This window comes from Henckelia pumila, chromosome 4 (assembly GCF_033568475.1).
Source record: "Henckelia pumila isolate YLH828 chromosome 4, ASM3356847v2, whole genome shotgun sequence".
Lineage (NCBI taxonomy): Eukaryota > Viridiplantae > Streptophyta > Magnoliopsida > Lamiales > Gesneriaceae > Henckelia > Henckelia pumila.
This window is the reverse complement of record NC_133123.1, coordinates 205,937,944-206,010,032: the sequence shown is the minus strand read 5'-3', so window position 1 is coordinate 206,010,032 and position 72,089 is coordinate 205,937,944. Positions and strand designations below refer to the sequence as shown.

Below are 72,089 nucleotides of genomic sequence, written 5' to 3'. Positions count from 1 at the left end.
GTGGATATCTAACAGAAGGGGTATAGAATATTGGCCAACTCCCGCAGAAGAAGATAAATATCGTCTACAGCCTAGAACATCTAGGAGAAAACCTCCAGAAGTAGTCCCAATTAATATTCAACTCCCCCAAAATTTTCAGAAGATGTGAGCACAAATGTGTAGCATTTTGCCTCAAAATGACTAGAAATTCATTTGGTTTGCCTAGTATATAAATTTTTGAAAGCCATAATAATTTGGTGAACACAAGGGGCCATGATTCATTCACGCCTTGTGAAATGATATTGTAAAGCGGTAAAAAATTGGTAGTTGCTAATTTTTCACATATACTCTTTTATAAAAAAATGAACCTAGCAAATGACGATTCCTTGTATCTTGTTTCTGTGTCTTTTTGTGTGATATAAATTGAAATTCTCATAAATGGGTGACGGCTTACTGATTCTATGAATGCTTTTGTTTTTACTGCAGAAGAAAGGTTTGTCCTAATCATAATACTTGTTTATTTTGGAACGTGATCTATTTTTATGAGGCTTACTCAACTGTTATTTTGTCTTGGTAATAATATAATGATTTTGAATGTGAAGCTTCATTAATAATATTCATCATCAAATTGTCTCCTACTATACTTCCTATATCAAATCATCAGTTTAATATTTTATTTTGACGCTTATTCCTTTGATCTTTTCCTCTAGAGTTGTTCACACGCTGAGTCACAACTTCCATAGTGCCACAAGTGTAGTCCAGGCTCCTTTGAGATTGCCACTTAAACCAGATCATGTTCTTTTGAAAATTATCTATGCCGGAGTTAATGCTAGTGATGTAAGGTTTTTTCCATGTAACTTTTTTTCCCCCATTATTTTGATCCAAATAATTGAACACGTCTCCAGTCAAATTTTGCTAAAGAGACAGTTTGTGTAGAGATGAACTGGCATCATCAAACAGGATTCTGACAGCTGAGTAGTATTTATTCTATTGATGAGTATATATCTTTCTTAAGCTTGAAATGCTTATTAATGAAAACCAACTCTGGACAGGTGAATTTTAGCTCTGGACGGTACTTTAGTGGAGGCGGTACCGACCTTGCTTCTCGTCTTCCCTTTGATGCTGGTTTTGAGGTTAGCAAACACTTGCTTCATGCGTTTGCTTGATGCTATTTGTAAAGATTTCGAGTTTCAAGGAGACAAATTAAATTTTAGCCAAAACTGCATATAATTCTTAATGCCATGCAGCAGTTTTCAACATTTAATTCAGTGTTCTTTCCTTTGTAAGATTTGCATGGTATTAAATGCCTTTTCCTAGTCAGACTTGCCTGTTTCAGATTAAACTGTTTTTGTATTCAAACTTTTCATCAATAAAACACATCTTAATGTTGTAAAATACTCCATCTGGTACATACATACCTGATTTAATGCTTGGTCAGAGAAGGTAAGTGTGACTTTATGATCCATGGGTTTGACTATTGCTCTTTCCAAACATCCAGGCATATCAACTCTGGTTGATAAGATTGCTGTGCCAGGATTTTTTTTATTTTTTTATTTTTTTTGTAAATGTCGTGCTGCCAAGTCCATGTGTACATGTGTCCTCTGTATTCTTCTGAACTCTGAAAGAAAAAACTTTTTTATAGGGGTTTCAAAATTGAACCCAAACTGACACGAGTCGACCCGAAAAATATCGGGTTAGGGTTGGAGGGTTTTTGTGTTCGGGTTGACCCGAAAGCTAACCCCAAAAAATTTATCGGGTTCGGGTCAACCCGAGGTGACCCGGAACTTTTTTTTAATATAAACTTAAGAAAAATTTGCTACATTTTTATGTGTTTTATGTTTGAAAAAAATTTATTGTATATTGATATAATATAATTTCGTCATTTAATATTTATTTTGTACAATTTTGATGTTTTAAAATAATTTTTTATTTTTTGTAGTAATTATAATTTAAATTTTTTACAACTAGACTTTCAAATTTAAATTATTTATAAGCTTAGATTTTGTTATTATGCGTTTAAATTAAATATTATTATTGTGTGTTTTGAATTTTTATTTAATTATTTTTTTAAAAAAATGTAAAAAATGAAAAATAAAATCGGGTTGGTTCTGGTTAGTCGGTTAGCCGGGTTCGGGTTGAGCAATTTTTAAATGATATTTTCCTTGACCCGAACCCACCCGACCCACCCGAATGGACACCCCTACTTTTTTAACTTGCTTTTCCTTCCTTTCTTACTAGAACCAAGAACTTGAGTTTATTTATCGTATGCACCTTCTGAGTGGTGAGAGACGGCGATGATGACTAGGAAATGCTAACCTCTGTTGTTTTTGTTACCAAACTTAACATTCTGGACTTTCTGTTGGCTTATCTCCACAATATTTCAGCCTTGTGGGTAGTGATCATACTTTTTAATTATGAGTTTTAAATGGGCCGTTTTATTAAAAGAACAAGATGCACTCCAGAGTTTGTTATGCTTCATGTGAACTTATACATCTCGTTTCTCTTGATGGCACAGATCTTTGAACTTTGAGCATGTCAGTTTATTTATCCCTTGAATTTTGAGTTGGTTCTAGCTTAGAGTTAACTCTGTATATATGTTTAGTTACGCATCTTGTAGTGCCTAAACCTTTTTATTTATTTATTTATTTGTTATTATTATTTTAAAGTTAGGCATACCCATTTTAGAGGATTAAGATATTATACTGCAGGCTGTGGGTGTAGTTGCGGGTGTAGGTGATTCAGTTAAGCACTTAAAAGTTGGAACCCCTGCAGCAATCATGACATTTGGAAGTTATGCTGAATTCACCATGGTCAGATATTCAATATTTGTCTAAACTTTGATACATTTGGTACCTTTCATCATTAATTCTATTCCACTTTTTCAAAAAAAAAAGTAAAATAATTACATCATTAATTTTTTCTGGTAATTTAGGTACATTCAAAACATATCCTTCCTGTTGCAAGACCAGATCCAGAAATTGTTGCTATGCTCACCTCTGGACTGACGGCATCCCTAGCTCTAGAAAAGGTGCTTTATGCTGTTGTTTGAGATCCAGTTTTTAATCTCACTTTGTTTTCTCCTCTTCCTTCTTTAGACTAAACTTACACCACGCTGCAATTGGATGATTTTTTGACAATTCCTTTGTTTAAGACCTTGTTATTGTAACTCATTTCACCAAGAGAATGATCTACTAATCCATCCATCCTTTTATCAACTTTACAGGCTGCACAAATGGAATCAGGAAAAACAGTTCTTGTTACTGCTGCTGCAGGGGGAACGGGTCAATTTGCTGTCCAGGTACTCTCTATTTTGCAGGAATATCACATTTTAGAGTTCCTAGCTGTTGCTTACTGGAAGCATCAATTGCTAAAATAATATATGAGGGTGAATTCAATCGTGCAGTTTGGTTCACCAAAGCTGTCTTATTTTAAAATATTTTCTCCCAACTTAGTAGCCTCAATATGTGAACTTCATGACTGATAGAAGTCAGGGGAATATGCATATGAGGAGAGTTCTTTACATGGTCAGTGCTCTTGATGCTTGGTATGATAGAGCTTTCTTATTTTTTTGTGGTGGGGGCAATTGAAACCATCAATAAAATAATTTTCTGGAAGTGTTTTTGGAGGTTGACATGAGTTGATGACTTTCTTTTATGTTATTAACTTCCTTTTCTGTCTGTATGATGTTCTTTCTTGTTCATCTATCAATAAGTATCGTCTCATTCATAATTTCAGTCTGAAGTATATTAACTCATATGAACCGTATCTTTGTGCAGCTGGCAAAACTAGCTGGAAATAAAGTAATTGCCACCTGTGGAGGTAAAGATAAGGCCGAGCTTTTGAAAAGTTTGAAAGTGGATCGAGTCATTGACTATAAAGTGGAAAATATAAAAACTGTACGTCTCTTGATGTGGAAAGACTTTATGTGCCTTAGTTTGCCTTGGTTTCCTAAATCATTGAGACCTTGTTTTTTATGTGCCGCAAATCCCAATGGCATATCATGTGCTTTTTCATCAGTTTCCTAATTTTAATTGAGACCTTGTTTTTTGATGTGCCCGAAATTTCAATGGCATATCGTTTGCTTTTTCATTGAATTTTATCTCATTTTCTCCCAGGTTTTAAAGAATGAATTTCCTAAAGGTGTTGATATTATTTACGAGTCCGTCGGTGGTGAGATGTTTGATATATGCCTGAATGCTTTGGCAACCTATGGACGCCTTGTTGTGATCGGGATGATTTCTCAGGTCTGGATTGATTCGAACATTTTAAGTTATGTACATTCTCTGGAGTATCAGAGCGAGCATCTTTTTTGGCGTTCAGTTTATTGTCAACGTATCATAACTAACTCCATGCCATGATAGTATCAAGGAGAACATGGATGGCGGCCACGAAACTATACAGGATTGTGCGAAAAGCTTCTAGCAAAGAGCCAGACTGTGGTATGTGAACTATGCATGAGTATGTTAATTCTTCAATCAACTCTTGTAAATTAATTGGCTGCTTTTCTTATGTCAGCTATTTTTGACAGTACATGTATACTTTAAAAAATAATTGGTCAAAGGAAGAATATCATACCGACACCACACCACCGGCAATTTTCAATAGATGATTATACATCTATTGCCATAGTTCTATACTGGAATGTGCTTCATTTAATTAATTTTTTAGTTAATTATTATAATATATGTTTGTTTTAATCCCTAAAACTCTTCACAGTTTGCTAGATTTGGGTTAGAAACTTAGGTATTGTTTGGATTGCTTCTAAATTTTGTGAAAGAAAAGCTAATATGTGCTTCTTAGAAGCTCTCCCAAACTCTCAACAAAATTTCGATTGCTTCTAAATTTTGTGAAAGAAAAGCTAATAAGTGCTTCCTAGAAGCTCTATGAAAAGCTGATAAATACTTCCTAAAAGCTTTCCCAAACACTACTTATCAGTTTTTCATTAACAACATTTCAAAATTTTGTTAAGGAAAAGCTGAGAAGTGTTTCCTAAAATTTTCCCAAACACTAGTCTGTTTTGCATTCGTTTGTCTATTTAAGACTTTGAATTTGCTACAATTTAATGCTAACTCAGAAATGTTTCTAGGCTGGCTTCTTCCTAGTGCAATATGCTCACTTTTGGCAACATCATCTAGACAAGCTAGTGGATCTTTACTCCTCGGGGAAGCTCAAGGTAAATTACCACACATTTGCTAATGTTATTTCCTCAGATTCATGGGCAACAAACCCAGTTGGTGACAAGTAGCATTGCACCTTTTTACAAAAAAAAAAGGTTAATTTGAACGTCGAGATGTGTTCGAATAGCTCACATGGATGATTAATTGCTGTAGGCTTAAAAGGATTATTGTTCTTCTACACATTTTAATGAGCGATTTCATAATGTGTTTGTTAGGTAGCTGTGGACCCCAAACCATTCTTTGGTATTCATTCTGTTGCTGATGCTGTCGACTATCTTCATTCGGGTAAAAGTGTCGGCAAGGTAGTTTTACATTCTTCAACCAGACCCATATTGGTTTCACTTGTGATCGATGGTTTATAATGTCCATTACAAACATTGCAGGTTGTTGTCTGCGTCGATCCAGCATTCAGCCCACGTCAAGCGAAGCTCTGACAGCTTAATGGCAAGTATCTCTTGAACACTTGTTTGAACTTTGTAATGTACAATAATAAATAAATGATAATGCCAACACATCCCGATAGTACTTGGTATACGCCCATAAAGCTTACATATAATCAAATCCTAGAGCTAAGAGAATGTAACACTTGAATGGATTGTATTTATTTGGCTACTCAGGTGGAGTCTCTTTCCACAGTAGCTGTTTGTTTCTTTCAAACTAAAAGTCTGAAACTGTGAGACACATTCACCTCAATATTGAGACAAAATAGTTGGATTCTCCTAAGAACATGCCTTAAAATTCCATTTATTAAAACTGCCTTCTTTATTTTTTCGCCTTTCAAACACTCCTTATGTTTTGTGTTTCTAAATTGAAAATGATAAAAAGTCCTATCAATAGCAACATAGATGATTCCTCGTGATGAACCAGTTGCTTTGCTAAATTACACAATTTCCAATTAAGTTACCCGACTCAGAAAATCAGTCTTGGAAATATGCCATCCATGATGTTCCACAAATTCAATACCACAATACAATGATACATTTTGAGTTATCGACTCCTAATTTGCTACAACTGCGGAACGAAGTATCCCTCTGGAGCTCCTGGGGACGAACTTCTTTGAAACTAAGCTTCTACCCATGTCAAAATGAGGCCCCTTGAGAATATATGATACAGAACAAACATTTGAATTTACTACCGTTTTTTATGCCGAATCATTCGTCGCTGCCATCTCCAGATTCATTTACCCTGATTATGTAAACCTGGAATTCACAAATTTAATAAACCACTTCAGAATAAGTAATCACTCAATGATCCAAGATTCAAATTTCACCAAAAAGCTAGCCATTGAAAATATTTTCGGGTTCTGGGAAAGTACCTTGAACGTTGTCGGTTCGGTTAGCTGGAAAACGACTGCATCACCATCGACCAGCTCGTGATTAATGGAGAAGCCCCTCCATCCGCCACTGAGCCCTGTCTTTAGAGCAAGATACTTGGTCGGGGATTCTACCCCTTCTTCATCAATTAAGTTCACTATTACATCTCTGTTTGGAAGGTGTTTCTTGCAGAAGTGGAGTGGAAGACCCTACTCGAATTAACGTCACATGTAAATAAGTATCTATTTCATTGTAATAAATGTTCTAGCAATGGTTATCGAAATTCAATATTAGGGCGCTGACGACCTACAAAACCTTCTTGTATTAAAAATTTAAAATTATGAACGACATTTTACGGTTTTCTCATTTGGAGACAAAAAAAATTAGATAAGCTAAGAAAACCGATGGATTTACGAATCATTTTTATCAAACATGAAATAATGCATGGCCACCTTATGCACGAAACACTGGAAATATGCCTACTTTTTTGGCTTTATTTTCTTCATAATTTGTTTTGTTTATTCGTTGGTTCGTTTGTTTTGTTCTTTTGCATTATAAACTATTGAAACTATGTTAATGAAATTAGATCGAAACTGAAAAGATGCATCTAACCAACATACCAGCCAGAATCCTCCTGTGACGTGTGATTGAAGCATGGGCTTTACAAAACTTGGAATATCTTGATCTAGGCCTGATTGAAGATCCTCTGCTCGTTGTATAGCATACTCTCTATCTTCATCCGAAGCATACACTCTATTCGACAAATCCCTTCGTCTATAGCCAAAACTGAAATCCGACACCCGACGAATTTAAAAAAACCGAAATCTTATCGAGTAATTCATTGGTCATCATTCAGATGAATTCAAGATGTTAATGTTATCCAGGCTTACCTCCTTGGCTTCCCCATAGGTTCAACTGGAACCTATAAATACAATGTAATGAATCGGTTAACGAGACTTGCGTAGTTATGCAGATTATTTCGTATTAATATAGACAAACTTATTCCTAAAAAGGGTTCATGAATGTGGTCCAAAAAATGTGGAAACAAAGGTAGGAAATAGTAGGTGGAAGACATGAAAACAAAGGTCATCTTTCCAGAGATTTTGATAACACAGTTTGAGCCAGCAATGCATACAAGGTAGTTTGTCCATTCAAAGTGTGAGTTAGCCCTCTAAATAATTTGCCAAGGTGCTACTTCCTAGTTTTTTGGTTCTATCCTAGTCTATTCGCCTCTACCTGCATCATCCTTCCACCTGCCTTGCTGCCCACCTTGTCCCCGGAATCTGGAAATCCGGTTTTTTCTAGGGGCCATATTAGACATAGTCCAATCCATAATCAAGCTGATTGGATTCACTAGAGAGAAGATCTTCCCGCGCCTGGCTCCCTCCCCTGTTTACAAGACCTGAACCCGACCCTTTACTTAATGGGAACCGAATTCCCTGCTAATTAAACATACATTGATAGTTACTTTAGTTGCTAAATCCTTTATGTCTAGTTAACAATGCACACTCTCTTTCTTCCACCATCCATCTAGGCAGGAAAACTCAACGAATTTTCGCCATTATCTAGTGATAATGCATGAAGAAATTGTAGAAGAGATTCACATAAAACCTAGGACATATATACCACCAATCTCTCAAATCTTTGTTTACTATAATACTAGATGAATATCTTAATTCATTGTGGTATCGAAAGAATCAAGTTCTTGGTTTCGCGCCTCAGTAGCTGAAACACATTGTACTTGATATTACTTATCATCATATCTCAAGGAAATGAGCCTCTGGATTGGAACACCCAAGAAGTAGGAAATACCAATACAAAAAACACAAAGGAGAAAGAGAATGGCTACTGACTTCTTTGTAGCTTCGCGGCGGCATATCCGCGACACGGCTCGACCGCCTCACCGAAGATGGGTCGATTGGCTGTTTGAGCACCTTAGCCTTCACTTTCTTCATCTGTAAAAATCCCAAAAACAACATCAAAATCCAAGAAGAAAACATGGAGAGATCTTTACCGAGCTATGCGCACATACAGGAGAAGGTTTTTGAATGCGCAGATCTTGAGCCAGCTTGTTGAGCTGGAGCTCTTCCATTCTTTTCTTGTTCTCTTCAAGCCTTTTCAGCCTGCTAACCTCGTACGCCACTTTCTTGGTGACCACCATTTTCGGAGATGGGTTTCTTTCTGAACCAGTGCGTGCAAGAATCCAACTGAGGAAGCCCAAGGGACCGTTGGAATCGATTACCCTCCTCCTCCCACATTTCAAATTTGAATCAATCAACTACCTCGGAATATGTGTTTATGTTACGGAGAGTTTGAAAAATGACCTTGGTCAACCAAATTTTTTGATTTATGACTTTTTTTCAAAAAAAATTTGCAAAATAACCTTCAAATACAAAGAAAATGAAAAAACAAAACAAAGAAAAAAATTGAGAAGGTTATATTTTCAAATCATGGTCAAACGGAGGTTATTTAGTTAAATAAATCCTTTATTGTTACCCTTATTATTATTAAATTTTTTTTTTATAAACAACACACGGCCACAATGTTTTCATAACCGGATCGGTGATCGAACTGGTCTACCTTAAAAAACGGTCCAACCGGTTCGACCGTTTTAACCGGACGATCGGACCGGAAAACCGTTTATATAATATAATATAATTAATAATATCTTTTAAATTTTAAAAATCTAAAAGATGTATATAAATAAACAAAAATATATTTATCATAGTTTAAAAAATAAATAACTATATAAATATATTCAAAATATTAATTATAGTTATATATACTATATTTTTAAAAATAAATAAATTAATTAAGAAAATATAATAATAAAAAAATTATATTTTTAACGAAGTACAAATTTCAAATAATCATGTGTATATATATAATAAAATACTAAATTAATATTTTAAAATAAAAAAAACAATTTTAAAAAAAAAATAAAAAAAATTCGAAAACCGGTTCAACCGGTTTTTTGGCCGGTTTTTGGGGCTGGTTCTTGGCCGGTTCGACCGATTTTGACCGGTTCTTGACCGATTCTGAGTGGTTGAACCGTTAAAACGGTTTTTAGGGGTATTCCGGATCGGACCAGTGACCGGTTCCCGGTTGAACCGATCGGTCCGGTCCGGTTTTTAAAACACTGCACGGGCCATACAAGAAAACCACACGTCTACTTCAAAAATCATGATAATATTCGAAGGGATGCTAAGGTTTATATACATGTTACCCTTATTTTTTAATTCTTAATATCAATTAAATTTTATTTTTACTTTTTGCAACTTTATGGTATATCAATTGAATTTGTTTTCTAAGGCATCTTATTTTTTCTGTCTCCAAAACCCCTCCCCCAACAATTATAATTATTATTTATTAAATAGAATATAATTCAAAATTATAAATTGGACAGGGAAAAAAAATTAAATCAATATAACTTTATTTTACGTGGTAGATGAAATTAAATAATTTAATATACATTTACGTATTTATGCCAAGAATCACTGGTTTATTATGCACAAAATTATAATATTAAATTTAATAGTATATAATAATGACATTTTTTTTTGCTATAATAATAACGATATTTAGAAATTAATAAGATGTGTGTGATTGATTGTGATAAATTGATTAAATGATTTGATAATGTTTAAAATACTCAAGTCTCAATGGCTAAGTTGTAGGAATTTATATTATTTATTTAAATTAATGTTGGGATCGGTTCAGAGGGTAGAGGGGGGGTGAATACACTCTGAAACTTATTTTCTTTCTTTTCAAAATGATCAAGTGAAGTTTAGTTCACTTAATCTGTTTTCTCAACTTCTAAAACGGTTTGAACAACTTAAATAGTGCGAAAATAGTTCAGAGATTTTAGTGATGCAAAAGCAAGTTATAACACGATGTATGAGCAATATATAAGATAAATATGCAGTAAAGACTAAGGCACGATTTATGGAAGTTTGAAGGCTTAATCCTTCTACGTCTCCCCTTCTTCCACTTAGGAAGGAATTCACTAGAAGACTTTGGTTATTACAACGTCTTGCAATACACCCACTTCAGACTTAGGACTTATCCAATGCCTAATCCGAAACTCCTAGATTTACACAGATAAGATTCTCAGTTCTTATCAGACTGGTGGAAGCTTTCAGAGTAGCTTCAAGTCTCTTCAATAATGAATACAGTCCGGTTGAGCTTCTCAAACTGCAGAGCGGTCGAGAGGCTTGGAAACCCTAGGATGATCCTTGAAGATCAGATATGTAAACTGTAGGCGAGGGTTTATTTGAGCAGCAAGTGAATGATCTTGTAAGTGTGCTCAAGTATTGCTTCAGTATATCAGATGAGGACTTCTGATAGTATTCAAGTGATTGAGTTGATTGAGATTTTTCGTGTTGCTTGTCTTCTTGTCACTTCTTGAGCAATCTTCCCTTTATATAGGTCAATCATCAACGTCTTTATTTTGAACGTTCTGATGCTGCATTGAATGCACAGTTAATGCTTCATAAATGCATTGATGATTCTGCATGAAGATCGTACACTTCTTTAAATGCAGACAACTTCCAGGGTCCAAAACTGGTATAAACGGTCGAATGCTTTATCTGTAGCCATTCTGCGTTTTTGCCATTTTAGTGCAACCTGTTGTCTCGATGCAAGAGTCAACAGATCTTCTGATACGCCGGTTCTGCTTTTGATAAAAGATCTTGCAATGAACGTCTTGTCTCAAGTATTTGTCTTGATATATCTTGATAAGCAGTTGGCATTCTATCGGTAGATAGATTTATCCTCTGCTGGTTTGAATAACCAGTCGATAGGCTTGTGACTGCAACCGGTCGAGAGACAAAGGCGGTTGACAAGCTTCCGGTAGATAACTTGAAGGGTTTAGACAGTTGCGGTAGGAGTTGTAGTAGATTCCTAAAATACAAAAGATTGGCAGCACATTCCTATACAATGAGTTGTTGTTTGTTATCACCAAAATGTCGGATTCAACAATTTCCCCTTTTTTGGTGATGACAAAACTTAAGTGCTCCGAAAACAATATGAAAACATTAAAATGAACTTCATTGAGATAATGAATTTCATTAATTACAATAAGCATTCTTATTACACCTACTGAAGAAAAACAAAATGAGATACAGCTGCGATAAGTAAAGAAGAGACAAGTTGTTCATCTTTTGAACCAACTGGCTCCTCCTGACTTATCGCCTTCTCTTCTTCTTCTGTCGGCTTCTTTCTTTCTTCTGGATTCTTCTTCACGTCTTCTTGCCTCTGCTGCTCTTCGTTGCTCTTCTTCCCCCTTTTTGGCATCACCTTGGTTGAGTCGAAGGATGATCTCAGTGAGTTGAGTGCCAAGACAGGCTTGCATAGTATCAATTTTTGCATCTAGTTGAGCAATTAGAGTAGCTTGCATAGTGTCCATCCGATCATTCTACTGCCTATAAAGGCGGTTTTCGGATCTGACAACTTGTTCGGAGACGGTAGAGAGCGTTTGGATTTGAGTGCGATGATGGGCAGTGATCTCTTTGGACAGATGAGCAAGGTCTCTAGACACGGTCTCAAAATGCCGAATCATCATCGTGCGTGAATTGTCAACCCATGAGGATGTGTTTGTGATAGCTTGTGAAAAGGATCGAACTGTTTGCAGGAGCTCATGAAGCCTATTCATCAATGTGTGATCCAGAGCTGCTGCCATGGCTTCAATATATGAGTCATCAGTCTGAAGCATTTGACTCTGTGTGTCATTCCTTGGTGAAGCCGGGCCAGACTCAAGATGATGTGATGCTGGTGATCTGGCTGGTGAGCTAGCTGATGGACCTTCCAATAGTGGTACAGTTGGAGATGTAGGGGTCTCGACTGCAGCCAAGATGGTTGGTGGAGTAGCAGGATCAGCAGTCGGTTCATCCATTAGGAGATCTTCCACAAACTTTTCAGTAGATGGAGACGGTTGAAGTGTTGGGTCAGCATCAGTCACTGGCTGTTCTGGAGGTGCAAGTGATACAATAGTGCTTGGTATCTCTGTTGGGGGCACTACTGCTTCACTGCTGCAAGGAGCCTCTGTCACAGAGGTGACAGGAATTTCTTGTTCAATCACTTCTAAAAAATCTTGTAGACGACTGGGAGAGGTGTGAGCGGTCGCCGCTGGAGATGAGTGAGCAGTCACAGCTGCTTCCGGTTGAATTACTGTTGGGACTACGGTTGAGGCGGGGTCGACCGATGAAGATGCTGCCACACTCGATCTTAGAGCGGATGATTGAAACAGGTCAGCAGTGATGAGACCGGTCAGAATCCCATCTGAAAGAGTAATAGCAGAGACGTCTTCTTCACCCTGATCTTGGGTAAGAAAAGTCTTCATCATCACCTGTGCTTCCAGTCCATAAGCCTGTATACAAGCTGCTGAAGCTGTCGTCTTTACGTTGATAAGAGCTTGGAAGTGCTGAAGTAGTTGAGTGATTTGACGTAGACTATTCTGTAGTCCAGTCAAAATCACAAAGTCATCGGTGGCGGTAGGACTCTTGGATTTGAAGTTCTTGACACGCTCATTAATCAACAGAGATATCAGGCTTCCTCGAAGCTTCAAGTCGATGAGCTGTCTTCTTCCCAGAGCCTCCACGATGTCTTCAGTGTCAGCAAAAAGAAGCATCTTCTGCTCAATAATGTTCAGAGCTTTCCACTTAGGAAATATTTGAGCAAGCGTCAGGTGAGTACGGGAATGATGTCATCTGTCAAAGCGCTGTAGGTGACGCTTGACAGTGCGGAGAACGTGAGAGATGATCAAGTTGAGCTCTACAGTAGCTGCTGGTTGAGCCTTAGGTGAGTAGATCATCACACCTTTCCCTTTGTCCTTGGGATCGAGAGTGACCTTTGGAATTGATGAGGCACCTTCCATGATTATCACACCCTTGGTAGGACGTGGAACAGTAGTAGCAGTAGTGGTAGTAGTCTCGACCGTTGGCAGAATTGGTGTTGGAACGGTAGGAGCAAGTCCAGAAAGGGACTTTAACTTCTTGTGTTGCCTCTTCTTCTTGCCTGCAGGCGTGGATGGCACAGCTGCTTTGGAGACAGAAGGAGATGACTTGCTGAAGGCTTGAATCAGTGGAACATTCTCACGTGATTCTTCTTCAGAGTCAGACTCTATGATAAGTTGACGCTTGGCAGATTTCTTGGTATGGGCTGGTTTGGCCGCTACCGGGACTGTTGAAAGCGGTTGAGTGACAGCAACAACACTTGCGGTTGAAGGCAGAGTGTCGACCGCAACCTCTTTCTTGTTCAGAAACTTGAAGATTGTAGACTTGTTGAGCCATTTGGTGGGATGCAGAGGCTCAGTCTTGGAGAAGTCTACTCCAAGGACGCTCAAGGTGTGGCAAATTTGCAGAGCAAATCCCTCGGATTGCCCTTTTCCCCTGATCATTTCACATAAAGTAGTGAACAATATGTCTGACCAGTTGATGTTGATTTTGGAGGCGATACAAGCCATGTATTGGAATTTCTCCATCGTCACCTTGTCGTACGATCCAGCCTTGGCAAGAAGATTCTTGGCCACGATGTTGGTCAATAGCCTGAATGGAGCTTTAAGAGATGTCTTCTGAGCCGGCAGTTTGATCGGAGCATCAGTGGTTGAGAATTTCTTCAACCAGTATGAGCAGTTACCATCGGGAAGATCCGCGCATTTTGTCAAACCCCTGGAGGGCAGATCAAATGTGCTGGCGAAGAACTTTTGATTGAAGGAGTAGGACTCTGTCCGGATCAAGCATTTGACAGTCCCATGCTCGATTTGAGCGGTTGCAAAGAACTCCTTCAAGACAGGCAGATCGCAGATGGCGCTGCTTCCCAAAAACTTCTTCAGTCCAGAGGCTTCAAGCATGGTGAAGACCTCAGTGATTCCTGCATTGTTTGCCTCAATAACGGAATCAAAGTTGATTGCAAGGCAAGTCTTCTGGATCGACATGATAGCTGTAGATAAGAACTCGAGCAGAGAGTAAGCAAAAGCTTGATAGTAATACGATAGAAATTTTAATGCAATATGAAAGCTTTAGCAACGGTGAAAGGTTGATATACGAGTGTAAAGAAGTATATATAGGAACCTATGGGCCATATGGTGATGTCATGAAAAGTATTTTTGAAATTCAAAAAGTTTTGAAGAGTATAATCATCGCGCCCAATCAATGTCATTTGGTTCAAAGCACAAAGCTGCTAGTACGGAGCCTGTCAGAGACTAGCTAAAGGCGGATGATATGCCAACATTTATGGCAATGTAACAGCTAAGCTATTAACGTCATACTAGCAATCATTTCCCCTAAAAACATGCATACTAACTTAGATCTATTAAGCCAAGAATATTTCGAAAATATGAAAACTTAGCGTCCGGTAAAGGCTTGGTGAATATGTCTGCTGCTTGCTGATCGGTAGAGATGTATTCCAGCCTGATTTCCTTCTTTAAGACATGATCTCGGATAAAGTGATGCCTGACATCAATGTGCTTTGTCCTAGAGTGCATCACTGGATTGTGAGTGATGGCTATGACACTTGTATTGTCACAGTAGATTGGAGCTTCACTTGACCGGATTCCATAATCATTAAGCTACTGTTGAATCCAGAGTATTTGAGCACAACAGATGCCAGTAGCAAGGTATTCTGCTTCGGCGGTCGAGGTAGCAATTGATGTCTGCTTCTTACTTGACCACGAAATTAGTCTATCTCCAAGGAATTGACATGTGCCACTTGTACTTTTGCGATCAATTCTACAACCTGCATAATCTGCATCTGAATAGCCAATAAGATTAAGATTTGAATCTTTGGAATACCAAAGACCCACATTAGTAGTTCCTTTAATATATTTAATTATTCGTTTGGCGGCAATGAAATGAGATTGCTTAGGTGCTGCTTGAAATCTAGCACATAAACAAACTGAATACATGATATCCGATCGACTGGCAGTCAAATAAAGCAATGAGCCAATAAGGCCTCGATACATTGTTACCTCGACCGGGATTCCCCCTTCATCTTTATCAAGCTTGATTGATGCACTCATGGGGGTAGATACAGTTGAGCACTGTTCCATTCCAAACTTCTTTACCAATTCCTTGACATACTTGGATTGATTGATAAATATTCCAGTTTCAAGTTGCTTCACTTGCAATCCAAGAAAGAAATTTAGCTCACCCATCATGCTCATTTCAAATTTCTCCTGCATCATCTTAGAGAACTTTGAGCACAACTTGGGGTTAGTTGACCCAAATATAATGTCAACAACATAAATTTGTACTAGTAACACATGATCACCTTTTACAAATTTAAACAAGGTCTTATCGATCGTTCCAATTTGGAAATCATGTTCCAGTAAGAATTTTAGTAATGTATCATACCATGCACGCGGTGCTTGTTTTAATCCATAGAGGGCTTTGTCAAGTTTATAGATATATTGAGGATGAGTAGGATTGACAAAACCTGGTGGTTGTTCAACGTACACCTCTTCTTGAAGTAGACCATTGAGGAATGCAGACTTGACATCCATTTGATAAACTTTAAAGTCCTTGAAAGCTGCATAGGCAAGAAAGATGCGGATTGCTTCTAGTCTTGCAACTGGCACGAAGGATTCCTCAAAGTCTATGCCTTCTTCTTGTCTGAATCCTTGTGCAACAAGCCGAGCTTTGTTACGCACAACAGTGCCATGTTCATCGAGCTTGTTACGAAACACCCATCTAGTTCCAATCACATTTTGATTTTCCGGTCGAGGAACTAGATGCCAAACATTGTTGCGGGTGAATTGATTCAACTCTTCTTGCATAGCTTCAATCCAGCTGGCATCTGATAGAGCTTCATCTATCTTCTTGGGCTCTACCTGAGATATGAAAGCTGCATGCAAGAATTCATTAATCATTTGACCACGTGTTTTTCGAGGAGCAGAAGGGTCACCTATGACCAACCCAGGTGGATGATCTTTGTTCCACCTAAAATAATTCCCTAAAGGGTTGTCATCAATTGATTGACGAACGTCCTCGTTTACTGGATCATCATTGGCAGGAGGATCGTTATCAACCGGTGGATCCTCTTCTGGCCTTGTTTGATCACACACGGTAGAGGAAACTGGATCATCCTTCTTTGGAGGATATGGATCACTGTCACTCTCTTCCTGTAGATTTGTGTTTTCCAGTCTATGACTCAGATCATTTATGCTCCCTTGAGTTTGTTCTATACAAAGAGTAGATTCATCAAAAACAACATGAATGGTTTCCTCGACCATTAGTGATCTTTGATTGAACACTCGATAAGCTCTGCTAACGGCTGAGTAACCAATAAAAGTTCCTTCGTCTGCTTTGGCATCGAAAGCTGTCAAATGATTTTTGCCATTGTTGTGGATAAAGCATTTGCACCCAAAAATTTTGAAGTATGAAATATCAGGTTTTGTGCCATTCCAGATCTCATATGGAGTTTTGTTAAATCGTTTATTAATCATAGATCTGTTTTGAGTATAGCAAGCTGTGTTAACTGCTTCTTCCCAAAGCCTTTGAGAAACATTTGAATCAGCAATCATAGTTCTGGCTGCTTCTTTTAAAGTACGGTTCCTTCTTTCAGCCACCCCATTTTGCTGTGGGGATCTAGCAGCTGACAACTCATGCTTGATTCCCTGATCATCTAGATAAGTCATAAGAGTGGTGTTTAAAAATTCAGTCCCTCTATCACTCCTGATTCTATCTATCACAGTAGATTGTTCATTTTGCAAGCGTTTAAAAAGCTTAATCAGGTGAGGTGCAGTTTGATCTTTTGAAGAGAGAAAGATGACCCAAGTAAATCGAGAAAAGTCATCTATAACAACAAGAGCATATCTCATTCCCCCTATGCTTCTTACTGGTATAGGACCAAATAGGTCCATGTGAAGTAAATCTAAGCATTTGGAAGAAGACATACACCCTTTATTTTTAAAGGTTGCTCTCACCTGCTTTCCTAGTTGACAAGCAGGACAAACTTTGTCTTTTATAAAATCTCCTTCAGGCAGACCAGAAACCAAATCATGCTTCCTCAAGTTAGAAATGGACTTAAAATTTAGATGATTTAACCGCTTATGCCACAACCAATGTTTATCATGATGAGCAGTAAGACAAGTAGGTGAAGAAATATGTGAGCAAGACCAGTTTACCTTGTAGGTGTTTAGGTCTCTTACACCGGTCATAAGAGTCTCACCTTTGTCATTTTTGATGATGCAAGTGTGTTTGTGAAACTCGACCGAATGATCATTGTCACATAGTTGACTAATACTTATCAAATTATAGCACAGTTTGTCAACAAGCAATACATCTTTAATAATAATGTTACCATGGATAATCTTACCCTTACCCACGGTTTTACCTTTGGAGTTGTCTCCAAAGCTGATATTTGGTCCTTTGCACAGCACAACTTCTGTTAGAAGTTCTGGATTCCCTGTCATGTGCCGTGAGCAACCACTATCTAAGTACCAGGTAGTGTCCTTGATAGAAGTGGTCTTCTCACCCGTTTGGACTTTTAGTACCTGCAAAAAGTGAAGAACTTTTGGTACCCATATCTAGTAGGGTCCAGGTCGGATTAGCCCTTTCGGGACCCACACCTGGAACACCCTTACAGACCAAAACCTAATGAAAGAAGAAAGGGAAACCAATCTAATTTCAAAAGGCCATGGAATGAGTCTAACTACTCTAAGAGAAGATGGTCAAAGGAGAAGCCTTACCAGTACTTTAATTGCAGGCCAGTTCAAAAGAGGTACAGGCTAACTGATAAAGATCAAAAAGGCAAGCAACACACAACAACCTCACAAGCACACACATTTACTGCTTATCGACCGCACAGATTTCTGGACACACACACGGGCAAACCTTAATCCAAGTTTCTCTTTGATTAGAGATCTGGGGATCCACATATCCCAGCCCTCTATGCTTAGAGCTTCGTTCGTTAGATACTTTCTGATTTTTGTCAAAGCTGCACTCATCATGTTCATATATCGTGCTGGACCTGACAATCTTATTTTGTTAAGATTGCCTTTGTCCAGGCTTGACTGAATACAAGATTCCATAGACTGTTCATTTGTTCCAAACCCTAGACCGGTTTTGTCATGTGTCGGTCTTTGGATTTCTTGAATCTTGTCAATGGTTACAGAAGATTTATTCCAAGCCTTAATTGTTTCAAGTAGTTTTTTGTTCTCAGTCAAGGTTGCTTGGAACACTCTTTTCAAGGTGTCATTCTCAGTAGTCAGCAGACTTAGCTTGACCTTAAGACCATCAAGCTCTTTTCGCTGCATGCAGCTTGATTCGCTTGACTTATCTTTTAGGTCAGCTCTTTCTACCTTTACCTCCTCGAATTCCTTGGATAATGCTTTGTATTCATTAGCCATTTCGTGTAAAGCAGTAACTAGATCACTGTGAGTAAATTCAGGTGAACCAAAGTCAAATACCTCCTCAGCTTCTTCTTCGATGTCAGCCATAAGGCATTCCACCTTTTCATCATCGCTGTCATCTGAAGAGCTTCCGGTATTGGGGTTGTCAGAGTCAGACTCAGCCCACTTGCTTTTGCTTTCGTCTGCTACTAGAACCCTTTGGTCTCTTCCTTTTCTAAACGTCCTCTTGTCCTCCTTGCCCCTTCTTCTTTCGAAGAATTGCTTCTGATCATTGCTCTTAGGCTTGGTGCAATCTGCAATGAAGTGGCCTGGCTTGCCACAGTTAAAACAAGTAGGACCATCGTCTGTATGGTCCGATTTATGATAATTTTTAAATTTAGAATTGTTTTTACGCATAAATCTACCAAATTTCTTGACAAAGAGTGTCATGGCTTCGTTGCTGATTTGCTCAGCTGATCTCTTTGGAGCTTCCTCGACCGGTGGACGCATCACCGTTGAGGTTAAGGCCTTGGTTGGTTGAGAGGTAGATGGTTCATCTTCTGTCCTCATGTTGAGCTCGAACTCGTAGGCTTTGAGATCTGCAAAGAGATCATGCAGTTCAACCTTGCTTAATTCTTTTGACTCCCTCATGGCCACTGTCTTGATCTCCCATTCTTTGGGCAAAGCTCTCATAACCTTCACAGTAATTTCACGGTTAGTATAAGTTTTTCCTAAAGCAATAAGATCACAAACGATACTACTGAACCGTTCATCAAATTCAGCCATGGTTTCCCCTGGCTTCATTTTGGCATTGTCATATTTTTGAATGGCCATGGTGAGCTTGTTTTCCTTGGTCTGGTCATTTCCTTCACACAACTGAGTGAGCTTCTCCCAAATCTCCTTTGCTGTGGAGCATGACTTGATTTTGCTGAACATGTTCTTGTCCAGTGTTTTGTATAGGATGTCCCGGGCCACATTGTCAAGATTGGCCTTCTTTTTGTCCTCAGTAGTCCACTCAGCTCTTGGTTTCTCAATCATTTGTCCTGCACCATCGGTTAGAGCTGGGTTGACCTTCATGATTTTGATAGGACCGTCTGTTATGACATATAACATGTCATCGTCCTGTGCTGCAAGATGTGCCTGCATGCGAATTTTCCAGTCATCATAATCTTCTTTAGAAAACATAGGAATTTTGTTGAAAGAAGTCATGATTTTAAAACTTTAGATCAGCAGTTGAGAAAGGAACCCGCTCTGATACCACTTGTTGGGATCGGTTCAGAGGGTAGAGGGGGGGTGAATACACTCTGAAACTTATTTTCTTTCTTTTCAAAATGATCAAGTGAAGTTTAGTTCACTTAATCTGTTTTCTCAACTTCTAAAACGGTTTGAACAACTTAAATAGTGCGGAAATAGTTTAGAGGTTTTAGTGATGCAAAGGCAAGTTATAACACGATGTATGAGCAATATATAAGATAAATATGCAGTAAAGACTAAGGCACGATTTATGGAAGTTCAAAGGCTTAATCCTTCTACGTCTCCCCTTCTTCCACTTAGGAAGGAATTCACTAGAAGACTTTGGTTATTACAACGTCTTGCAATACACCCACTTCAGACTTAGGACTTATCCAATGCCTAATCCGAAACTCCTAGATTTACACAGATAAGATTCTCAGTTCTTATCAGACTGGTGGAAGCTTTCAGAGTAGCTTCAAGTCTTTTCAATAATGAATACAGTCCGGTTGAGCTTCTCAAACTACAGAGCGGTCGAGAGGCTTGGAAACCCTAGGATGATCCTTGAAGATCAGATATGTAAACTGTAGGCGAGGGTTTATTTGAGCAGCAAGTGAATGATCTTGTAAGTGTGCTCAAATATTGCTTCAGTATATCAGATGAAGACTTCTGATAGTATTCAAGTGATTGAGTTGATTGAGATTTTTCGTGTTGCTTGTCTTCTTGTCACTTCTTGAGCAATCTTCCCTTTATATAGGTCAATCATCAACGTCTTTATTTTGAACGTTCTGATGCTGCATTGAATGCACATTTAATGCTTCATAAATGCATTGATGATTCTGCATGAAGATCGTACACTTCTTTAAATGCAGACAACTTTCAGGGTCCAAAACTGGTATAAACGGTCGAATGCTTTATCTGTAGCCATTCTGCGTTTTTTCCATTTTAGTGCAACCTGTTGTCTCGATGCAAGAGTCAACAGATCTTCTGATACGCCGGTTCTGCTTTTGATAAAAGATCTTGCAATGAACGTCTTGTCTCAAGTATTTGTCTTGATATATCTTGATAAGCAGTTGGCATTCTACCGGTAGATAGATTTATCCTCTGCTGGTTTGAATAACCAGTCAATAGGCTTGTGACTGCAACCGGTCGAGAGACAAAGGCGGTTGACAAGCTTCCGGTAGATAACTTGAAGGGTTTAGACGGTTGCGGTAGGAGTTGTAATAGATTCCTGAAATACAAAAGATTGGCAGCACATTCCTATACAATGAGTTGTTGTTTGTTATCACCAAAATGTCGGATTCAACAATTAATCATATTGATTATTTGAATGAATTGCACGTAAATTTACCATGCTTTTAACATATTGAAAATACAAATAAATTTGTAAATATATTTACAGTGGAATAAAGTTTTTAAGGTAAATGAAAAAAAAAAAGATGACACATCCTAGCACTATTCTTAGAAATAAAATTAAATTTTGATGTAGATGTCTTGGTGATGAGTTTTGTATTTGATGACAAAAATGCTGTAAAATCTGTTCATGTAAAATCTATTTCGGTGCAAAATTTGTGTGTGATTGGTGCAAAATCTATAGTGCAGATATTGTGCTATTTTGGTGTAAATAGTCTGGACTTTGGAGATGACATTAGCTATTGATTTTATTTCTAAAAAATTGATTACTTATTTAATAATCAAATATTTTTTAACCAAATATTTTTAATAAACAAATTGATTACTTATTTTTAATAATCAAATATTTTTTAACCAAGAATAAACAATATTAATTTTTTAAATGTGATGTTATTATTATTAAATAATAATTATTGAGGCTCTATTAATTTTTATAAAATTATTGTATATATTTAGTACAATAATCTAAACTTATATCTTAATAATAATAATATAATTTATTTTTTATATAATAATAGTATTATAATATTCAAAAATAAATAATTATAATAATAAATATAATATAAATTTTTTATAATATAAATTATAATAATATATATTTTTAATAATAAATAAATAACAATAATTATAGATAAATAAATAAATCATAGTACTAATAATTATTAATATATAATTTTTTATTATATAATAATAAATAATTATATAACAATTTATTATTTTATATACATGATTAATGTGATGTTGTTATTATTATTTTATATACAAGATTATAATAATTTTTTTTGAGAGAAGAATATAATAAATTATTATAATAAATTATTATTATAATATAGATGTATTATTTGAAATAAACTACATATAAAAAAGAATTTTGCACAAAAATAAAAATAGAAAGTGCAATCCATTCCCATTTCAATAGTCTACCAAACATAGGTATGAACTTATTAAGAATGAAAAATAAAATAAAATGTACTTACTATTGATTTTATAACTTTAGAATTGAAAAATTAAATAAATAAATAAATAAATATTATTATTATTATGGTTATTATATATATATATATATATATATATATATATATATCGAGTTTTGATATGTTGTTTACCCACCGTACCAACCTCCGTGCTCAGCATTGGGGTATCAGTCAATTATTAAATATACAATTCATCACATCCAATAGATGAGTGACATCTCATTGGTGGACACGATGGGTGGACAGCATATCAAAATTATATTATCTATTTTCTACTATAAAAGTATGAATAAAGGTAAAAGTTGTCATCATATTCCTAATTCATTCTAAAAAATAATAATGAGAAGAAAATTATAAAATAATGCATTATTTCTACTAACTATTTTTTCTTATAAACTATTTTTTAATTTTGTAAATTAATTATTATTATTTTTTGTCTTAAAAAATGTAAAAGTATGGGTTAAATTAATAATTAATAAGCAAAAAAAGCTCTTGTAGATTATGTTCTAAGTGAATCATTTTTATTTTTATTTTTAATATTAATATTTATGGATAATAATTATTTGTTGTCTTGAAAAATATAGAATTATGAGGTAAATTAAGAGGAAAAAACTATTATGATTATGATAATATAATAGTAAGATGCTAATAAAAATGATGAATTAATATAATTAATTACACTAACAAATATAGAAATAGAATAATTCACATACTTTTTGTACTATGAAAATAAAATAACTTATCATTTAAAATATTTAAGCAATATTTACACTTCTACGAAATTTGCGTTTAATATAATATATAGAAATATAACATCACCATAAATTTTATGAAGAATAAATTTCATAATGAAATAATCTATTAATAAAAACTTGCTATATTAGAAAAAATAAAAAATAATATAAATTTTTTTGAACTCTTTAAACACAACATTTTAATTGGTTCATTAAATATCATATTGCATTTGTAAAATTAATTATACACTATAGCAATATAAGTGAAATCAAAAATTAAATTATTTTCATATAGTTTCTTTATTATTACAAATACATTGTGTCAATTCACCTCTTGTTTATTTATAGAAATTCACTTTCGATAAACTTGTTTGAATTATTTTCTATCAATTTAAGAAAAAAATTAAAGCACATTTTTTTTAAAAAAAAATTATAATAAAAATAAAATTTAGTTACGACATATTTATAAAAAAATTGAAAATAATGATACGTCATAATTCAATAGATATTTGATTATAAAAATAAATTAGAGAAATAAAATTTTATCGAAACATAATTCTTTGAAAAATATAAAAACTATTAACATATAAAATGATTCAGATGTTGGAAAATAAAAATATGCGTGTATTCTTTAAAACTATTAAAGATAATATATATTTATTTTATTATGACTATAAAAGTATAAATAGAATGACTAAATTTTTCAGTATGTATTTTTTATTTTGCCTTTGGATTGTATATTCATTCGATTAATTGTATTGAGATGAGATTTTCTACATAGTGTTTTAAAAATATAAAAATTGATATATAAAGTGAATATATATTTGGAAATTAAAATATATTTTAAATTAATTATTTTTTAAAAAAATTATGTATATTTAATAATTTTATCTTTAAAAGTGTGAATAGAAATAAAAAAAATTCATTAAAAAATTTTTCGATAAATAATTTCATGAAAACTTGGTGAAAAATGAACGTAAAAAAATAAGAAAAAAATTATAATATAAAATTTATGTATAATTTGGAATTTAAATAAAATTAAATATTATAAATTTCATTCATAAGTATAAATAAATCAAAGATAATGATGGAAAAATAAAGAAAAAATTGTAATTTTAGTCCGCTAATATTTGATAATTATGATTTTGGGTCTATATTTTCATATGAAATAATTACATGCATACCCCTATGAAATCTCAAAATTTCTAAAAATCCATTATGAAAAATGAATTATCTATTAACTCCTTGTGTTTTCAAATCTTGAGCACATATATCCTCACGTTTTCAAGTTTGAGCGTATCCCCTTATTCATACGTATTTTTGTAGGCGTTTTATGTCCAAAATTTGAAACACAAGGACTTAACAGATATAAGAGCTTTTAGCTATATCAAAATTTCAACTTCAGTTTAGTCTTGCGTGTTTCGATTTTTGGCAATTTTACTTATTGTTTCTCAAAAATGCTGATGCAATACTATAAACGTCTACGCTACAAAAATATCACATAAAAAAAGACTCTAAAATCGTAAGAAAAAAAACAAATATAACAGACTTTGAAATCTGATAACACATAGTATCAGAATTATAAATAAAGAATTTTATAGAATCAAAAAAGCAATTTTTCCAAAAATAAATGTCAAAATGTAATCCACATTTAATCTAAATAAATTTAAGACTCAAATGTAAGACCTTATCAAATATTAAAAATTCACTATATCTTAGAAACAATAAAACAAATGAATATTATTTGAAATTTTAATTATTACTTTTTTTATTTTTATTTTAAAGGTGAATAAATTTAAATTTATTATTTATCTTATGTTATATCTAATATATTTTCACGTGTCTAACCCATGAGAGACGTGTTAATGATTTTCTAAATATCATACTATATTTATAAATTTAATAATATAATATTACAATATAAATGCAATCAATGAATAAATTATTTTCATATAATTTTTTGGTATTAAAAATACATTGTGTTAACTCGCATCTTATTTAATTATAAAATTCACCTTCAATGAATTGGTTTGAATTATTTTCTATGAATTTAAGAAAATAAAATTTAAAATATGTGAGCATCAAAGTGGTTTTTTCTAAAATATATATATATATATATAATAGAAAAATAAAATTTGGTTACTACATACTTATAAGAAAATTTGAAAAAAAACGATACGCCAAAATTGAATAAAAATTTGATAATAAAAATAAATTTGAGAAATAATATTTTATCGTACATATTTCTTAGAAAAATCTAAAACAATTAAAAAAATTGATTATATGTTGGAAAAAATTTATATTCATTAAAATTATTAAAAATAATAAATATTTATTTTATTAAATTGTGTATTATATTGATTAACATAAAAATGATTAGATTTTGAAAAATAAAAATATCTATTTATTAAAATTATTAAAGATAATAAATATTTATTTTATTAGATTGTGTATTATTTCAATTCAAAACAATTAACATAATAAATATATATATATATATATATATATATATATATATATATATATATATATATATATATAGTCATGATCTACTGCACACCAGTGTGCAGAGATTTTGTGTGCACCGCGGGATGTTCGCGCAAACATCTAAAAAAAAATCAGATGTTCGCGAGAACATCTTAGATGTTCACACGAACATCACAGGGTGCACACAAAATCTCTGCACACTGGTGTGCAGGAGAACAAGATTATATATATATATATATGTATATTTGAAAAATAAAAATTTTTTTTACTGAAATTATTAAAATAAAATCATGTATATTTAATAATTATTACTTTACCTCTTTAAAGTATATGAATAAAAAGATAAAGTTTTGCAATTGTGAAATAACAACTTTGTCATTTTATTTACACTATAAGTAAAGTCATATAAAAATATAAAAAGATATAAAAGTAAAACAATATTTTAGTTAGACCATAAAAATAAATAAATATTTTTATTATATTATATGTAAATATTAATATCCATAAATAAATTATACACTTTAATTAAATTGCAACTAATGCATCCATTAATGTCATTAAATAATTCATTTTTTAATTATTATTTTTTGAAAGAACCATTTTTTAATTTCTCACAATTGTCTTTATTTATATTACAACTTATGTAATGTTAGGCAATTTAAAAATATATAAGAATAAACTAAATTTTAGTTTGTGACTTAATCGAGTTGTAGTTAATCAAATAGATAAATAAATTTTTTTTTTTAAAAAAAAAGGAAAAAATCAAAACTTACGGTATTAATATAAATAGTTTAAATTAAAAAAATATAAGAATATAAATCTTAAAAAGAACAAAACTAAAAACTAAAATTTTCTGTAATAATATTAAAAGTTAAAGTTAAAAACATATATTTACGAAATTAATGTAGGAGTATAAATTAAATCTATTACCTACATAAAAATGTGAATAAAAATGGTAAAATTTTATCATTGTGAAATCTATCTATCTATTATCTATTACCTATCTAAAAGTTTGAATAAAAAAGTAAAGTTTTATCATTGTGAAATAAAAAATTTGCCATTTTATTTACACTATAATTAAGGTCATATAAAAATATATAGGGATATAATACAAGTTAAATGACAAAAAATAAAAATAATATAAAAGTTAAATGACTATAAATGAAAATATATATACCACAACATAAGTACATAACCCAAAAAAACATGGGAGTTAAATGATCAAAATAAAAACAATATACAAGTGACATGATTCAAAATGAAAATGCATCATAATATGACTAAAAATGAAAACATTCAAGTTATAGGATTGAAAATACAAATTCACCATTAACATGACTAAAAGTGAAAAAAAATATTATTGTATTATTTATGTTGATTTTCATAATTAATAATTAAAGTTTATATGATTTTTATTATGATGCCGTGAAAATCTCGATAATTATAAAAAAATAATAAATAAATATATTATATATAAACAAAGTGTCACCACGTGCATTGCACGTGCTGTTTACTAGTATATATATATATATTTATCTATAACACAGAATCGCTACAATTTTCTTCTAAAAAGAAAATATTCAATATTCATCCCTTCAACTCAGCTGTTTGTATTCCTAATAAATCTTTCAAGTGCTATACATACCATTTTACAATCTCAGACAGCAAAATCGCGCTTTGAAACTCCTCTCCAGTTGAGATCAAGTCAAAAACTCTCGAGCCATCGATGATTGTTTTCCTCCTTTCACCCCAAACAGAAAGATGCTCGACAAAAAAATGGTATGACAAGCGTCTCGAGATGCAGGGAAATCCCCGAGTTTTAGCCAAAAAACATCGTCATCACGAGGGTCTACGTACAAGCGATACCCCCACAAGGACCATCTTTAAAAAATGAAGCCTTGGAGTAGCACAGATCACTATGTTGAAGCTGATCACAGATTTCAGATCCTACCAAAAACAAATGATTACCAAATTAAAGACGATGGTCGGGCGTTTCTATAAACATATATTCGAACCTACATAAATGTTTCTTACACACCTTCAAGAGCTTTTGGACTAAACCCTTCATCGTTGTTACTTCCACAATGATCAGCGGCAGGCTCAATGGCAGAGTTTGGTTCGTTTTGTGCCTTTAGACGCTTTGATGGTGTGGAAGAATGGATAAAAAATGGCTCCACGTATTTTGGTTTTCTACTTTTCTTCTTTTCTTTCTTCGCAGGATCTTCAGCTGAACATAGAGTGCTGATAAGTATAGGTCGATTACATGCTCGTAAAATGTATGTGACGTCAGAAGAGATAAGAAACATAACCAGAATCCAGTTCGCCATCCGAAGTATTCCATTTCATTAGACATAGAGCTGCACCTATGATATCTGCTCCATTTACTCTCACTATGTGCACCTAAAACACAATGTTCCATGAAACGACCAAGTTAACGTCCAACCTAAACATAAAAACAATTTTATCAAGTGAAAATTGATATATACTACAAATCTTGGGAACAGCATTCATACTTTCATAATCAGCTTTTATCTCGAAACAAGGTGAAGCAAATTACCTTTAGTTTGCACGGTTCGATCAAATGGAAAATTAATATGTCGCCTTTTAGTAATCTGTGAGATACAGAAAATCCCCTCCATCCGGCACTCAGACCATGCCTCCCAATAAGATAAGATGTTTTGTACTCGTTTCCCCACTCATCCACCAACACAATAGAGCTATCACGGTTGGGTAAATGAAGGCTGCAGAACAGTTTTGGAAGAATCTGCCATAAGAAACATTAGCACAAAGTGCTCCTCCACGTAGCTTGCTCAGATTTGTTGTACAAACAGGGACAAATTCTTGAAAGCTTACCAGCCAAAATCCATGAGAAACATTTGACATCTGCATACACTTTAAAAAGTGCGGATGCTTGTTTTCCAACTGTGACAGAACTCTTTCTGCTCGCTCCATAACAGAAAACATAGCTTCAACATCCTCATACATGTCTCTGTATCCGGTCCTCTTTCGTACAATTCTGTCATACATTACAGAGTTATGAAAATCTTTCACCTTCAGATTTGAAGGTAGTAAAACTCAGTTAGAAAGAAGTGTTACCTTCCTGATTTCTTGGAATCATCTGAGCATGCCTGCTCAACAATTGATAAAAAAAAAAATTTAATCAGTAGCGTGGATTATCATCAGCACACTTGATCATGTTCGTTTTTACATCAGACAAGCGGATGAATTCCATCAAACTAATTATCACCATCTCCCAAGAAACTTCGCGGAGCAACAAAAGTAGCATACAAATATTAGAAAGGCCTGAACTACTCATGCCAATGATAATTATCATCATTCAGATGTATAAAACTTCAACTTTCTGGTTATTAGTCATATGCATAATTCACTGAAATTAGAATTGTTACAACCGTGGAATGAATTCACAGCAAAATTAATAACATTCTTGGGTTTTTGTACGGCATTTCAGCTGAAATGCCGAAGATAAATGCTTCATTCCACAACATTCACATGCATTTCGTCTGCAGAATCATATCATAAGGGAAACATATTATACAAGGATAATTCAAGAAAGTTGAGTGAAAGTCAAGTCCATTAATTTGAGTAACATATCCTGAGCATTACGGAGTATATCTAATCAAATCGCCGGAACAACTAGTGACATCAAACCCGATGACAATAAATGCAAAATATATCAAATCCACACCAATGTGATGCGTGCAATTCATCTACAAGATATATCAACATCAAATCGTGGGCAAATCGTGCGCAATACATCTACAAACTCTATGAAATTGTGCACAGATCGTGCGAAAATTCATCAACAAAATATATCAAATCGTAAGCAATTTCATCTACAGATTGATGAACTAGAGCACAGGTTCTTGTTCTTGATAAGAGCTACAAATTCAAACATTCAGAATTCCGGAACAGTCGCATTTTAGTAATCCCACAGAACCAAGAAAATTGCAACAACCTATGGTGAGATCCTAGAAAATTGACAGAACCCACAAAAAAAAACACAAAGAAATCAGGTGAAACAACAGCACACCAGCCCATTTTCCAACATATCTGATACACAAAACAAAATATAAAGCAGGAAGACCAAAACCAAAAGGGGGTGCTAAATTCTCACATGTAAATCCTTGTATTTAAGACTTTTAGCCTTTTCCGCAATACCCTTTTCCCTGCTTTCCAACTGCAGAACATTTCTCTTCTTCATTTTCTTTTCCTGCCAAGAAACAGCAGCCCGCATACATCAAAAAGCAAATACAGCCAAAAACAACAAAGAACCAAATAACAGTGAAGAAAAACCTTAGATGTAAACCAACCTCGGAAGCTACACAGTGTTGTGTCTCGATCCTATCCAGTTTTTTCTCCGAGTTTTTATGTTCCCATGAGTGTGGTGTGTTTCAGAAAAAGAAAAAGCTCAGTAATATTTGAAGTTTGTGGGGCACACAAGAAATAATATTTATACATGTATGTACATATTTCAATTTGTGGCGAGAGAGACAGGAGCAGGTTCCAGCAAAGACAGCAAAAGGTGGGCCACGCAGACAGTCGCTCAAGAAACATCATCCCTAGCCCAAACTGTCCTAAAATCCCAGGATAGTGCTAATGTTTATGTTATATTCAGAAATTACTATTTTTACTTGATTTGGTTTGGTTTGTACAATTACTTTTTAATCTTTTCACTTCACGCTCGAGTCAGCAATTACGACACGAAAAATACGTGGACGGTTGATTTAGAGTGAAATGTTAATGATGAATTGAAATTTAACTTCGACATGTATGGTATTTGTAGGTGTGATTAATTCACTTTTATTTATTAGCAAGACGGCCGTGCGTCGCACGTTTTTTTTTTAAAAAAATTACTGGTTGAATTTATTCTAATTTGTTTAAATTCACTAATGAGAATAAAATAAGTAATGATTGAAATTTAAAATGATCTAAATTTTTTTTTTGAGTTTTTGAGTCATGTTTGAAAAATCGTTTCTCGATGTAAGCACGGATGTGGCACGACATCTATGCCATTCTTGTGTTAATATTGTCACATCTGTAGAAATTGCACGGACCCTCGACTCGATGCTTGATCGGAGTCCATGCCCTCGTCTTCACTAGTATGTAGCATGTGCATCCACATGTAAACCTATATTTTATATTGTACAAATTATTTTTGCTTCCACATTTTCCCTTTTATTTTTTAAAACCTTTTGAAATACTTAATTTTATATTATTTAAATTATAAAAATAAGTCCTATCATTAAATGCTAATAAAATATTTGAAGTAATTTTCATTTTGGTGTGATAATGCAAAAACAAGTGTTTCGCACGTATTGGTTTTTAAAACATTCAAATAATTAGATTTCGCGAGTATCCAACTTTTTTTAAAAAAAGTTGGATGTGTTTTTTGGGTCAGTTTATAAGTTGTTTTTAAATATTTTTTAAAAACAAAATTTAAGAACTTATAAGCATGAAGAAACTTAAAAATTTGGTCAAATGTTCTCTAATCATGAAAATTAGTCTCGATAATATATATATATATATATATATATATATTTTTTGATGTCATATAAAAATAGTAAAACAGATTTAATTATGAACTTAAATTATAATTCTGATTAATGTAATTTAACTATGCAATTTATTTGAACGTTTCGCTCTCATTTTATAACCTTTGGTTTTATAATTGATCATTTGTCTATGGAAACCGATATTTACACTCCATTTTTTATTAAATAGACTCCATTTTTTGTTTTGTATATTAGTTGACAATTGTACCCTTTATTTGATTGCTCTTATTTTTAGTAAATTAATCAATAGTCTTAATTCCTAAACTGTTAAGTAAAATATTAATCATTCAAAATTATCATATAATTTGTATATATCCTGAAATAAATAAAAACTCAAGACAAAAATGTTGAAAAAATTAGTTGAATGAATTGTAGATTGAATGAGCTTGAAAGACTTATTTGAATTTTGGTGAATAAATTGGAGGGAAGTTTTCCCACATTGGAATAACTCAAATGTATTGCTCACCTTATATAATCTAACTTTGGATTATGAGATTGGGCCCTTAGGGCACCGAATGTTTTGTAGAGGGGCAAGACACTAATCGATGGAACAAACATACGTGCGACCGACCAACAAACGAGGTGGGGTCTTATAAGCATATTATTATTTTTGGATAAAATCTAGCTAAAATAATATTTATTATTATTTTATTGTGAGCGCTCGAGCTGCAATAAATTACCGCCCGAGCGTAGCCCCTCGCCTGCGAGATAGTAGGTTTGGCCAAGAGTATCCGCCCGAGCGGTAGAATTTCACCCCTCGGGCGCAATGTCAAATAAGTGGAACAGAAAGCTTGGCAAAAGTTGGGCGCCCGAGCGGTTAAATTTTATCACCCGAGCGCAACTTCAAAAATGCTCATCAAAACATTTTGCGCCCGAGCGGTAAAAACTTATCGCTCGAGCGCGATGCCTGCAGTCCGAAAAGTCATGACTCTTTTTAGGCTTTTTCTGTCATGGGTTGCATCCTTAGGTCATAAGACGTGTTATTTGGAGTCTTAGGCTATATAGATGATTGATATAACGCAGAGAAATGAATCTGGAACATCTGATAACGTAAAAACATCAGATTTCTGCTTTCTCTGCGAATTCTCTCTCTCTCTCTCAAAAGAAAGTTTTTCATATTTTCGTTCGCTGAAGTTCGTGATATTTGTAGTGCTGCTATATCACGATCGTTAGTCGTTGTATCTTAGAGACGATTACCGCCAATGTTGAGCACTATTAACAGGCAATTTTATCTTGCGGATAGAGAGATTATCTCGCATCAACTTGTTCGTTGCTGTTGTTGTTGTTATTGCTGGCATTATTCAAAATTCGAAGTACATCCATATAACAATAAATTAAAAGTATGATTTACTTAGCTAATTATTGGTTTTTTAAATTTTAATTAATGTATTATTTTATTTATTTACGATTATTTAAAACAAGTAATGTTGCTTAGATTCCAATGTTTTAATATGTTAATGAATCGTAATATTTTATAAATGATATATTGCTAATAAAAATTTAAAATAATATATCATTGATAAAATTTACGGCAAAGTATTATTCAGTACCTAAACCCAAACAAATATACATGTTCAGTCCCCCGTCAGAAAAATATTTGTTTAAACTCCTTGGGCCCATATTTTTTTCTCGGATGAAAATCAGTACAAAACATTAAAAATAAGGTACGAATACATGATATTCCAGTACAAAACATTAAAAATCTGGCATAAATGTATGATTTTTGAGTACTCAAATATATAGATAAATATTGACATTAATGACAAATTGTATGTTTTGATGAAAATGGGTACAAAATATCAGAAATAGAGCACTAATATATATTTTTTGAGTACGAAATGTGTTAGATCTGGTACAAATATATGATTTTTGAATACTAAAAATATTAATATTAATGACATATTTTTCTTATTAATAAAAATATTCATGTTAATTTTATACTCAAAATCTTGGTTTTTATACCAGATTTTCAATGTTTTGTACTGGAATATCATCTATTCGTACCTTATTTTCAATGTTTTATACTCATTTTCATCCGAGAAAAAAATGTGGGCCCAGGGAGTTCAAACAAATATTTTTCTGACAGCGGACTGAACATGCATATGTGTTTGGGTTTAGGTACTGAATGCGAATTTACCCTAAAATTTATAGTTGAAATATTTTTCAAATAACACTCTTCATTAAATAAATAATAGATATATTTATAATATAATTTAATATTTATTATTTATTTACATAAAATTGATAGAGTTAAAATAGTAAATTATGTTATAAATACAACGTTGATGATCATTTGATAAATTTATTAAATATTATAAAAAATAATATACATACGTTATTATTTTTAATCTCAAATTTTATCATAATTTGTATTTTCTAAGTTTTAAATTTTAATAAGTTTATGGTAAATTAAAATGTTTTATATATCAATATTTTTTTTAATGATTTTACGGTTTATTAATATTTTGTGCCATATTAAAAGTTGATATAAAATATGTATAATATCACATTTTTAGATTAAAATATTTTTTTTATATTCTATATTTCATTTAGCTATGATAAAAAAATTTGATAGTTTTTTAAAATATTTTATTTTAGTTGTTGATACACAAAAATATTGTAGTTAAGTGTTTCTTGAAAGTAAATCAAAAATTTAGAATGTAAGTAAAGTTAGTTTAAGGACAAATTGTCTAATTATAACTTGCATTTATAAGGTGGAGTGTGATCAATATTTTTTGGAGTGTGATATGATTTATTGATTTGTAGTATTTTCACTAATTGAAAGATAATATCATATATTTTTTTGCTATTAAATAGAAGTGTCAAAATGAGCTAGGCCCGTCGGGTTGTTCCGTCCCGCCATACAAAATAGGTGGGTTGAGTTGACAATTTCTCGCTCCATCTCGTCTAATGGTGGGTTGGTGGATTGCAGGTTGGCCCGCCAAAATCCGTTAAATTACACGTAGGCCCGCTGGGTTGGCCCGTTTCGTCACATAAAATAGATGGGTTGGGTTGATGTTTTCCCAACATGCCTAAAAGATGGGCCGACCTACCCCGTCCCGCCTCTCCTCATGGTGGGTTGCGATGGGTTGTGAGCCGACCCACCCTACTGGCCCGTTTTGACACCTTTACTTTTAAAATTGTTGGTTTCATCTCCTTATCTCAAGTAAATAAGGTTTTCCCCTAATTAAGAGATTAAGAGCGTGTTTTGATACAAAAATATTTTTCTTTTAAAATGGTTTTTTAAGTTGATTTTTAAAAGTGCTTTTTAAGTAGAAGTCGTAATAATTTTGTGTTGAAAATCAATTATTGAGTTTTGGTGTTAAACAAAATATCTATAGGCAAAACCAGACAGAACCGAATTATTCAACTGATATGAGCAATTGAATTGAACTGATATGAAAAATTGAACTAAATGAGTTCTCACAACTGGATAAATTACTCGACTGAACTCTCACAACTAGATCAAGCTCAATTGAGTTTGTCAAGTAGATCAACTGGACGAACCTAACTAGATATAAGAACCAGTTGATCTCAACTGAAGTCAACCAATCAAGAGCAGAACTGATAGAGAACTTTAAATAAAGATAAGCTTAACTGGTGGAAGCTCAACTGAACTAAATTACCAAGACTGAACTGAACCAGTCAAGAAAACCAAGTAAGCTCGACTGGAGCTGATAGAGTAAAATCAGTCTACCTCAAAGACAATCCATCGAGGGGGAAAAATATTTGAAGCCAACAACCTCCAGATAAAGTTTTTGTACGCTGAAACAAAACAAATTATTGCAGACGCAAACTTTTAGTACGAATGTCAAAAATTATTAACGTTGAGAAAATACAAGGCAACGACTTTTTTTTGTACGAAGATTTTTGAATCGTTCTACCGTTGCACTCTCCTTTATAAATAGGGATCAACTAGCACTCCCCTTTATAAATAGGGATCAAGATTAGTTGAGAAACTGTATATCGAAAAAATTTCGGTACGGTATCTCGATAATTCGGTATTTTGGTACGGTATCCCAGCCCTAGAGTTATCAGATATGAGAGGTTTTCAGCAATCTTGTGATTTCACAGAAATAATGTATGCAATTAACCCTAATAGATATTAGGTCTTCATCTTTGGTTAAGGAAATGAAACTAATACGAAGGTGTATCTCATTTTATATCATGCCAAAATCAACAAAAGCTTGAGGACTTGTGATATTGATCTTAATCCATATATACATACACCAATAGAGGATGCACACAACGTCGAAATAACCCATGAAAGTTACAATAGTCTCGATACAATATGCCAAAGGTGGATAAATACCTTAACCACACAACTCGGGCATTTCCCAAGGAACAAATCCAAATTTAAATGATCTCACAAAGCAGTATATATAAAAACATGAAGACAAGATATAGGGACTAACAAGATGAAGCTTTCACATCTAAATTGTTCTATAAATGCTCATAGAATGAACAAGTAAAAGGATGCAACCTAAAACAGACAACCTGTCATGCTATACCTCCATCATCTAGAGGGCGGATGCTCTACGGCGCAGCGAGAAAGTATGAAACAACAGTCCTCACTCGTAGCACCATCATCTTCTTTGAACTCAGAACAAATCTTCTCCTTTTTCGATACAAGTGATATTTATTTAGTCTCCAGACATTTCATCAAAGATTTATCCTATAAACAGGAATCCTTTAGTTAACTTATCTCGTCATTTAATCCAACTCTTTGTTCTCTAGTAGCTTCAAATATTTATGGGATTCACAAGAAAGTTTGATAAAATTTGTGCACCAGAGAGTACCTATATATTCAACCAACCAACATGCTTGAATCCTCATAACCTTTCAGAGGTGAAAAAAGATGCAGATAAATGTGAGAAGAATGGTAATAGAACAAAATATTGCTTATTAATATGTTAATTTTTACCTTCCAAACCATGGTAAGATCTTTGTAAATAATCTGAGCATGATTCATCACTAGCCTTCTGTAAAAAGCTTGCACGCCAGATTCAAATGGTTAGATTACATCTCCGATGAACATGCCTTAATCTTTTCTTTTATCAGTTGAAATTCTATGTACTCCTACTTCGTGTTCTCTGCATTTTAAGAAAAAATCACAATTTTAGTCTGGTAAATTGACCTATTTTGGGTTTTAGTCCTATTCCTTATCATTTTTTGGTTTCATCCACTAACTTGATTCTTTAGTCCTTTTCTTCTTCTTCTTCTTCTTTTTTTTTTTTTCCCAAAAGCCAATAATCATCGAATATTTGCTTATTTGATACTGATGTTTTTTTACGTAGCTCCTCTAACGAGAATAAACCTATATTACACACATTAAAATAAATCTAAACAAAAAAAACGAGAAAAATAAGACAAAACGAAATTCAATTTCAAAAATGGGAGGAAAGAAGCTTGTCATTTTCCTTTATTTTTGCTTAGATTAGATAGATTTTTTTTTTATCAAAGATTAGATAAATTTTAATATGCATGATATATGTCTTATTCGCCACATGAGCCATCTAGAAGAGCATCAGTATCAAATAAGCAATCTTTGGTGGATTCGGACAAAAGAAACAAGACCAAAAAAAAAACCAAGGGAGGCAGCATATTTAACAATTTTATACTTCATTGTATTCTATTTGGGAAGAGATCTTCCCGAGGAGACACTTTTTAGTAATAAACAAATATTTAAAAATTTAAAAAAATAATATTCCGAGTGTTCCCAATAATTGCTATTGCATTGATAGAGAAAAAAGAACCTGTTATCTGTAGTGTATTGATCCTGCATGAGCTTGTAAATGCAGAAGGCTGAGAGCGGCATCCGCTGCACTGAAATGGTTTACTCTCACCATATACACCTGTAAGAAAGTAAACTAAAATTTCTGTAGAAAGAAATAATAGACTTCAACATGTAGAGAGAATCAATCCTTGAATGAAGTTCGATTTCGAAAAAAGAAAAGAAAAAGTAGAGCATTTACCTTCATTCTGCAGGCTCCCACCAAATGAAAAACCAGTATGTCTCCCTCTTCCAAGTCATGAGCAATCGAGAACCCCTTCCATCCAGCACTAAACCCCCTCCTATAAGGCAGATATTTCGTGTAGTAATCTTCACCATTCTCATTGACTAATGTAATACTTGAGTCATGGCTTGGCAAATACCAGTCGCAGAACAACTTCGGAAGAGACTGTATGGATAGAACAAGTTTATTTGTAAAATAAGACCTCAATATCACTTACAATTTGAACTTGGAGTACTTTCAACCTACCAGCCAGAAGCCTCCTGTGACATTTGATCGAATCATTGGCTTTATGAAGCTAGGGAAATGTGTATCAAGATTTGATTGAACTTCTAGTGCACGCTCCATAACAGATGGTATGAATTCAACTTGATTATGACTATCATTTCTGACCGCTCTTTTTCGTTTACCCCTTTGGGAGTATTAAAAAAAATGTAGGTAAAAAAAAGCTGGATATTCGCATAATAATGAACAAATTAAAGCGAGTACAACAAATTCAATTCTTACCTTCTCTTTTCATCAGGCATATCACGAACATCCTATTTGGCACAAAACATGCAAGTAATCTAAGTGAGGAGCTATCACTTCAAAGTAATCTATACAAACTGAATTGAGCCGAATATTTTATTCTAGCTCTAATTTGAGTCGAAGCTCGAATACTTATATAATTTTTTTGCTCAAATTAGAACTCAAGTTTGAGGTCGAGCATGTTTGCTATTCGAACTATTGCTCGAAAACAAAGACTCAAAAAATATAACTATATTATGTTAATATAATACCAACAATGGTGAGTTGTTAGCGAAATATGAAACAAAATAATTCGGACTTGAATTTGATTTCAAATACGAGTCAAATATTTTTCGAGACAGCTCGAGTCGTTTGTATCTCGTCTTTCCAGTGTGCTTACGCACCCAGGGAAACTTCACAGGGGTCACTCATCCTATAATTGCCCGAAAACTTCGCAGGGTCGTTCATCCTATAATTGCCCCAAGTCGAGCACGCTTAACTTTGAAATTCTTATGTGATGAGCTCCCGAAAAGAAGATTCACCTTTTTGATTTGAGTAGTACCTATCAAATCTTTTAAGTCTGTGCAGTCACATACCTACACATTCTCAGAATACCTCTCATTCCGGTACGGGATGAGTTCATTCATGTCTCACTTCGCATAGAAGCCTGCCAGGAGCCGCTCATTGTCCGTGCAACCTCTCGACACCAGCGATCACTCTCCGCCCTTTTATCAGCCTCGGGCGTCACATGAGTTATGACTTCTCATTGTTTTACACAAGACCGTGACCATTATATATAGATCATAACTATACAATTTTCCCAGAGAATGTCATGAACACTTGCCTTGTAAAATTTGTCATTATCAAGAAAGAAGCCATCAATCAAGTACATAATCTTGACGTAAGATGTTATGTCTTCCTCGAAAACAAGCCATATATCAAGGTGGAGAACCAAGAGACTTTGTAAAACTAAGATCTGAGCTTCTACAAGTAGAAAGTGGTGGTTCTCCATTCCTTAAAATTATTCAATGAACTTATATATTCTCATATATACACAACAATACAACATTATTCCTTCAAAACTTTTGAGTTTCAAGACATACACACACTCTTTCATCTCAGATTATATTAGTAAGGCATAACTGTGAGCTCTGAAAAGGGGACGGACAACGGATCAAAGGGGCCATTTATACAATCCAATGGAGCAATAATTAATGTTTTCATGAAATCTTAAAATTTTCGACATGTCCATTTGTCCCCCATTCCAACCACCCCTCCCTGGGGGTCATGGATTCATCAAACAAATCTCATATGTTGGGTATTCAACCAAAGTTTCACATTGGAAGATCAAAGAAAGATCATAGGTTAATATATGAAATGATATCCCGAGGTCTTTTGAGTGATTCCAAAAGCAAAACCATGAGGATTTATACCCAAAGTGGACAATATCATACCATTGTGAAGATATCCAGATTCCGTTGTTCCAACAAATGGTATCAGAGACATGGTCTGATCGAGCCAATGTGGGTGGAATTCTCGGAGACTTAAACGAAAGGAGTTTGAGGGCTCCCGGTAAAAAATACGTGAATAAGCTCTCGAAGTGGATGATGTTCCTGGTAATTCATGTAAGACGTGTGCCTCAACGCAGTGAAGGGGAGTGGTCTCGATTGGAGACGGATTGAGGGGAGGCTTGGACCATGTGAAAAATGGTAAGACTTCGTTTGAGGAGAGGATTGTTGGGTATTCAACCAAAGTGGAATGTTGGGTATTCAACCAAAGTCCCACGTTGGAAGATCAAAGGTTAATATATATATGGAATGAGCCTTTTGGGTGATTCCAAAAGCAAAACCATGAGTGTTTATACCCAAAGTGCACAATAAGATATGCGGAGATATCCGGATTCCGTTGTTCCAACACCAGAGATATTACAATCAACAGAGGAGGCTACTAGCATGTATATATATATCTCCTCTACTAGCATGTGTGTATATATATATATATACATACACATATATAAAGGATGAATCTTGACAACCTTGATCTGGAATTTGAAGTATAATTCTCATAGATGCCCCTTTGATCTAATTATTCATCGATTCGATTCAACACGGTTGATTATTCATTTCAAATGATTGATTACAGCGCTCAAACAACTGAAAAACACAAGTAGAGAAAATTCTTACTCGATCAAGAATATGCGTTCCCTTAATTCCCATCATCCTAATGGTTTCTTCCCTTTATCTGCCAAAAAAACAATCCCTATCAAAAAAGAAAAATCATACCCACAGTTAGCCAGGCCAACAATTATATACACATCAATAAAGGTAAATCACAAAAAAGTAAATTAATTAATTAATTAAAATTCTGTTTATGCACACGAGAGAGATGCGATCGAACAATACAATAATCGGATTTGGGTTCTTAGAATCGTCAGATTTGATGGAGAGAGGAGACGAATCCGATCAAGAAATTGCCCGCGAAGGAAGATTGGCGGTTTGATTCAAGAATCAATTGCTTTAATGAATTGCGTAAAAATAATATTAATTTAGGAAGACAAAGATAATATTAAAAAACAGCTTACACGCTTATGGAGCGTGTGAACTTATTTTAAATTTAAATTTTAATTTTAAATAACTTAAATATAAGGTAATGTGTTTGGTATTATTATTTTTTTATTTTTAAAATTCCAAAAAAAAAATATTTAATCTCGATTATATAGTCCTATTTTTTTTACACGGATTAAAAAATAATAATTGGAAAAATAAATTTTGTACAAATTTCCTATCTTATCTCTATTTAATGTATTAAAAAAATGATTGCATACTTTTCAAGATTTAGTTACTAGAAATATATATTTATATCTATATCAATACCTACCAATTATAAAAGTGTGAACCAAAGTCAAAATTTTTGATTGTATATTTTCAACTTTGTCCTTGGTTTGTACACACTTGATAAAATCTGTGAGGATGTTTTTGTAAAATCAATTATTATGATAAAGTCAAAATTGATAAAATGTGTGCATATTAGATAAAAATTCAGTTTCCAAAAAGATTGAAATACCAAAATTCTTTGGTATTTATTTTCTTGTAGATAAAGTGAACAAAATTACAAAAAATCTTAATTAAAATAATAATCCAGTTTCCTAAAAGATTGAACACCAAAATACTTTGTTTGTTATTTGTTTGTACATCTAATGAATACATTTTTTCAACAAAAATCTTATGTATTTTAATTTGAGTAAGAACCTATTGAACTAAATAATTATATCATGAGTTCATAAATATATTAAAATATCATATTGGTAAACGTTATTATATATATATATATACTAATTAAATTACACACCGGTATTGAAATAAATCAACTCAAGTGAATTTAAGATTATCCAAATAATAAATAAAGAACACACCAACACGCACATATATCATATATGTAAAAGTGAAATTAAAAAATTTAACTATTTTTCCTCCTCATAAAAGTTAAAAACTATAATAGTTATTTTATGAGATAATCTTGCAATTAACGAATAAATATTTTTACAAGATTTGGATATGGATAAATCGGTTATAGCTTTCTGAAACTTAGAAGTACATGTTTTAAAGGTAAAATTTTGATTTGTTTATAAATAAATATTTACAAAAATTATTCATTAGCATTACTCTATACTTCTCCTTATGACTAATAAAGGTTCAGCTCAAAACAACGACGTTCGCAAAATTTGTGTAAGAACCTATTGTGCCAAATTATTAAAACGTGAGTTCATAATTCTATATTACAAATATTATATTTTCAATCGTTATTAAAATATATATATTTAAATTAAACTACACATTGGTGTTGAAATAGATTTAATTCAAATGGAGTCAGGTTTTAATCCAAAATGATAAATAAATAACACACCAACACACTCATATCATATATGTTGTTGCGTATTTTTTTGCTCGCAAGTGTACGATGTCAAGTTTTAATATAAGAATTAAGTTCAAGTCGAACCCACAGAGAATGAATAAAATGATATTATATTAAATATTTGTAACTAATGAAATATTAATCTTATTTAGAGCTACGATGATGGTTTGAATTTGATTAACTAAAAATTGCAATGAATAAAATTAATCAACGAAGAGTTCGCAAGACGAAAGTTAAATGAGAGACAAATTCTAGAGGTTCGATTTCACTTGAGTCTTGACTATCAATCAGTTTAATTCCTAAAGAAATCTATATCGTAAATTCTTCTAGTTTACTTACCAAGAATTCAATTATTTTCTATTCATTTTTCCAAGTCACAAGTAGAAATTTGTATCTAATATCAAACTCAATATTCCTATCAAAGTTTAGATATCAAATTCGGTAATTAGCACAAAAATTCTTCTAACGACTTCAATGGAGTTATAGGCCTCTCGAACTCTATAAACACCAAAGACGTATTTTCCTACGGTCCTATTCAAAATCGCCTCTCCCGAGTGTTAGATTTCAAATAAATATAACAATTCAACTAGTGATCAGTTATTGAACGCAATCAATTCAGGAAACACACAAATAAACCATTGAAGAATTCTAATATATCAATAAAAATATCAAAAAATTGGTTTCAAGTTGAGCTACGTCGTCCCTCTAGTCAAAGAAATTAGTTCATAACGAAAAAAATAATCAAACAACGCATGTTCTTGAACATTATTAAAAAATCAGGAGAAAGAAAGGAATAAAAACTAAGGTAGATGATGCTTCTCCGTCCCCGGAAGTCGCCTCGTCCGTCTTCGTGCCAAGATTGCTTCTTCTCCCTTCTCCTTGGTCTCTAGCCATCTTTTTTTCTCAAAACCCTCGATTCTCCCTCAAATAATCCAAGCAATCCTTTTAAAATTCGAGACATAAAAGCTTCCAAAAATAAGGCAAGTCGGGCGCTGGTGCGCTAGCAACGGGCGCGGGTACGCCGCGACAATTTTTCTTGGGCGCAGGTGCGCTGATAGGAGGGCGCGGGTGAGTTGATCGGCATCACATTTCTTCGGAAATAAAGAGCTTCAGGGCATGGGCGCGAGTGCGCCCTGTGTTGTTCCTTCTTGTGCAGAATTCTTGCAAAAATCATATCTTGAGTTCTAGCCGTTGGATCGAGTTAAAATTTTTACAGCGCTTTAAAACATCTTATATTATATTTTGAACGGTGGACATTGAATTCAGATCTCTCTAGATTTGCCAATAATTTCTAGACACTTGCTGCTTCGTGATTCCTTCCTGCGCCTCTTCTCGATGCTCCGACTTTTATAATCGCACTTCTTTTCGCTTCAATCTTATCTCTTTCTCCTTATTTAATCTATTTTACTTCTTTTACATGTCAAAAATTGATTGTTGCCTAAATTTCTGCAAACAACATAAAAAAACACAAAAACACATAATATCGCTCGATACATAACAAATGCCAAGCTAAATCATATAAAATATAAGTACAAAAATTGCACTTATCATATGTAAACATTGATATTTAAAATTTTAACTATTTTTTTCCTCATCATAAAGGTTAAAAACTATAACAATTATTTATGAGATAATCTTGCATTTAACACATGAATATTTTTACAAGTGATGAAGATGGATAAACCGGTTATAGCTTTCTGTAACTTAAAGATACATGTTTTGAAGGTAAACTTTATAAATTTTTGTAAATAAATCCTTACATTAGTTATTAACATTACTCACTACTTCTTGTTATGATTAATAGTAGGAAATGTCCAGCTCTAAACAACAACAACAACGTTCACAAAACCCTCTTGCATAGGGAAAAAACAACAAATATATATATATATATATATATATATATATATATATATATATATATATATATATATATATATATATGTGTGTGTGTGTGTGTGTGTGTGTGTGTGTGTGGTATGAATATCTTAAATTTTTTTAACAAAATTATAAGATTGATATTATTTTCGTTAATTATTAAAGTCTGTAAATATATATATGCATGTTAATCAATCTACTACGGGCTATAACTTCGGAAAAAAATCTGGAATAATTATGGATGATATGTCTCACATCAAATTGAAGATCCAGAAAAAAATTATCTTGATGCAAATTCTCAATCAGATGAAGAATATACAAAAGGTACAATATTATTTATTATTTCAATTTATTTTTATCATTTCACGAGCAAAATTTTGAATATTTTATCATTGGATCAAATATTTTATAAATGAAATTTATAAAACATGACACAAAAAATTACAAAAGCATGATTTAATTTGTTTTAACGTATATTACTTGTTAACAAATATATAATAAATTATATTGCTTCAAGACATAAATATGTGAGATAGAAAAATAAGAAAAATCCATGAAACGAAGCGTGCAGTAATCGTTCAAGATCAATCAACAAAACAATGGAAAACCTGAGCTGTAATAACTGGATAAACTTTGATACTAATACTGTGTCAAGGTAAAATTACATTTAAACATTATATTTATAAGCGTAAATGAGTTATTGAAATGTCTTATCTTAAATTGTTAATATAAATATAGAAAAACGATGATCACAAATGATGACACAAAAACTGTAACAGTTACACTGTTTGAAAATGTTGCAAATTTTTTTATTGGTTGAAGTGATGAATATTATATCGATTCGATCCATCATTAAGATATATTAATAATTTTTTCCTTACAAATACTATATAATGATTAGTAATTATTAATAAAATCTGTTTTATATATAGGACGACAATACTCCAATATACCACAAGAATTTAGATACATCGAATAAATAAGAATATGCATATACTCTCAAAATAGACAAAACAGTGAAATAAAATATGGAATGTTTATATTTGTAATTAAAAATATTCAAAATTCATCAAAAATTTTCGAAAGCATTGTAAGAGAGAAGAGATCGGCATATTTCAAAAACCAAGAAAACTAAAAAAAAAGAAGAGGATGTCCAACAAGTACATCGATCGTTAACAATATTGATATACAAGTAATAAAAGACGATAACATACTATAATACAGTTCAGAATGATGAAATTATTGTTATTCTTGAAAATAAATATTTTTAGCATAAAAAAGAGACGTCAAACAAAAGAATAAACCAATAACTATAGAAAAATACAAATGATTGATGGAGATATCATCACAAGAATTGCTATTAAATATGATGAGAATATTGATTCTTTCACAGAGAATAAAAAACGGATGGTCAATGAAATTGATATGTCGATATTTTCTTTTGTTTACTTGGATTAAATTGTGATGATTAGGTACATTTTGATTGGCTAAATTAATGTTATAGTTCCTAATCATTTTATGTGATTTGATATAGGAAAAGAGAAGAAATGGAACTAAAGATGGAAGAAAAAGCCGAGATAAGAGAAGAATTACGAAGCAGCAATGATCAGAAAATCATATTTAATTTTAGAGAAGTCCAAATCCGATCTCCATTGTTCAGAATAAATTTCAAGATGTTTTACAGCAGCTTTTCAAATTTCAGCTCAATTCGACGGCTAGATATCCGGATATGAATTTTTCAAAATCTCTACTCGCTGGAAAAAAGTCGTGCTCGATCCTACCAACTCACAGGATCGAGCGCAAGAAAGAATTTTCAAACAGTAAGTTGGATATTTTTGCGCGCTTGATCCTACCAACTCATGCGATCGAGCGCGCCCATGAGAGACGCAGGCAGTAGGTTCACCATTTTCTTGGCGCTCGATCCTACCAACTCACAGGATCGAGCGCACCGAATTTTTTGAGAAATCCTTTTAAGTTAGGAAACTTATTTCTTTAGGACTCTAGACATATTTAAGGGTTTTGATCTTGTTTTTTGAGAGGATTATCAATCTTTTGGACGGCTGAACATGCAAGAAAACATCTGGCGGCTAGGTTCTATCTTCTCTGTTCTTAGGTTTTAATCTTTCTAGTTTTTGTACTTGGTTAAGGAAGACGAAACCCTTGATTTTATTCACTTTGTGAGACTTTGATTTTCAACGTTTGATTTTTATCGAGTATCAAGAGTTGTTCTGGTTTATTTCATGCTTGTTTGTTTGATTATTAGATTGATCACCTGATAATTCTTTCGTACAATCTAACGCTAAATTAGAATTCAAATTCGTAATTGTTTGATTCATCTAATTTGTGAAGCAACTACATTTAATATTTTCTGATGTTGAATTTGTTAAATCGTAGGAACAACAATTGACTAGGCTAAATACATCCGCTGGTGCATGTGTTGTCTAGATTCATAAGTTTCACTCATTTGAATGCTACCGTGGATTTAAATCTAATCGCTGGTATTGAGTTAATTTATGAGGTAAGGGTTAACTTAGAACGCTGGTGTCTATTTAACTAAAATTAAAGTGAAATAGGAATTAAATTTTCAATGATGAATATTCAATGTGAATTAATTATTTTTAGGGAATCGATGATCGAATGAATAATTTCAAGGGTGTAGTCGACCGATACCAAGTCTCGTTATTTATTTGATTTTTCTTATTTTAATTCTTGCATAGTAGTTTTTAAAATTCAAAAACCCCTTTTATTTATTTTCAGTATTTTTAAGAACACACTTAAATTTCACTTTTCTCGTGGGAACGATCCCTACTCACACTACTGCATTATTTGTTTATCTGATTGAATCGGGTAATTTGGGCGCGACACGACTAAGCGTTACCAAATTTTGGCGCCGTTGTCGAGGAAAGGCGTTTAATTTATTTGTGTTTTTGTTTTTGTTTTTGTTTTATTTTTATTATTCCTCCTATTGCTACTCTGGTTTGTTCGTGCGTGCAGGTGAATCTTCAAAAGAAGAAGAATTTCCATACGACCCAGAGATAGAAATAATTTTTCATAGGCGAAGGGGGATTCTTGCGGTGTAATACTTCGAGATGTTAAATCGACAAGTATTCACAAGTTTTACCCAGCAACACGGAGAGTCATTCTACGCAGCATGGAAGAGATTCAAAGATTTGGAAACCATCTTCCGGTATCATGAGTTTTCTAACTATTCTCTCCTTACAATTTTTCTTGATGGTTTGGATGCAGTGACAAGAAGATGGGTAGTTGATGGAGCTTTCACAACCGGTATTTCAATATTTTGCCGAGATGAGGATACCATGAGACGCCTGTTGGATGATATGGCAGAGTTTTACTATTACCGGTATTTGCAATCTCAATACCCGGATTTTACAGACCAAATATTTGAGCTTCAAAAGGAGGGGGGAAGTTGTTCGCAATTGATCTTACATTCGCTGGAGGATATAATGAGCAAGTTTGTGGCATCGACTGAGAAAACTGTAGAAGATCTAAAAAATTTTAGATGTCACCTTGTGGAGCATATAGAGAATATCAAGTGATCAATCGTCCATGAATACCGAGAACATGAAGTGAAGCAAGATACTCAAGCAGTGACCAACCCAATTTGGTTTGATGATGACAACTCAGAGAACTGGGATTGGGAGTGTGAATCAATTCATGCTGAAGATTTAGAGTTGCTTGAGTCTTCTCTTCTTATTGGACCTCAGTCGGAAGATGTTCTGGAAGAAATTTCGTATGATGAAAATATGTTACCACTTGAGTTTGAGGATGACGGATTTCAAGAGTCTATCGATATGAGCTCATCGATAGTATTATCATACACACATCCCCAAGAACCTGGCCTTCCATCAATACCAGTTTCAAAAGATGTTGGCGTCCGAGAGCCAACGGAGATGTTCTCTTCCCATGTTTACCAGCTACTTTGGAGTGTTGTTGAGGTAACAAGATTAAACTGTATACATCTAGCCAAGCTTGAGGGCACATGGAACAAAGACCCATTTGTGGTGTCATATGACACTTATTTTGGGCGTCAACCGCTCTTTGAGGAGTGCTTCTGAGGGTTAAGCTGAAGATTGAAAATCAAGCGCAGCTTGGGAGGCAACCCAAGGGGAGTATTTTCTTCCATATCTTTTATTTGTTTTTCTTTAGTTTTTGTTTTTATTTTGCATTTTTACTTACATTGGAGACAATGTAAGATTTTAAGTATGGGGGAGAGGACTTAGCCAGTCAGTTAGAGCATTTAGCCGTATTTTTGAAAATTTTTTAGAGCTTATAGTTAGCAATGAATATAACTGTTGAAATTCACTAGCCTATGATGATGAAGTTTTGTAAAATTATTTTTGATGAAAATTTTACTCTTGATTGGATATGAGAAACTTGAGGTTGAGTAGTGAATAATTTTAAACACACATGTTTGACCAGTGAACTGTGGCGATGTATTAGATGATGTTTGTGTCTGTTGGACCATTGCACGACAATAGGTATTTGTGGAGCCTGATAGTGTTTTGTTGAACCCTGATGATCTTTTTGACTTGACAAAAACGATCTTGGGCGCACCTAAAAATTTTTTTTTTACAACTCCATCCGGGTCTAGAAAGGATTGAAATCCTAATACTAAAAGATTAAATTCAAGGCTAAGTATGCGGATTATGGGGTTGATGCTCCATCCGAGCTATAAACGAGGGGATTGAAATTCTAATCCTGTCTTAGTTATAGCTAAGTTAGCGGGTAATTATTGGGGCTAAATCAATACCGGGTGCAAAATCCGGAGGTGCGTAATTTTTTCTCAAGAGAGTTGTGTTTTTGTTTGAAGATTGTTGGGAGGAAAGGGCTCTTGATGGGGATACTCACACTGATTTTTCATAGGTAGGCGAATAGTCTTAAAACTGACTCTTTTGAAGTTGCATGTAGCTGGAATAACATGACACACACACACATGTTTACGCTTGACTGATGGTGTATTATGGAAAATCGAGAGTATTCATAATTTTGTTTTGTATGTGAAAACTTCTTTGAGGCTGTGATTTCATTATTCATTTGTGTTTATGCTTTGTGTTGCTCGAGGGCGAACAAGGTTTAAGTATGAGGGAGTTTGATATGTCGATATTTTTTTCTGTTTACTTGGATTAAATTTTGATGATTAGGTACATTTTGATTGGATAAATTCATGTTATAGTTCCTAATCATTGTATGTGATTTAATATAGAAAAAGAGAAGAAATGGAACTAAAGTCGTGATATGGAAGAAAGAGCCGAGATAAGAGAAGAATTACGAAGCAGCAATGATCAAAAAATCATATTTAATTAATTTTAGAAAAGTCCAAATCCAATCTCCATTGTTCAGAATAAATTTCAAGATGTTTTGCAGCAGCTTTCCAAATTTTAGATCAATCTGACGGCTAGATATCCGAATATGAATTTTTCAAAATCGCTGCTCGCTGGAAAAAAGTCGTGCTAGATCCTTCCAACTCACAGGATCGAGCGTGAGAAAGAATTCGCAAACAGTAAGTTTGATATTTTTGCGCGCTCGATCCTACTAACTCATGCGATCGAGCGCGCCCACGAGAGACGCAGGCAGTAGGTTCACATTTTCTTGGCGCTCGATCCTACCAACTCACAGGATCGAGCGCACCAACTTTTACGAGAAATCCTTTTAAGTTAGGAAACTTATTGCTTTAGGACTCTAGTCATATTTAAGGGGTTTGATCTCAGTTTTTGAGAGGATTATCAATATTTTGGATGGCTGAACATGCAAGAAAACATCTGGTGGCTAGGTTCTATCTTCTCTGTTATTAGATTTTAATCTTTCTAGTTTTTGTACTTGGTTAAGGAAGACGAAACCCTTGATTTTATTTACTTTGTGAGATTTTGATTTTCAACGTTTGATTTTTATCGAGTATCAAGAGTTGTTCTGGTTTATTTCATGCTTGTGTGTTTGATTATTAGATTGATCACCTGATAATTCTTTCGTACAATCTACCGCTAAATTAGAATTCAAATCCGTAATTGTTTGATTCATCTAATTTGTGAAGCAACTGCGTTTAATATTTTATGTTGTTGAATTTGTTAAATCGTAGGAACAACAATTGACTAGGCTAAATACATCCGCTGGTGCATGTGTTGTCTAGATTCATCAGTTTTACTCATTTGAATGCTACCGTGGATTTAAATCTAATCGCTGGTATTGGGTTAATTTATGGGGTAAGGGTTAACTTAGAATGCTGGTGTCTAATTAACTAAAATTAAGGTGAGACAGGAATTAAATTTCCAATGATGAATATTCAATGTGAATTAATTATTTTTAGGGAATCGACGATCGAATGAATAATTTCAAGGGTGTAGTCGACCGATACCAAGTCTCGCTATTTATTTGATCTTTTTTATTTTAATTCTTGCATAGTAGTTTTTAAAATCCAAAAACCCCCTTTTATTTATTTTCAGTATTTTTAAGAACACACTTAAATTTCACTTTCCTCGTGGGAACGATCCCTACTCACACTACTGCATTATTTGTTTATCTGATTGAGTCGGGTAATTTGGGCGCGACACGACTAAGCGCTTCCAGAAATATATCGTGAAAGAGAGAAAAATCCAAAATATGTGATGCAATAATTTAAATTAAAGTTTAGAATCCATTATCTATATTGCATTTTGTTTCCATAAATCAATAGTCACAAAACAAGTAATCAACACATAAGATAGAAAATTACAAAATCAATATTTAATTTAATTTGATTAACGTATATTACTTATTAATAAAAACAAAATAAATTATATCGATTGATCAAATCATATATACATGAGATAGAAAATAAAACGAATTCATGGTACGAAGAATGTCATAATTAATCAAGATTAATTAAAAAAATTATGGAAAACTCGAGATGCAATAATTTCATATGCTTCAATATCAATATTGTGTCAATTAGATAAAATTATACGTGAAGCCCCAAGATTTACATGCATGCATATTTAAAAAAAATAAGAGGATGGAATTAAATGATTGACTGACCAAGCTCATGTAGGCAAACTTCAAAATGCATGCAATCACAAAGCTAGTCAAATTCAAAATTTGAAAAAGAAATAAAGTTGTTTTGTAACCCCTTGTAACCTTCATCCTTACCATGATGACCAGCCATCATTAGGATAATTAAGGACCCTAATTAGAACATTTTAAGACCCCATTTAAGAGGCAAAAACGGTTGCCCTTCAGCTGCTCTTTTGAACCTATAAAATAGTGCATGAACTGAAGTAGGAAAGCACACCTAAAGGCACCATGTCCAGAACATACTACTGTCGTGATATATATTAGAATCCTATCTCCACTGTCCAGAACTTCTTCCAAGATGTTTTTACATATTTTGTCCAAATTTCAGCCCAATCCAACGGTTATATTTGTGTATAACTCCTTCTCAAGAATACTGCACAGATTCTATGCGAAAAGAGAACAACTTCTTCTTTTTTTTTTTTAAATCCAGAAACCAATCCAAATGACAACCAAAGGCGATCTTCACCGTTCATAATTTTTTCCCTTCTTTATAAATTAGCTGTCAAAATTTCAAAACGATACAATGGTTAAACATGTCGGAAACGCTTCTGCAAGGTCACTAATTATCAAGCATATGCAAATCTGAAACTTTATTTTGCTCTCCCACTTTTCAAGCAAGAAGTGATGCAGATCTCGTACCATTTTCTGACCAATTTCAAAGTCAAACAAGGGCTTAAGTTCCGTCTAAGAATCACACAAGGAGCTGCTACCCAAGATCGATTAGATACTACAAATTTGAAGCACTAGATTCTGCACAATTTCAAGGATTTGAAAGCCTTTGTGTTCGATAAGTTTCATTCTCGTTTTTAATCTAGTTGAGCAAGTTCAAAGACTACCGAAACCTATTTAAGTATTAGAGGTAAGTGGGAGTTTTGTTTTAAGGTAATAAACTCTGTTTTTATTTTCGATTCCAGCATGATTTGTTTCATGAACAAGCACTGTGATTTTTTGGTGTATCAAAACTTGTGAACTAGTGGTAAGAATATATATCCTAAATACTCTGTTTATGTTTTGTTCTAATTCTTCACCTTTTAGAAGATAAACATATAAGGGGCTGATATCAATTAGCCACAAAATTTACAAGTAACTTGGTACACTGCCTGAAGTTTTTGTTTTCTGAATTTCTGAAAGAATAAGTCTCTGTCTCTGCACTCTGTTATATTCTGTATATGAATGAAAACCTGTTAAAATGATTTTAAACGAATGCTAGGAATATTTCCCATTTACTGAGTGACAACCATATCACTCACCCACCTCAATCACCCATCTCAGATAAGAACGAAGATGATCTATAAGAAGATGAGCAGAACCAGTTATGGGGTTGGTGAAAACTGATCAAGATCTTGATGTTTAGTTATGTTAAAAATAAGCCGCTGCATTAGACTTTGATGTCTCAGTTTAATTTATTATTTGATCGAGCATTGTAAAATACGATGTATCTTCAGTTTATGAATGAAAAGACGGGTTATTCTTGAAATTCGTATTCCGAAGCTTGTTGTTTAATGTGAAAACATTAAATAATGCCGATGTGAACTAGACCCAGTTTCGGGGTGTGACACTATATTAAACATTATATATATAAGCTTACACCAGTTATTGGTAACCTATTATTTTAAACTATTATTATAGATATAGAATAATGATGACTGTTAATGATGAACATTGAAACTGTAATTGTTACATTGTTTGAAAATGTTGCGAATGTTTTTATAGTTGCAACGTTGAAAATTATATTGATTTTATTACAAAGATATGTAAATAGTTTTTCTTTCGAAGAATATATATTATTACCAATTTTTAAAAGGAAAAGACAGTTGTAATAAAATATAGAATGTTAGTATGTTTAATCGAAAGTATTCAAAATTCAAGCAAAAATTTTAACAATAAAATCATTGCAATAGTAGATTTCGAACAACTTAACATGAAATTAAAAATAAAAGAGAACGTACTATAATATCATTGATCATTAACAACAAAATAATTACAAGTAATAGAAGACAATAACAAGAGAATGAAGATTGGAGACAATAAAAATATTTATACTCTTGCAAAAAACTATTTTCATCATTTAAAAAAAATAAAAAAATAAAAAGAGATCGTCCAACAAAAGAATCAAATAATAAATATATAAAAATGCAAATAATTGATTAAGCAACATCACAAGAATTTTTATTGAAAATTATGAGAAAATTATTTTTTTGTATAAAGAATAAAAAATGGATGACAAACGAAAACTCGTGAAAGAAAAAAAATGGTTGTATAAAGGAAAAAAAGACGCAGTTATGTAATGCATTATCTATATTATTTTTTTTCACATAACCAGTAGTTGTAAAATAATTTTTCAACACAATGTATTATTATAATTTTTTTCTTAAATTTTATTAAATATGTCATGAAATCAAATTCTATATTTTTCTCAATGTCTAATTTATACAAAATTATCATATTTATTACAACCATGATTTCCAACAACTATATATTCAATTAGTTTTTATAACACATAAAAATTTGAACAAGATTGTTCGCACTTATTTTATAATACATGTTGTGCATTTTATATTACATTGAATTTTACTATTAACTTAAATACAATGAAAATCATTGATTAATTGCACATTAATCTCTTCTTTTACCATCTCAACTCATTTATTTAACAACGCTTATCGACAATAGAAGGTGTTTTCACTTGCATCACACATGTCTTTTTCTTGTATTAATAAAATTATATAGAAAAATATTAGTAAATATGGTATATGCTTATATACTTGGGAAAAAAAATATGTGACATATATAATTGAAACGGAGCGATTATAAGACTTCTTAATTCTTAATAATGTAAATATAGTTATATACATACAAAAATAGTTTTAGGATTTTACTGTAAATGTTAAACATATATTGCAAAATAGAACTATTTTATATTTTAATTTTAAAAAAATTGATAAATTATGAAAAAAAATAGGCGGATGACATGGTGAATATTTTAAAAAAATATATAAGGATAATATAGAGAATTAAAATATTAAAATAAGTTATTTTTTCAAAAAATAGTGTGCCCTATTAAATGGTAAATTATCCTAAAATCCCCACCCCTATTTTGAACTTACAATCAGTCCCCCTTGTCATAATTAAATATTAAGGAACCCTACTACCAATTTTTTTTTATTTCTAACTCCCTTTGCCATTTAATGTATATTTATGCTTCAGAATTCATTTTGATTAATCTACTTCCTACGTTTCTCTCCAAATCTCTCGTCCGTCTCATTTCTTCTTCCGGGTGAAGATTGAAGTCCTCTATCTTTTTTTTTCGTTTCTCTATTACGCTTCCGTCCAACCCATTTACTAGATTTTCACTCCACGGCGAAGGATAGATTAGGTCCATTGACGAAGGATAGTTTAGGTCCTCCGGCGTCAATTCTTCTATTCCGGCGTCAATTTTCCTCCACCGACGACAGGAGATATTTTGATTTCCAGCCCCGGCGAGCCATTTATAAAATTCCAACCGAGGGTTTATTCTTCTGAAACGGCGGGCCATTTTTTTTCTCCAACCTAGGTTTTGCATTGAACAATATCAGGTACATCAATTTTTTTAAAAATAATCGGTATAATGCATTTGTAGATAATTTTGGTATTAGGTTTATGTTATAGGTAATGCATTTGTAAATGTTGATTTCATCAAAATATTTTTTTTTTTTTGGGTAAATTATTGTGATTTAGTGATGTACTAACCAATTTTTATTCTTTGAAGATTCTTATATCATTATGTGTTTTTGGTCTTACGAAATGTTGATTTATAGTACTGCGGTTGCATATGAATTGTGGTTTCTGGGCCTATTGGAGATGTGCATATGAATATTTGTTTTGAATTATTATAGAAATGGTCTGGGTTTATTTTTTATTTTTGGTTTATTTGTATTTTTTCTGTTTTGTTACCATGAAATTTTTTTATCGAACTGCTTTTCATTATGACTTATGACACACTGTTTTATTTTTTGATTTAGAAATGGTTCGAAAACGAGTAAGATCTGAGGTGAAAGCTAGAACCCGTAGGTTGTATGAGTCACCATGCCGCTGCTCTGCTTCAGTATTTCGGAGTACGATGGAAGAACTTTCACCTATAATCAGGAAAAGACAATTACAGTACTGGATAAAATATTCTTCATTCTCAGAATGGTTAAAGATGCCAAAGCTTAGCTTTAGTTATTTAAAGGTTGAGGCAGTGTTGAAAAGGTTTGATGTTCAGTCTTTGTCCTTCAAATTTGGCGACGGTAGTGTATCGGTTCCTTTTAAGTCGTCAGAGTTTTCCATTGTGATGAGGCTAACATGTTGGACAACCGGTGAATATCGATTTGAAAATGGAATCTTCCTTTGTAAATCGTTATTTTGAGGGTACTGTAAGGAAGGTGATCCGATCAAGCATTCGTGTGAAACTTCTTGAACTAGCACGTAAGGGAAAATATATATGTTGAGGACTTTGCGAGGATGTCTATCTTATATTTATTCAATTGTGTGATTTTTTTGGTTGGAAATTATTCCACTCCACGATTTATTATGTCATATCTTGATGATCTGGATCATTTTTTCGATTACACGTGGGGTGATGCTGCGTACCTATTCCTTTGCGAGCAAATGACAGCCCATATCGGTGATGTTCAAGGTGAAGTAGAATGAAAGAAGTACCTAGATGGTTGTTTAGTGGGGTTGATGGTTAGTATGTATTGTTCTTAATTAATAAATTGATCGTCTAACATTTTCTTCTTGTTCATTACTTAATATAATAATCTTTCAGTGTAGGCATGGTTGTATGAGAGTGTATCTTTGTCTGCCATTCAGGCAAGTCTTAGGAAATTTTTTCATATTTTTCGTTGGGCGAAGTGCACAATTCCTAACAATACCGATTCTGCCGAAGAATTTTTTAACGCAATTACGAGGAAGAAGGTTTATTTGATATTTTAATTTTATATAATATTATCCAAAATAATTATAAGGTTCTAACATTGCAATTTTATGCTATAAATAGGTTTTTCCTTTAGTTCCATTCCCCGAGGAAAGAGTGTTTGTTGAGGAGATATTTTCAAGCAGTGTGATACATGAATGTGATGCGACTTTATAATTTTTGCAATTATTTCTAATGTTCTTAAAGTGTTTTGATGAATTTCGAGATTGATTTGTTATAGGTAATGTCAACAATGAATGAGTAACTTCTGAAAACTGATGTCACTCGTTTGGATAAGATTGTTAAGGAACGATCTTCTGAGATTGAGAAGTTGTAACGCAAATATGGTTCGAACAATGTTGCTGGAAAAAGTAGTAATCATAAAAATTCTATTGGTAATAATTTTTATGGAAATTTGAATGACTTAGATAGTGTGCAGCTTGAGATACAAGTTCTGATAGATCATTAAAATGTGAAAGATGTTGCGGATGAAATGGAGGATGGAGTTGGTAAGTTAGATGAGAAGGAAGGTGTGAAAGTGCAAATAGAAAATGAAATTGAGAAAGAACCTGATAAGTTAGTTGATAATGTGATTGTGGATTTTAGTAAAATGACCTCGAAGGCCGATGAAGATGCCTCCGATCGAAATGTTGATGACCATGTTTCAAAGATACTGGTTGACGAGAGTGATGCTGCAAGTGAGATTGATCCTAATAAGATCACAAACATAATAAAGAAAGTAGAGCGCGCTAGTAGGAGAAACAAAGAGAGTTTGAAGAATGCACCGAGAAGAACTTCAAAACGATTGAGAGAGAAATCGAGTAGTTTGGTTGGTAGTACGACAGATATTAGTAGTAATATATTACTTTTAGTTGTTACTTTTCTTTATTTGATATGTGACTTATATTGTTTCTGATTTAATTGTTGTGTGTTTGATCAGGATGACTACTTCGTGATCTTGATCGTATTGTTGAGCATGTGACGTTAGACGTTGGACAGGTCATGTGGAATCCTTTGCAATTGTACAAGGGTCGGACAAATTTTCGTGAACACAATTTAGCTGCTGACTCGGAGAGAAATGCCATTTGTTCTTTCCTTTCAAGAGAAAAATTGGAGTAAGTCATCATGTTTATTACATTGTACATTTAATTAGTGCACTGATTTTTTTTTTTTTTTTGCACAGTTGTTAGGTGTGGAATGACTCATAACTATCAATGGAAGGACCTCAATTATGCGATATGTTGTTTGGCAATGATGTACGGGGAGAGATAATAGAATGCTACATGAAAATTCTTAGCCGCTCCAATAACCATGATCTCCCCATTTACACAGTTCAACCTTGGGTCCAGGTGTGTATGAGCTACATTTTTAATTAATTGTATTTCATCTACTATTATTTTATTTCTGTATTTAAGCACTATAAAAATTGATTGTTGATAATTTAAATATTTTTTTTCGTAGCATGATGTATTACATATACTTGGTGAGCACTATAATAACAAATCACTTGAGGATCATCAATATGTGGACTTTCTCTCTAAGTGTACGAATATTACAGTGGTGAAGCTACATGATCTAGATAAGGAAGTAATGGAGATATGCAGATATGTGTTATTCCCAATTGGTGTGAGATCCCATTGGTTTTTGCTTGTGTGCAGTAATGAAAAAAGGAAATTTCTGGTGAAGAACACAATAGACAACCCATATGACAGGACAAGTGCGAGGCAGTTTGTAAGTATTGCATTATTGTACTTACCTCATTATGTGATGCAATTAGTTTACTATTACAATAATTCGATTAATTTTTGTTAGGATACTTGAGGATTTTCAAGGACGTTGACCTTGGCAATTGCAACGTGGGATTCCCAAAGCGTAGATACCAAGGGACTAATCCCGATTGTGTTGTGTTCACTTGCCTATGGGCAGAGTGCATTGCTCGTGATGACCTTTTACATGGAATTATCAGACTGATTGTAACATAGATGGTACAAGGGCACACGTTGATGAAACCATCCTAAATGACGAATATGAGTTGATGAAAATGGATTCAGGGAAATGAGAATGGAGGGGAAAATAATTTTTGGTATATTTTGTACTGTATTTTGATCGGATGAATAACTGTGCTGATGAAGTTGGTACTGCGTTTTGGTAGAATGGATGTGCAATTTCCAGATATTGAATCGCTAATATGTGTCGGTTGACTAGATACCTTTGATGGTATTGCTATTTTATTTTAGTTGAATTGATATTTTATTTTGGTTGGATTTGGATTTTATATGGTGATTATTTTCAATTGATATTACCCTTGATAATTTTATGTTGTATTGCATTGTTATTTTATAGGGTTGATAGCACTTATAAATTGATTGCCTCGCACTTTTATACAAAATTTGACAAGAAATGATACTTCATATAACCAATGTTATACTACATTTGCCTGTTAATGTACCACGAGTCAATACAACTGGTACTAAGTTTCTGACCAAGCACCAAAATATTATACCAAGTAAAACCAATTTTATACTACACTTGTCTACTAATGTACTACGAGTTAATACAGCTGGTACTGAGTTTTTTAATACACACCAAAACCACCATGGTAAACATGTATGAAATATGTACCAAATTTAAAATAACATGATACCACAATAAGTCCATATTATACTTCATTTTCCAGCTAATGTAATACTGATCAATATAACCGGTACTGCGTTTCTAACCATGCACCAACACCACCATGGTAAACATGTATGGAAGATGTACCAAATTTAACAAAGCATCATACCGCAATTAGTCTCTATTATACTTTCTTTTCCATCTATTGTACTACTGATCAATATAACCGGTACCTCGTTTCTGACCACGAACCAATATCACCATGGTAAACATGTATGGAAGATGTATCAAATTTAACAAAACATCATACCTCGCAATTATTTTTTATTATACTTCCTTTTCCATATATTTTACTACTGGTCAATATAACCGGTGTTGCGTTTTTGACCACGCACCAACACCACCATGGTAAAAATGTATGGAAGATGTACCAAATTTAACAAAACATCGTACCGCAATCATATCTATTATACTTCAGTTTTCATATATTGTACTACTTATCAATATAACCAGCACAGCGTTTCTGACTATGCACCAACACCACCATGGTAAACATGTATGGAAGATGTGCCAAATTTAATAAGAAATTATACCACGTAAAGCAATATTGATACTTCATTTTACCACTAATTTACTAGGAGTCAATATAACTAGTACTATGTTAGACATTAGATGCATAAACATGTGATAATCATGATTGATGCTACAAAATTAGACATTTGATAATATACATGTGTTAATCAACATTGATGTTACAAAATTAGGACATTGGATGTAAACATAAGTTTTTTTTAATCATAGATGTTACAAACATATACAATTGGTAGCGCTTAATCGTGTCACGCCCAAATTACCCGACTCAATCAGATAAACAAATAATGTAGTAGTGTGAGTAGAGATCGTTCCCATGAGAAAAGGTAAATTTAATGTGTTCTAAAATAAACTAAAGGGGGTTTTTGAGTTTTGGGATTAACTACTAAAAATTTAAGCAATTAAATAGAAATATTATCATTGTCATGCAAGATAAAAAATTAAACTGAAGAAATCAATAAGAGACAAGCCTTGGTATCGGTCGACTACACCCTTGATATTTATTCATTCAATCATCGATTCCCTAAAAATAATTAATCCTATCAAATATTCATCATTGAAAATCAAATTCCTGTTTCACCTTAATCTTAGTTAATTAGGCACCAGCGTTCTAAATTAACCATTACCAATAAATTAACCTGGACTCCAGCGATCTAGATTTAAATCTAAGGTAGCATTCAAACGAGTAAAACTGACGAATCTAGACAACACATGCACCAGCGGATGTATTTAATCTAGTCAATAGTTGTTCCTATGATTTAATAAATTCAACAGCAGAAAATATCAAACGTAGTTGCTTCGCAAATTAGTTAACTCAAATAATTACGAATTTGAATTATAATTTAGCTATAGTTTGCATAGCAAAATCCTAAGATGGCCAATCTAAAAATTTCGCATACAAACATGAAATAAAACAAATCAACTATTGATACTCAATAAGAATTAAACATTGAAAATCGAATCTCATGAATAAATTATATCAAGGTTTCGTCTCCCTCTACCAAGTATAAAAGTTTAGCTACAACGATTCATCAAAAACTCAAGAAAAATTCAAAAGAAAAGAAGAAAACTTGAGAGAGAATTGGAATACAAAACCTAGCCGCCAAAGAGATTGTAAAATTCTGATAATAATCTCCCAAAAAACGGAATAAAAACCTAATAAAAACTAGAGTCCAAAATAACAGAGCTTCTAAAAATAAAACTTCTTTCCCGAACAGCGACGCTCGCTCGATCGGTTAAAGTCTGCCGATCGAGTGAGCGGAAATAAAGCTTCATACTGGTTTCAAAATACGCGCACCGCTCGATCGGTTAAAAGCTGCAGATAGAGCGGACGAAAATTCCTTAGCCTACTATCTTCGCAAAACATGCTCCGCTAGATCGGTTGAAAGCTGCAGATCGAGCGGACGCTTTTCTTCAGAATAATTCCAGCCCTTTCCATTGCTTCAAAGATCCGTCCATGTATCCGCCAAAATGCACAACCTAACCAACAAAACCAAGAAACAAATTATGCAGACACAACTATGCAATACGAATAAAACACAAGATTAAAACACAAAAAACGAATGCAAAACAACAACAAAATGACATTAACAAATGCAACAAAAACACAACTATCAACAATGGATACATATACATGTGTTTGTTAATCACCATATATGCTACCAAATTAGACATTAGAATGCATAAATATGTGATAATAATTATTGATGCTACAAAATTAGATATTAATTGATGTGTAAACATGTGTTAATCACCATTGATGTTACAAAATTAGGACATTAGATGCATACATAAGGTTTTTTTAACCATAGATGTTACAAACATATATAATGGATACATATACATGTGTTTGTTAATCACCATATATGCTACCAAATTAGACATTAGAATGCATAAATATGTGATAATAATTATTGATGCTACAAAATTAGATATTAATTGATGTGTAAACATGTGTTAATCACCATTGATGTTACAAAATTAGGACATTGGTGCATATAAGGTTGTTTTAACCATAGATGTTACAAACATATACAATTGATATACATACATGTGTTTTTTAATCACCATATATGCTACCAAATTAGATATTAGATGTATAAACATGTGAAAATCATCATTGATGCTAAAAAATTATGCACTTAATGCATAAACATGTGTTAATCACTAGTTATTGATCTACATTCTTGTAATGTATATACGCAGTACAAATGATATATATTTTGTCGTATTTACACTTTAATTGAGGGTACCAAACCCGAAATCTGTGTTATTACATGTTTTCAATGCGCGGTACCACGAGCACATGCATTAGTTATTGATCTTCATTCTTGTAAGTTATCAGAAGTATGAATGATATATGCTTTGTCGCATATATTTGCTTAATATATGGTTGTAAATACACTATATGTAGTATACTATGTATGCATTGTGCGGTACGACAAGTGACCGGCTAAATCGGTGTGATATAAATCTACTGGCAAGCGTACCAGGTCAAGTAATAGTAAAGTGGACAGAGAGTCCAAGTATCGATCTCACATGGACTGTATAATTATGACTACCAGAATATATTTACTTCTACTTAATCTAGACTAATCAAAAGAGTGATTTTTAGAATTTAACTAAGAAACTAAATTGCAATTAAATTTTAACTCAATAAAGACTCAGCAGAAAATTTTTAGATTAAACTTCAAATTGAAGAAAAATTTCGATCAAGGAACACGTAGGTATCAGACAATTCATGTAACAAGCAGTCGATTTAAGACATCAGACTTAATTTTAATTCACGGGAATTTTCCTAAATTATTCAAAGGACTATTTCTAGAACAATCAAACCTATTCAAATATTGACGGATTAATCTTTCGTAATTCTAATCAAATTTGAATGCATGACAAACTGTGAAAATTCAGTTTACACCCAAACAACATAATGAAACCAAATTCTATTTCTAGTTGGTTTTACAATATGTTGAATATCGAAGTGATCAAAATCGAAACCTCCTCTGTCGAATTGGAATCAATTAACATGCAAGCAAATAACTGGCCAGGAAATTCACAAGACAAATTAAATTCGATAATCAATGAAATAAATTCAAGTCTGAAAATTTTCGAATAAACCATCAAGTTTTCTACATAAATTATCTGGCACAATCACGTGGCCTTGATCGAAGAAGAAAACTATTCAATAAATAAATTCATGATTTAAACAGAGTTTTTAATCATGAATAATCAAAAGAAAATAAGAAAATAAGAAGAAATCTTCTCCCAAGCCGTAGCAGTAGCCGCCCTCTCCCGTTCTCTGCGTCTGAAATTCTGGAACTCTTCGAAAGTATCAAAATCTCCTATTTATAGTGTTTGGATCCCATAATAATTATTTTCCTTATGCCACAAGGAATTTCCGAATTTTTTGACTCCGCGACACGCGTGAGGGTCCTCGCGCGCGCGCAAGTCTTCAACACAGACTCCTCGGCCTCCTCTCGCGCGCGGGCGAGACTCGCGCGAGGCATAATTCTCGCTCGCGCGCGTTTTTTTTTCTTCACTGCGCGATTGTGCACATTTGTAGCGCCCTTCACAAATCTGCATGCGCGATTGCGCTACTTCTTCCTCTCAACTAGCAGCGCTTCTTCTTCATTGCAGCGCAGCAGCTGCTCAATCTTCCATAAAAAAAACTGTAGCACCAATTCATCTAGACTACACAACTCTTGATTTCCAATCCTTCATAGCGTAGCTTCTCGGCTTCACCAAAAATCCCGAATTTCCGTCATCTTGTGTAATTAAACCATGGGGAATAATGAGTAGAAAAAATGCATGAAATGACACGAAATAAGCTAAAACACATAACATATGCTTGCAAACTAAACTTAATAATGCCATGAAAATATGCACATAAACTACACTTATCAACACCCACGTACTTAACTCTTGCTCGCCCTCGAGCAAGACATGCAAAAACAATATGCAAAAAAAACATAAGTAAGGATGATTCATGAATGTGCACAACCTCCGAGAAGTTCAATCACAAAAACAAAATCACACATGCTCTGTAAGGCCTGAGAATAATCAGTTATCAATTTAAGGAATTTTTAAATTAAAATCCCGAGTTGAAAATATTTAATTTAAGAATTTACGTATATTGAGAATTAAATTCTGGGATTCTTAAATTAAAAGATTTAAATATTCTAATTGAATATTTATGGGATTTAATATTTATATTCCAAGTGTTCGAAATTAAAGGATTGAAGTAGAAGTCGAAAACGTGAGCAGGGACTGCTTTGCCAATGTCGAGATTATTTATTTTTAATCCGAGAATATTTAATTTAAGAATTTTTAGAATTTAGAATTAAATTCTAATATTCTTAAATTATTTAGGATTGAAATTGAATTAAAAGATTGGCCGAGGACCAAATTGAAATTATTGAAGAATTCAGGGACTAAATTGCAATTATTCAATATATATCTAAATTGCACATAATTCCTAGCCATTTCACGTGCAACCAGCAGAAGCTAAGCAAAGAATTCTGAAATCAGCCTCCACGCCATTTTTGCTCCCTTGAAAGCTTCGGTTTTCGTCATCCGCCCAGTAGAATTTCCGATTGATCGTATATTTGCTATCCTCGCATCGACGGTTTCGTTTTGACGTAAGTTTTATGAAGTTCTACCATGTTTGAATTTTTAAGGTGTTGTTAGAATTAAGATTTGATTATATAAACGTGTTCTAGTTTATACGACGATAGCATATCTAAGACGGATCACGAAAAGATTGTCGTTTGGACATGTTTTCGAATTTTTGAAGAATTTATAGAAATATGAATTTTGGGGGCTGTTGTGTACGTGAATGACTTTCTGGATGGATGATGTTATGATATTTATATGATTGTTTAAATGATGTTTAAGCTTTTGGAAAGACCGAAATCGTACCGTTACGCCGCCGGTTCAAGATTTTGAATTGTTATGCATTCTAAATGTCTAAAGCTGATCTTCAAGTTTATTGTGGATGCATTGAATATGAGATTGCGTTGAGAATGTAGATATGATGATATTTGAATCGAAAGATTTATCGGACTCGAATAGTTGCTACGTCGGTTTGAATTCCGATTGTATTAGCAAGATTGGAATTGAATAAGCTTTAAAGAAACATCGATTCAGATTGGAAATTGATGTTTAGTTATGTTATAAGCTATTTCAGATTTGAATTGAATATTATCGAAGTCGAATCGACGAGTTCGAGTTCGAATGACTTGAAGTGTTTAAGATTAAATCAGGAACACCTTCAATTAGCAAAGATTGAAATGAGAAGAATTTGATGACAGATGTGGGCAACTTGTAGTTAATCAAGAATTTCCAGAGTGTCAGATATTTGAATCAGAATACAGATATGAATAGACATTAATAAGATGGGCAGAATAACTCGAGATTGTTTCTGATTATCGAGTTGCCTAAAATCACATATATGCATGTTTAATATATGTTATTGTTTACGTTTGCATAAATGGGATAGATTATTCAAGATAGACATCTTCTTGAATTCCCAGAATATTTATGTAAATGTTTACTTGTCTTCTTTGATTTATTATATGATATTCTTTATTGAACATGTGTTACGTATTTCAATTGATGCTTACAGATTTGTAGGTATCTAAAGAGAATATCTGTTTAGACTTCATTGATATTGTTGCCTTGAGTGATTATATGATCATATGATTATATGATTGATGTGTTCAAGATGTTTTTTTTTGTAGCTTATGTCTGATTTTATGCATCAAGATTATGTTGCATTCATCTTGAACCCTACCTTGATAAGCACAGAGGGCTAAATGTCCTAGAGTGCAGATGATGTTTGGAGAACTGTAGTTGAGTGGCATGAAATGTAGATTTACTTCCAGAGTCAGATGACTCATGGCACGGAATATAGATTTACTTCCAGAGCTAGATGACTCACTATAGTTGCACCAAAGTCAGGGGAATTGAGATATTTAACACCACCTCGATTGGGTGAGTTGGTGGTTAGTTAAAGATTTTATTTCCCCGGGATCCCAGAACTACGATTTATTGATATCAGATTTGATAGCCTATTCCTTGACACATGCATTGCATTTATGCATTAACCTAGAGATTTTTATGGTTTAGAATATGCGTGTATAAATGCTAGCATGTTATTATATGACATTCAAGATTTGAGTGAGTTTATATGCTTGGTATTATTTTATCATAGATGAACGAATATACTTTCATGCTTTACCTGTTATTACATATTTTGAGAGTTAAGATTAATTTGGCATATAGATTTAATATGCTTAAATGATGTATATGCATGTCGTTCATACTGAGATTTATTATCACCGGAGTTATCCGGCTGTTGCTTTGTTTGTATGTGTGCATTGCATCAGGTTGGGGTATAAGCAAGTTAGACTTAGCTTGGATAGCTCAAGATTGAAAGATTAGAAATGGTGACTCGGGTTTTAAGCAGATGACATGTAGTTTATAAATTTGGTAAATATGTTAGAACAACAAGCACCTTTGTATATGTTGTTGTCGAGTATTGATTTATACTTGTGAATTCATGTATTACAAATGTGTAGATGAATGTTGAAATGCATGTCAATTATGTAGAATCATGTTGAAAAGCTTATATGATAGATTATATCATTTTTCAGACTTGAAAAGCTTAAGTTCTGAATTTTTAGTACAGGGCACGGACCCCGTGTCAAGGTCCGTGCAAGGGTCCGGGTGGACTCTGCCTTGCAATTCCTTCATTTTTGATTTCAGCCTTGAGCACGGACCTCGGTCCAAAGGAGGCACGGACCCCATACCTTGGTCCGTTCAGGGTCCGGACCAAGGTCCGTGTGGGGTCTGCCCATAAAAAAAAGTAGTCTTTTAGCGACGTGTTTTTGCATCGCCAAATGTAAGGTTTTACGTCGCCAAATGTCCTATAGTATTTATTTGATTATTAAGCAGACTAATATTCAGATTGAATATTTCTAGTTATTAATCGCCCTGTAAGATTAGATTAGAATCCGAGGTCCCCACACGCTCTCAAATTTTCATAATACACCTTCGGTTTAACGTGAACGTGTGTGTGTGAACTGTCATTCCAGTTTCATACAACTTAGACCGAATTCATTTCAAAACTGCTTAGCGACCTATGAAAAATCAGTGCAAGTTTCACTCTTCAAGTACTCATTCCTTCCAATGACCTCTAGACTAAACCCAGCTCCCTTGAGATAATGAATTACACACCTCCGAATTTTCACCCGGTATTGCTTTAGCCCCAATAATTACCCGCTGAATTAGCTATAACTGGCTAGGATACGAAAAATATTTCCTTTTTTTTTTCTAATCCCCTCGTCTATAGCCCAGATGGAGCATCAACCCCATTTTACCCGCAAACTTAGCTATGGAACAATGATTAGGATTTCAATCATTGTCCAAGCCCGGATGGAGTTGTAAAATTTTTTTTTCTAGGTGTGCCCAAGATCATAAGTGTAAACTAGAGCCTCATCAAAATTCATAGAACACAATCAAGATCCACAAACCACCTATTGCCGTGCAATGGTCAAACAAACAGAAACTTCATCAAATCATTCGTTACAGTCCACTGATCTAACACAAGTGCTTATAAATTTTCACGGTTCAACCTACAGTTTCTCATGTCAAGTCAAAAGCAAATTTTTTAAAAAATCCAATTTTTTTCAAATAAACTTCATCATCATTGGCTATTATGACTCATCCTACTCATGCAAGACAAAACAAACAACAACAAAAATAGACTAGATGCAAACAAACATAAACACAACTAATGCAACATAAACACAACAACCAATGCAATAAACTAGTCTAAACCCCCCCCCCCCCATACATATCCAAAGAATTGCCCTCAATTCTTCAAAAAAAAAGAACAGAATGCATGAACAACCACACAAATGCAAAGATGAACAAAAACACAAGGAAAACAACAATAACACTCTCCTGGTTTTCAATTCATCCTCTTCGTTCTTGACGGTATCCGTTGGGTAAGGTAGCATCAGTCTAGATATATTGGCAGGCATTACCAACTGACATGGGAAAGAAACAAAAATCAAATAAAGATAAAAATAAAAACACGCAAAAAGAAACTAAAAAGCAAAGTAAAGAACACTGGGTTGCCTCCCAGTCAGCGCTAAATTTATAGTCTATAGCCCGACCATACTCCTCTCTTGAGTGGCGACATTCAAGGTGGCTTATCCTCCGACTTGGAAAAACTCAGATCAGTCATGCACTTGCATGCTACATCTCTATAGAAATTTTGCAATGGACCAATTCCCACGGAGATCTGAACCTGTTGACATTCATCACCAATAGCATGAATCACATCAACCAAATAAACAGCAGAACAAGATTTTAAAGTTGGGCTCTCAGTAGCCAACTTAAGCATATTAAACACAACTTGCTCATTATTCAGTCTCAACACCAACTCTCATTTTTCAACATCAATTAAGGCTCTACTAGCAGCAAGAAAAGGACGCCCTAGAATCAGCGGAACCTCACAATCCTCATCCATGTCAAGAATAACAAAATCTACAGGATAAATAAAATTTTATATCTTGACTAGGACATTCTCTACTACTCCTCTCGGGTATTTAATAGATCCATCAGAAAATTTTAGAGAGATAGTAGCAGATTCAATATTGCATATACCCAATTTTAGAGCAAGCGAATAAGGCATTAAATTTATGCTCAACCCTAAATCACACAAAACATTTGCAAATGATAAACTTCCAATTTGGCAGGGTATAGAAAAACTCCCTGGATCTTGCACTTTTCGTGGAAGCCTATTCTTCAGCACTTCCGAGCACTCCTCATTCATTGCGACTTGCATTATATCATTCAATTTCGTCTTTTTTTTGCAGCAAGTCCTTCAGAAATTTTGCATAGTTCGGCATCTGAGCTAAAGAGTCTGCAAAAGGTATGTTAATATGTAGTTTCTTGAAAATTTCAAGAAACTTTTTAAATTGAGAATCAAACAATAATTTTTTAGCTCTTTGGGGGAAAAGTAAGGTAGAAATATCAACATTATCATTAGCTTCAAATTTTGAAGTCTTACTTTTCTTACCTGCCTTTGAGGAATTTTTAGTACGCATATCCTCCTTAGACTCTGAACTTTTTGGCTCTTCCATCATCTTCTCTTTGTCCATTTGCTGCTCCTCAGACTGTTCTCGAGTCACAACCATGATAGCATTCACGCCTCTGGAATTTGGTTCAGTGTTACTTGGAAAAGCTCCAGCAGGACGGGTTGATAATTGGGTTGCGATATGACTCATCTGAATTTTTAACTTCTGCAGCATACTTTCCTGATTTTGTAACCGAGTCTCAGTTTCTGCAACGTATTTCATCATGATCTCCTCAAAGCTCGGCTTTTTCTCCTCTTGCTTGGGCTGCCAGTTCTGATTATAGTTGTTGTAAGAGTTATATGGCTGCCGTCCTTGATTTCCTGCAAAATTAGCCGCTTCAACTTCAAACAACTGTTGCTCTTCTTGCAGATTCCCTTGCGCATGATTCACTAGCGCTATTTTCACGAGTGCCACTTGATGTGTCAGAGCGTCGATCGTCGCATTCAGGGCTATCAAAGCATCGACCTCTAGAACTCCAGCCTTCTTTTTCTTCTTCACATCTGGCCACCCTATATTACTTTCAGCCATGTTTCCAATTATCTCCCAGGCGTCAGCTGGCATTTTCCTGAACAAACATCCATTAGCCGCAACATCCAGCATAGATCGAACCGACTGATCGGCTCCATTGTAGAACGTCTGAGTTTGCTAGCTTTGTGTGAGATTATGTTGAGGACACATCCTAAACATCTTCTTAAACCTGGTTCATGCCGTATGTAAAGATTCACCATCCTTTTGCTTGAAAGATATAATATCTGAAAACAATTTCGCCATCTTCGTAGGAGGAAAATACTTGTTCAGAAAAGTCTGAACAAGTTGATCTCATGTAGTAATTGAACCAGCAGGCAAATCATCTAGTCACTCAACAGCTTCGCCTTGTAGAGAAAATGGGAATAACCGCAGTCTTACTGCATCAGAGGTTACCCTGTTAACTTTGAACGTGTCGCAGATCGACAGGAAATGCTCCAGATGAGCGTAGGGGATTTTCCACAGATGTGCCCCCAAATCTTGCTTGCAATTGGATCAGCTGAATAGTAGAGGGTTTCAGCTCAAAATTGTTCGCCTCAACAGCGGGGCGAACGATGCTAGACCCATATCCTTCAACAGGCGGCCTAATCAGATCCCAAACAGTACGATTGTCCACCATGTCTTCTTCTGATTCAGATTCTGTTTCAAGTACTAGAATAAGATTCTTCCTTGCTTTTCGGATCTTGCTGAGCGTGCGTTCGATCTCCAAATCAAGTGGTATAAGATCTTTAGATCTAATGTTATGCATGCACAACAAGATAATACCTGAAAATCACAAAGAAAAGAAGAAAATTCATAATTTTAACAAAATAAAAACAGTCTAATCTCAAGCGAAATAAAAATTCTGATATCAAAATAGTCCCCGGCAACGGCGCCAAAAACTTGACCGACTAAATCAGTGTGATATAAATCTACTGGCAAGCATACCAGGTCAAATAATAGTAAAGTGGACAGAGAGTCCAAGTATCGATCCCACAGGGACTGTATAATTATGACTACCAGAATATATTTACTTCTACTTAATCTAGACTAATCAAAAAGAGTGATTTTTAGAATTTAACAAAGAAACTAAATTGCAATTAAATTTTAACTCAATAAAGACTCAGCAGAAAATTTTTAGATTAAACTTCAAATTGGAGAAAAATATCGATCAAGGAACACGTAGGTATCAGACAATTCATGTAACAAGCAGTCGATTTAAGACATCAGACTTAATTTTAATTCACGGGAATTTTCCTAAATTATTCAAAGGACTATTTCTAGAACAATCAAACCTATTCAAATATTGACGGATTAATCTTTCGTAATTCTAATCAAATTTGAATGCATGACGAACTGTGAAAATTCAGTTTACACCCAAACCGCATAATGAAACCAAATTCTATTTCTAGTTGGTTTTACAATATGTTGAATAATGAAGTGATCAAAATCGAAACCTCCTCTGTCGAATTGGAATCAATTAACATGCAAGCAAATAACTGTCCAGGAGATTCACAAGACAAATATAAATTCGATAATCAATGAAATAAATTCAAGTCTGAAAATTCTCGAATAAACCATCAAGTTTTCTACATAATTTGTCTGGCCCAATCACGTGGCCTTGATCGAAGAATAAAACTACTCAATAAATAAATTCATGATTTAAACAGAGTTTTTAATCATGAATAATCAAAAGAAATAAGAAAAGAAGAAGAAATCTTCTCCCAAGCAGTACCAGTAGCCGCCCTCTCCCGTTCTCTGCGTCTGAAATTCTGGAACCCTTCGAAAGTATCAAAATCTCATATTTATAGTGTTTGGATCCCATAATAATTATTTTCCTTATGCCACAAGGAATTTCCAAATTTTCTGACTCCGCGACACGCGCGCGCGCAAGTCTTCAACACAGAGTCCTCGGCCTCCTCTCGCGCGCACGCGAGATAAGAGCTCGCCCGCGCGCGATCTGATCTCGAATATTTGGAATTTTGTTCGGCGCTCGCGCTAGGCATAACTCTCGCTCGCGCGTGTTTTCTTTTCTTCACTGCGCGATTGCGCACATCTGTAGCGCCCTTCACAAATCTGCATGCGCGATTGCGCTACTTCTTCCTCCCAACCAGCATCGCTTCTTCTTCATTGCAGCGTTGCAGCTGCTCAATCTTCCATAAAAAAACTGTAGCACCAATTCGTCTAGACTACACAACTCTTGAATTCCAATCCTTCATAACATAGCTTCTCGGCTTCACCAAAAATCCCGAATTTCCTTCATCTTCTGTAATTAAACCATGGGGAATAATGAGTAGACAAAATGCACAAAATGACACAAAATAAGCTAAAATACATAGCATATGCATGCAAACTAAACTTAATAATGCCATGAAAATATGCATATAAACTACACTTATCAACAATCATACTCACTAGTTATTGATCTTCATTATTGCAAGTTATGAGAAGTGTTAATGAAATATGTTTTGTCGTAGACACTTTCTTAGTTGATAGTACAAAGTACGTTATTTTTGGTATTACATATAGCAATGTGCGGTATGACGAGCATACGTACTAATTGATCTCCATTCTTGAAATTTATCATAAGTATAAATGACATATGCTTTGTTGTATATCTTTTCTTAATATATGGTATAAAATACACTACGTGTGGTATAATATGTATGCATTGTGTGGTACAACGAGCATACTCACTAGTTAGTAATCTTCATTCTTGTTTATGAGAAGTATTAATGACATATGTTAGGGATCTATTCGGACTGCTCTCTTGAACTTAGATGAGTACTTTAATATGAAAATATTCAAATGTGAGCACAGTTGTTGTTAGCAACTGGACTCTAATATTTCTCGTGTGTCAATGTTAATTGACCAAAAAATATATGTGTGGAAACAGGACAACTAACATATTGAACATATATATGTACTGGCTGAACCGGATGTAAATAACAAAGATATTTTTATGGATGTTCGGAGGCTTAACTACTCATACATCACCCCTTCTTCCACAAGGAAAGGATTCACTAGAAGACTTTGGTTATTAAAACATCTTATAATACACACACTCCAATCGTAGGACTTACCCTTGCCTAGATCGAAGCTCCTAGTATATAACCAAGTTAAGACACCACGTCCTAACAACGAAATACAATAATGAATGAATCCTCAGATTCACATAGTAGATCAACTCCTTAGAAACAGTAGGAAGTTGAGAGTTGTATCTTGGTCGTTGATGGTCCTCGAAAATTTGATATATATCTCGATGAGCGGGCAATATAAGCAAGTAAGATGGTTCTTCTTTTAAGAATGTAATTCACTACCTGTATCTTCTTATTTTTCTTGTTGTGTTCTATCTCTGTATGTATCTTGCTCTCTCGTCTTCATCCTTCATTCTTCATTCTTCATTCTTCATATGTATATAAGAGCTTTTTTACATTAATGCATTTCTCCATTGCCTCTAGATCTTGAGCATGTCTTTATTAGAGCTTTTAATAAAGTTGCACATCTTTTGATAGAGATATTTGGATCATTCAACGGATCTTATATTTGAAATATGTTTGTAGATGTTTTGAGCAGTTGGGAAATATACTCCAGTTTGTCCCGTCAATTTATTTCCTAAGCAGTCTTGATTTTGGACTGGTTATATGAACTAACTTCTTCATTGGTCTTGAGCTTCATAAGTATATTATCTGACTGGAATGTTTAATATTGAAAT

General features: G+C 33.6%; 4 protein-coding genes and 1 long non-coding RNA gene across 10 annotated transcripts in view; 2 read left to right on the top strand and 3 right to left on the bottom strand.

Moving 5' to 3' along the window:
• Positions 1-5,842, top strand: part of LOC140863705 (uncharacterized) — a 9,246-nt gene extending 3,404 nt beyond the window's left edge. Inside the window, exons 6-17 of the mRNA XM_073267311.1 lie at positions 1-144; positions 690-816; positions 1,032-1,112; positions 2,688-2,789; positions 2,912-3,007; positions 3,203-3,277; positions 3,756-3,875; positions 4,095-4,223; positions 4,341-4,418; positions 5,066-5,152; positions 5,372-5,458; positions 5,540-5,842. The exon at positions 1-144 is cut by the window's left edge and continues 46 nt beyond it. Coding sequence (XP_073123412.1) covers positions 1-144; positions 690-816; positions 1,032-1,112; positions 2,688-2,789; positions 2,912-3,007; positions 3,203-3,277; positions 3,756-3,875; positions 4,095-4,223; positions 4,341-4,418; positions 5,066-5,152; positions 5,372-5,458; positions 5,540-5,590 — 1,177 coding nt within the window. The 3' untranslated portion in view covers positions 5,591-5,842. The remainder of the gene's footprint in view (positions 145-689; positions 817-1,031; positions 1,113-2,687; positions 2,790-2,911; positions 3,008-3,202; positions 3,278-3,755; positions 3,876-4,094; positions 4,224-4,340; positions 4,419-5,065; positions 5,153-5,371; positions 5,459-5,539) is intronic.
• Positions 5,843-6,033: 191 nt separating this feature from the next.
• Positions 6,034-8,685, bottom strand: LOC140863706 (B3 domain-containing protein At3g19184-like). 2 transcript variants are annotated; one of them, XM_073267313.1, is made up of 6 exons: positions 8,502-8,685; positions 8,323-8,424; positions 7,360-7,391; positions 7,090-7,255; positions 6,472-6,678; positions 6,034-6,355 (listed from the first exon to the last, which is right to left on the bottom strand). In XM_073267313.1, exons 1-6 carry the CDS (start codon positions 8,628-8,630, stop codon positions 6,308-6,310), a joined length of 684 nt encoding a protein of 227 aa, XP_073123414.1. In that variant the 5' UTR covers positions 8,631-8,685; the 3' UTR covers positions 6,034-6,307. The 2 variants fall into 2 exon arrangements, with proteins under 2 accessions (XP_073123414.1, XP_073123413.1); XM_073267312.1 differs by having other exon boundaries at positions 6,034-6,678.
• An 18,501-nt stretch (positions 8,686-27,186) lies between these two features.
• On the bottom strand, positions 27,187-30,150 carry LOC140866792 (B3 domain-containing protein Os06g0194400-like). Its single transcript, XM_073271844.1, has 8 exons — positions 29,967-30,150; positions 29,771-29,866; positions 28,732-28,763; positions 28,489-28,651; positions 28,193-28,399; positions 27,945-28,035; positions 27,674-27,862; positions 27,187-27,582 (listed from the first exon to the last, which is right to left on the bottom strand). Exons 2-8 carry the CDS (start codon positions 29,855-29,857, stop codon positions 27,485-27,487), a joined length of 867 nt encoding a protein of 288 aa, XP_073127945.1. The 5' UTR covers positions 29,858-29,866; positions 29,967-30,150; the 3' UTR covers positions 27,187-27,484.
• Positions 30,151-35,422: 5,272 nt separating this feature from the next.
• LOC140863200 (B3 domain-containing protein At3g19184-like) lies at positions 35,423-40,267 on the bottom strand. Of its 4 annotated transcripts, none has more exons than XR_012143858.1 (9): positions 40,132-40,267; positions 39,913-39,988; positions 37,730-37,761; positions 37,472-37,634; positions 37,184-37,390; positions 36,965-37,063; positions 36,133-36,301; positions 36,008-36,047; positions 35,423-35,883 (listed from the first exon to the last, which is right to left on the bottom strand). XR_012143858.1 is itself a non-coding variant. In XM_073266447.1 (7 exons), exons 2-6 carry the CDS (start codon positions 39,946-39,948, stop codon positions 36,968-36,970), a joined length of 534 nt encoding a protein of 177 aa, XP_073122548.1. In that variant the 5' UTR covers positions 39,949-39,988; positions 40,132-40,267; the 3' UTR covers positions 35,423-36,301; positions 36,965-36,967. The 4 variants fall into 4 exon arrangements, 1 of the variants encoding a protein (XP_073122548.1); XR_012143860.1 differs by having other exon boundaries at positions 36,133-36,190; XR_012143859.1 differs by having other exon boundaries at positions 40,127-40,229.
• Positions 40,268-53,788: 13,521 nt separating this feature from the next.
• Positions 53,789-57,731, top strand: LOC140866324 (uncharacterized). Of its 2 annotated transcripts, XR_012144852.1 has the most exons (5): positions 53,789-54,156; positions 54,583-56,632; positions 56,701-56,866; positions 57,176-57,248; positions 57,330-57,731. It is a non-coding gene; the product is annotated as an uncharacterized lncRNA (long non-coding RNA). The 2 variants fall into 2 exon arrangements; XR_012144853.1 differs by lacking the exons at positions 57,176-57,248; positions 57,330-57,731 and adding an exon at positions 56,979-57,158.
• The last annotated feature ends 14,358 nt before the right edge of the window (positions 57,732-72,089 follow it).

Bases quoted from the DNA above. Each gene is read 5' to 3' on its own strand.
- LOC140863706 (XM_073267312.1), bottom strand. From the start codon at position 8,630: ATGGTGGTCACCAAGAAAGTGGCGTACGAGGTTAGCAGGCTGAAAAGG. The intron at 8,425-8,501 runs GTATGTGCGCAT...GGATTTTTACAG, and splicing joins GCATTCAAAAACCTTCTCCT to ATGAAGAAAGTGAAGGCTAA. The intron at 6,679-7,089 runs GTATGTTGGTTA...TAATTCGAGTAG, and splicing joins TCACAGGAGGATTCTGGCTG to GGTCTTCCACTCCACTTCTG.
- LOC140866792 (XM_073271844.1), bottom strand. From the start codon at position 29,857: ATGAAGAAGAGAAATGTTCTGCAGTTGGAAAGCAGGGAAAAGGGTATT. The intron at 28,036-28,192 runs GTAATTTGCTTC...ATTGTGTTTTAG, and splicing joins TCGAACCGTGCAAACTAAAG to GTGCACATAGTGAGAGTAAA. The intron at 27,583-27,673 runs GTGTGTAAGAAA...TGTTTTTGGTAG, and splicing joins TAGTCCAAAAGCTCTTGAAG to GATCTGAAATCTGTGATCAG.
- LOC140863200 (XM_073266447.1), bottom strand. From the start codon at position 39,948: ATGATGGGAATTAAGGGAACGCATATTCTTGATCGA. The intron at 37,762-39,912 runs GTAAGAATTTTC...TGTGCCAAATAG, and splicing joins GAACGCATATTCTTGATCGA to GATGTTCGTGATATGCCTGA. The intron at 37,064-37,183 runs GTAAATGCTCTA...ACTTTCTTACAG, and splicing joins TGGGAGCCTGCAGAATGAAG to GTGTATATGGTGAGAGTAAA.